Here is a 72,089-nt window from a genome sequence, read left to right on the forward strand (position 1 = left end):
GAAACTCACCAATCCTATCACTGCTGCGTTTTTGCTGCTGTACACACGCTTGATTCCTTTTTGGAGACATATAAATCCATAGGTTTTAAGATTCTTACTATTCAGGTATATTCTTAAGAGTTTAATATGGGGTGTTGAGTCCACTTCGTTGAGGAAGGAGTAGCTCTTGTCTATTACATATTTGGCTTATGGAACGGTATCTGTGCTAATTTCAATCTCTGGTTTTATGCAGCACCCCAACTCACCTTTCCCCTTAAGCAAGCATAAGTTGGTTTTCTACATTTGAGACCCTGTTCTGTTTTGTAATTCAGTTCCTGTGTAGCCAAGTTTACATTCCGTGTATTAGTGATAACTTATGATATTTCTTTTTCTGTGTGACTTATTTCTCTTAGAATCATCTTACCTGAGTCCACTCATTATGCTGCTACGGGTCTGATGACATAGATTTCATTGCTGCGTGATATTGCATTGTACGTAAGTACCACAAATTCTTTATTCATTTTTCGCTTTCTGTGATATTGAACTTGTACCATAAACGAGGTTCTTGTAAACAGAGCCGTCCCAAACTTTGGGGTGGCTGTGTCTTTTTGATTTTAATTTCCCTAAGCTATAGGAGCATAAGTGGAAGTGCCCTAGGCTCTGTTGCTTTGTTTTTTAGATGTTTCAGGAAACACCATACACTTCTCCAGAGTGGCTGTTGGCAATTGACATCCCGCCCATCAGCATAACAAGGCTCCCAGTTCTCCATGGCCTGTCCTGCCTTTCTGGATTTTACACTTTTTTCAGATGGCCCTTTTGCCCGGGGGGCAGTGAGACTTCATTGTAGTGCAGATTTCCTTTGCAAGCTTGCTTGGTTGGCCAAAAAGGGCGTATGCGTTTTTTCCTGAATATATTCAGGAAAAAACGCATACGCCCTTTTTGGCCAAGTGCATCATTGTGGACGTTCTGCCTCTTTTCCTATGCTTTTCATGCAATTCCAGTCTACCTCCTGAAATCGGTTTCCTGCAATTCTGCCCCCCTTTCAAGTGCTCTTGGCAGCCTTACTTCAATATATTTTTGGACGATAGCTGTCATTTATAACTCTGCAGGTTTGTGAATGACAGTGCCCCTGAGCTCTTTCGTTCATCTCTCTTTATTGTGAGCTGGCCGCAACACCGCAGGATTGCTTCAGGCCCTAGTGTGGTTCCGGCACGGCAAGCTGAAACTTTGGTTAATTCCTCTTCCTGGTGGGTAATGAGAGTTAAATTTGCCCGTCCAGACACCTCCAGCTAGTCTCTCATTGGTTCTCCCTATTCCTGTTCATTTCCCGCAGAAATTGCAAACTGGGCCAAACAGGAGGTTAAAGGCACTGACTCTCCAAGTGGGGAGAGTGTTAGTAAAGCGTCTGGAATGTTGCACCCGAGTACCAGGGGACTTAAACTAAGACATATTTGAACACGTTTCCCGATCACACGGTGGATCATACTCTGGGTTCCACATGCATGTTTTAGGTGAAGGAAGAATCCCTTAAACCTGGAGAGTTGAGACCCATGGAATGGGTACCATGCAATATGACTTCAAAGGGTCTGCATTTGCTCACCGAACCTCACCAATCCTATCACTGCTGCGTTTATGCTGCTGTACACACGCTTGATTCCTTTTTGGAGACATATAAATCCATAGGTTTTAAGATTCTTACTATTCAGGTATATTCTTAGGAGTTTAATATGGGGTGTTGAGTCCACTTCGTTGAGGAAGGAGTAGCTCTTGTCTATTACATATTTGGCTTATGGAACGGTATCTGTGCTAATTTCAATCTCTGGTTTTATGCAGCACCCCAACTCACCTTTCCCCTTAAGCAAGCATAAGTTGGTTTTCTACATTTGAGACCCTGTTCTGTTTTGTAATTCAGTTCCTGTGTAGCCAAGTTTACATTCCGTGTATTAGTGATAACTTATGATATTTCTTTTTCTGTGTGACTTATTTCTCTTAGAATCATCTTACCTGAGTCCACTCATTATGCTGCTACGGGTCTGATGACATAGATTTCATTGCTGCGTGATATTGCATTGTACGTAGGTACCACAAATTCTTTATTCATTTTTCGCTTTCTGTGATATTGAACTTGTACCATAAACGAGGTTCTTGTAAACAGAGCCGTCCCAAACTTTGGGGTGGCTGTGTCTTTTTGATTTGAATTTCCCTAAGCTATAGGAGCATAAGTGGAAGTGCCCTAGGCTCTGTTGCTTTGTTTTTTAGATGCTTCAGGAAACACCATACACTTCTCCAGAGTGGCTGTTGGCAATTTACATCCCGCCCATCAGCATAACAAGGCTCCCAGTTCTCCATGGCCTGTCCTGCCTTTCTGGATTTTACACTTTTTTCAGATGGCCCTTTTGCCCGGGGGGCAGTGAGACTTCATTGTAGTGCAGATTTCCTTTGCAAGCTTGCTTGGTTGGCCAAAAAGGGCGTATGCGTTTTTTCCTGAATATATTCAGGAAAAAACGCATACGCCCTTTTTGGCCAAGTGCATCATTGTGGACGTTCTGCCTCTTTTCCTATGCTTTTCATGCAATTCCAGTCTTCCTCCTGAAATCGGTTTCCTGCAATTGTGACCCGCTTTCAAGTCCTCTTGGCAGCCTTACTTCAATATATTTTTGGACGATAGCTGTCATTTATAACTCTGCAGGTTTGTGAATGACAGTGCCCCGGAGATCCTTTCTTCAACTCTCTTTATTGTGAGCTGGCCGCAACACCGCAGGATTGCTTCAGGCCCTAGTGTGGTTCCGGCAGGGCAAGCTGAACCTTTGGTTAATTCCTCTTCCTGGTGGGTAATGAGAGCTAAATTTGCCCGTCCAGACACCTCCAGCTAGTCTCTCATTGGTTCTCCCTATTCCTGTTCATTTCCCGCAGAAATTGCAAACTGGGCCAAACAGGACGTTAAAGGCACTGACTCTCCAAGTGGGGAGAGTGTTAGTAAAGCGTCTGGAATGTTGCACCCGAGTACCAGGGGACTTAAACTAAGACATATTTGAACACGTTTCCCGATCACACGGTGGATCATACTCTGGGTTCCACATGCATGTTTTAGCTGAAGGAAGAATCCCTTAAACCTGGAGAGTTGAGACCCATGGAATGGGTACCATGCAATATGACTTCAAAGGGTCTGCATTTGCTCACTGAACCTCACCAATCCTATCACTGCTGCGTTTATGCTGCTGTACACACGCTTGATTCCTTTTTGGAGACATATAAATCCATAGGTTTTAAGATTCTTACTATTCAGGTATATTCTTAGGAGTTTAATATGGGGTGTTGAGTCCACTTCGTTGAGGAAGGAGTAGCTCTTGTCTATTACATATTTGGCTTATGGAACGGTATCTGTGCTAATTTCAATCTCTGGTTTTATGCAGCACCCCAACTCACCTTTCCCCTTAAGCAAGCATAAGTTGGTTTTCTACATTTGAGACCCTGTTCTGTTTTGTAATTCAGTTCCTGTGTAGCCAAGTTTACATTCCGTGTATTAGTGATAACTTATGATATTTCTTTTTCTGTGTGACTTATTTCTCTTAGAATCATCTTACCTGAGTCCACTCATTATGCTGCTACGGGTCTGATGACATAGATTTCATTGCTGCGTGATATTGCATTGTACGTAGGTACCACAAATTCTTTATTCATTTTTCGCTTTCTGTGATATTGAACTTGTACCATAAACGAGGTTCTTGTAAACAGAGCCGTCCCAAACTTTGGGGTGGCTGTGTCTTTTTGATTTTAATTTCCCTAAGCTATAGGAGCATAAGTGGAAGTGCCCTAGGCTCTGTTGCTTTGTTTTTTAGATGCTTCAGGAAACACCATACACTTCTCCAGAGTGGCTGTTGGCAATTTACATCCCGCCCATCAGCATAACAAGGCTCCCAGTTCTCCATGGCCTGTTCTGCCTTTCTGGATTTTACACTTTTTTCAGATGGCCCTTTTGCCCGGGGGGCAGTGAGACTTCATTGTAGTGCAGATTTCCTTTGCAAGCTTGCTTGGTTGGCCAAAAAGGGCGTATGCGTTTTTTCCTGAATATATTCAGGAAAAAACGCATACGCCCTTTTTGGCCAAGTGCATCATTGTGGACGTTCTGCCTCTTTTCCTATGCTTTTCATGCAATTCCAGTCTTCCTCCTGAAATCGGTTTCCTGCAATTCTGCCCCGATTTCAAGTGCTCTTGGCAGCCTTACTTCAATATATTTTTGGACGATAGCTGTCATTTATAACTCTGCAGGTTTGTGAATGACAGTGCCCCTGAGATCCTTTCTTCAACTCTCTTTATTGTGAGCTGGCCGCAACACCGCTGGATTGCTTCAGGCCCTAGTGTGGTTCCGGCACGGCAAGCTGAGCCTTTGGTTAATTCCTCTTCCTGGTGGGAAATGAGAGTTAAATTTGCCCGTCCAGACACCTCCAGCTAGTCTCTCATTGGTTCTCCCTATTCCTGTTCATTTCCCGCAGAAATTGCAAACTGGGCCAAACAGGAGGTTAAAGGCACTGACTCTCCAAGTGGGGAGAGTGTTAGTAAAGCGTCTGGAATGTTGCACCCGAGTACCAGGGGACGAAAACTGAGACACATTTGAACACGTTTCCCGATCACACGGTGGATCATACTCTGGGTTCCACATGCATGTTTTAGCTGAAGGAGGAATCCCTTAAACCTGGAGAGTTGTGACCCTTGGAATGGGTACCATGCAATATGACTTCAAAGGGTCTGCATTTGCTCACCGAAACTCACCAATCCTATCACTGCTGCGTTTTTGCTGCTGTACACACGCTTGATTCCTTTTTGGAGACATATAAATCCATAGGTTTTAAGATTCTTACTATTCAGGTATATTCTTAAGAGTTTAATATGGGGTGTTGAGTCCACTTCGTTGAGGAAGGAGTAGCTCTTGTCTATTACATATTTGGCTTATGGAACGGTATCTGTGCTAATTTCAATCTCTGGTTTTATGCAGCACCCCAACTCACCTTTCCCCTTAAGCAAGCATAAGTTGGTTTTCTACATTTGAGACCCTGTTCTGTTTTGTAATTCAGTTCCTGTGTAGCCAAGTTTACATTCCGTGTATTAGTGATAACTTATGATATTTCTTTTTCTGTGTGACTTATTTCTCTTAGAATCATCTTACCTGAGTCCACTCATTATGCTGCTACGGGTCTGATGACATAGATTTCATTGCTGCGTGATATTGCATTGTACGTAAGTACCACAAATTCTTTATTCATTTTTCGCTTTCTGTGATATTGAACTTGTACCATAAACGAGGTTCTTGTAAACAGAGCCGTCCCAAACTTTGGGGTGGCTGTGTCTTTTTGATTTTAATTTCCCTAAGCTATAGGAGCATAAGTGGAAGTGCCCTAGGCTCTGTTGCTTTGTTTTTTAGATGTTTCAGGAAACACCATACACTTCTCCAGAGTGGCTGTTGGCAATTGACATCCCGCCCATCAGCATAACAAGGCTCCCAGTTCTCCATGGCCTGTCCTGCCTTTCTGGATTTTACACTTTTTTCAGATGGCCCTTTTGCCCGGGGGGCAGTGAGACTTCATTGTAGTGCAGATTTCCTTTGCAAGCTTGCTTGGTTGGCCAAAAAGGGCGTATGCGTTTTTTCCTGAATATATTCAGGAAAAAACGCATACGCCCTTTTTGGCCAAGTGCATCATTGTGGACGTTCTGCCTCTTTTCCTATGCTTTTCATGCAATTCCAGTCTACCTCCTGAAATCGGTTTCCTGCAATTCTGCCCCCCTTTCAAGTGCTCTTGGCAGCCTTACTTCAATATATTTTTGGACGATAGCTGTCATTTATAACTCTGCAGGTTTGTGAATGACAGTGCCCCTGAGCTCTTTCGTTCATCTCTCTTTATTGTGAGCTGGCCGCAACACCGCAGGATTGCTTCAGGCCCTAGTGTGGTTCCGGCACGGCAAGCTGAAACTTTGGTTAATTCCTCTTCCTGGTGGGTAATGAGAGTTAAATTTGCCCGTCCAGACACCTCCAGCTAGTCTCTCATTGGTTCTCCCTATTCCTGTTCATTTCCCGCAGAAATTGCAAACTGGGCCAAACAGGAGGTTAAAGGCACTGACTCTCCAAGTGGGGAGAGTGTTAGTAAAGCGTCTGGAATGTTGCACCCGAGTACCAGGGGACTTAAACTAAGACATATTTGAACACGTTTCCCGATCACACGGTGGATCATACTCTGGGTTCCACATGCATGTTTTAGGTGAAGGAAGAATCCCTTAAACCTGGAGAGTTGAGACCCATGGAATGGGTACCATGCAATATGACTTCAAAGGGTCTGCATTTGCTCACCGAACCTCACCAATCCTATCACTGCTGCGTTTATGCTGCTGTACACACGCTTGATTCCTTTTTGGAGACATATAAATCCATAGGTTTTAAGATTCTTACTATTCAGGTATATTCTTAGGAGTTTAATATGGGGTGTTGAGTCCACTTCGTTGAGGAAGGAGTAGCTCTTGTCTATTACATATTTGGCTTATGGAACGGTATCTGTGCTAATTTCAATCTCTGGTTTTATGCAGCACCCCAACTCACCTTTCCCCTTAAGCAAGCATAAGTTGGTTTTCTACATTTGAGACCCTGTTCTGTTTTGTAATTCAGTTCCTGTGTAGCCAAGTTTACATTCCGTGTATTAGTGATAACTTATGATATTTCTTTTTCTGTGTGACTTATTTCTCTTAGAATCATCTTACCTGAGTCCACTCATTATGCTGCTACGGGTCTGATGACATAGATTTCATTGCTGCGTGATATTGCATTGTACGTAGGTACCACAAATTCTTTATTCATTTTTCGCTTTCTGTGATATTGAACTTGTACCATAAACGAGGTTCTTGTAAACAGAGCCGTCCCAAACTTTGGGGTGGCTGTGTCTTTTTGATTTTAATTTCCCTAAGCTATAGGAGCATAAGTGGAAGTGCCCTAGGCTCTGTTGCTTTGTTTTTTAGATGCTTCAGGAAACACCATACACTTCTCCAGAGTGGCTGTTGGCAATTTACATCCCGCCCATCAGCATAACAAGGCTCCCAGTTCTCCTTGGCCTGTCCTGCCTTTCTGGATTTTACACTTTTTTCAGATGGCCCTTTTGCCCGGGGGGCAGTGAGACTTCATTGTAGTGCAGATTTCCTTTGCAAGCTTGCTTGGTTGGCCAAAAAGGGCGTATGCGTTTTTTCCTGAATATATTCAGGAAAAAACGCATACGCCCTTTTTGGCCAAGTGCATCATTGTGGACGTTCTGCCTCTTTTCCTATGCTTTTCATGCAATTCCAGTCTTCCTCCTGAAATCGGTTACCTGCAATTCTGCCCCGCTTTCAAGTGCTCTTGGCAGCCTTACTTCAATATATTTTTGGACGATAGCTGTCATTTATAACTCTGCAGGTTTGTGAATGACAGTGCCCCTGAGATCCTTTCTTCAACTCTCTTTATTGTGAGCTGGCCGCAACACCGCTGGATTGCTTCAGGCCCTAGTGTGGTTCCGGAACGGCAAGCTGAGCCTTTGGTTAATTCCTCTTCCTGGTGGGAAATGAGAGTTAAATTTGCCCGTCCAGACACCTCCAGCTAGTCTCTCATTGGTTCTCCCTATTCCTGTTCATTTCCCGCAGAAATTGCAAACTGGGCCAAACAGGAGGTTAAAGGCACTGACTCTCCAAGTGGGGAGAGTGTTAGTAAAGCGTCTGGAATGTTGCACCCGAGTACCAGGGGACGAAAACTGAGACACATTTGAACACGTTTCCCGATCACACGGTGGATCATACTCTGGGTTCCACATGCATGTTTTAGCTGAAGGAGGAATCCCTTAAACCTGGAGAGTTGTGACCCTTGGAATGGGTACCATGCAATATGACTTCAAAGGGTCTGCATTTGCTCACCGAAAGTCACCAATCCTATCACTGCTGTGTTTATGCTGCTGTACACACGCTTGATTCTCTTTCAGAGACATGTAAATCCATAGGTTTTAAGATTCTTACTAGTCAGGTATATTCTTAGGCGTTTAATATGGGGTGTTGAGTCCACTTCGTTGAGCAAGGAGTAGCTCTTCTTTATTACATATTTGGCTTATGGAACGGTATCTGTGCTAATTTCAATCTCTGGTTTTATGCAGCACCCCAACTCACCTTTCCCTTAAGCAAGCATAAGTTGGTTTTCTACATTTGAGACCCTGTTCTGTTTTGTAATTCAGTTCCTGTGTAGCCAAGTTTACATTCCGTGTATTAGTGATACCTTATGATATTTCTTTTTCTGTGTGACATATTTCACTTAGAATCATCGTACCTGAGTCCACTCATTATGCTGCTACGGGTCTGATGACATAGATTTCATTGCTGAGTGATATTGCATTGTACGTAAGTACCACAGATTCTTTATTCATTTTTCGCTTTCTGTGATATTGAACTTGTACCATGAACGAGGTTCTTGTAAACAGAGTTGTCCCAAACTTTGGGGTGGCTGTGTCTTTTTGATTTTAATTTCCCTAAGCTATAGGAGCATAAGTGGAAGTGCCCTAGGCTCTGTTGCTTTGTTTTTTAGATGTTTCAGGAAACACCATACACTTCTCCAGAGTGGCTGTTGGCAATTGACATCCCGCCCATCAGCATAACAAGGCTCCCAGTTCTCCATGGCCTGTCCTGCCTTTCTGGATTTTACACTTTTTTCAGATGGCCCTTTTGCCCGTGGGGCAGTGAGACTTCATTGTAGTGCAGATTTCCTTTGCAAGCTTGCTTGGTTGGCCAAAAAGGGCGTATGCGTTTTTTCCTGAATATATTCAGGAAAAAACGTATACGCACTTTTTGGCCAAGTGCATCATTGTGGACGTTCTGCCTCTTTTCCTATGCTTTTAATGCAATTCCAGTCTACCTCCTGAAATCGGTTTCCTGCAATTCTGCCCCGCTTTCAAGTCCTCTTGGCAGCCATACTTCAATATATTTTTGGACGATAGCTGTCATTTATAACTCTGCAGGTTTGTGAATGACAGTGCCCCTGAGCTCCTTTGTTCAATTCGCTTTCTTGTGAGCTGGCCGCAACACCGCAAGATTGCTTCAGGCCCTAGTGTGGTTCCGGCACGGCAAGCTGAGCCTTTGGTTAATTCCTCTTCCTGGTGGGAAATGAGAGTTAAATTTGCCCGTCCAGACACCTCCAGCTAGTCTCTCATTGGTTCTCCCTATTCCTGTTCATTTCCCGCAGAAATTGCAAACTGGGCCAAACAGGAGGTTAAAGGCACTGACTCTCCAAGTGGGGAGAGTGTTAGTAAAGCGTCTGGAATGTTGCACCCGAGTACCAGGGGACGAAAACTGAGACACATTTGAACACGTTTCCCGATCACACGGTGGATCATACTCTGGGTTCCACATGCATGTTTTAGCTGAAGGAGGAATCCCTTAAACCTGGAGAGTTGTGACCCTTGGAATGGGTACCATGCAATATGACTTCAAAGGGTCTGCATTTGCTCACCGAAACTCACCAATCCTATCACTGCTGCGTTTTTGCTGCTGTACACACGCTTGATTCCTTTTTGGAGACATATAAATCCATAGGTTTTAAGATTCTTACTATTCAGGTATATTCTTAAGAGTTTAATATGGGGTGTTGAGTCCACTTCGTTGAGGAAGGAGTAGCTCTTGTCTATTACATATTTGGCTTATGGAACGGTATCTGTGCTAATTTCAATCTCTGGTTTTATGCAGCACCCCAACTCACCTTTCCCCTTAAGCAAGCATAAGTTGGTTTTCTACATTTGAGACCCTGTTCTGTTTTGTAATTCAGTTCCTGTGTAGCCAAGTTTACATTCCGTGTATTAGTGATAACTTATGATATTTCTTTTTCTGTGTGACTTATTTCTCTTAGAATCATCTTACCTGAGTCCACTCATTATGCTGCTACGGGTCTGATGACATAGATTTCATTGCTGCGTGATATTGCATTGTACGTAAGTACCACAAATTCTTTATTCATTTTTCGCTTTCTGTGATATTGAACTTGTACCATAAACGAGGTTCTTGTAAACAGAGCCGTCCCAAACTTTGGGGTGGCTGTGTCTTTTTGATTTTAATTTCCCTAAGCTATAGGAGCATAAGTGGAAGTGCCCTAGGCTCTGTTGCTTTGTTTTTTAGATGTTTCAGGAAACACCATACACTTCTCCAGAGTGGCTGTTGGCAATTGACATCCCGCCCATCAGCATAACAAGGCTCCCAGTTCTCCATGGCCTGTCCTGCCTTTCTGGATTTTACACTTTTTTCAGATGGCCCTTTTGCCCGGGGGGCAGTGAGACTTCATTGTAGTGCAGATTTCCTTTGCAAGCTTGCTTGGTTGGCCAAAAAGGGCGTATGCGTTTTTTCCTGAATATATTCAGGAAAAAACGCATACGCCCTTTTTGGCCAAGTGCATCATTGTGGACGTTCTGCCTCTTTTCCTATGCTTTTCATGCAATTCCAGTCTACCTCCTGAAATCGGTTTCCTGCAATTCTGCCCCCCTTTCAAGTGCTCTTGGCAGCCTTACTTCAATATATTTTTGGACGATAGCTGTCATTTATAACTCTGCAGGTTTGTGAATGACAGTGCCCCTGAGCTCTTTCGTTCATCTCTCTTTATTGTGAGCTGGCCGCAACACCGCAGGATTGCTTCAGGCCCTAGTGTGGTTCCGGCACGGCAAGCTGAAACTTTGGTTAATTCCTCTTCCTGGTGGGTAATGAGAGTTAAATTTGCCCGTCCAGACACCTCCAGCTAGTCTCTCATTGGTTCTCCCTATTCCTGTTCATTTCCCGCAGAAATTGCAAACTGGGCCAAACAGGAGGTTAAAGGCACTGACTCTCCAAGTGGGGAGAGTGTTAGTAAAGCGTCTGGAATGTTGCACCCGAGTACCAGGGGACTTAAACTAAGACATATTTGAACACGTTTCCCGATCACACGGTGGATCATACTCTGGGTTCCACATGCATGTTTTAGGTGAAGGAAGAATCCCTTAAACCTGGAGAGTTGAGACCCATGGAATGGGTACCATGCAATATGACTTCAAAGGGTCTGCATTTGCTCACCGAACCTCACCAATCCTATCACTGCTGCGTTTATGCTGCTGTACACACGCTTGATTCCTTTTTGGAGACATATAAATCCATAGGTTTTAAGATTCTTACTATTCAGGTATATTCTTAGGAGTTTAATATGGGGTGTTGAGTCCACTTCGTTGAGGAAGGAGTAGCTCTTGTCTATTACATATTTGGCTTATGGAACGGTATCTGTGCTAATTTCAATCTCTGGTTTTATGCAGCACCCCAACTCACCTTTCCCCTTAAGCAAGCATAAGTTGGTTTTCTACATTTGAGACCCTGTTCTGTTTTGTAATTCAGTTCCTGTGTAGCCAAGTTTACATTCCGTGTATTAGTGATAACTTATGATATTTCTTTTTCTGTGTGACTTATTTCTCTTAGAATCATCTTACCTGAGTCCACTCATTATGCTGCTACGGGTCTGATGACATAGATTTCATTGCTGCGTGATATTGCATTGTACGTAGGTACCACAAATTCTTTATTCATTTTTCGCTTTCTGTGATATTGAACTTGTACCATAAACGAGGTTCTTGTAAACAGAGCCGTCCCAAACTTTGGGGTGGCTGTGTCTTTTTGATTTTAATTTCCCTAAGCTATAGGAGCATAAGTGGAAGTGCCCTAGGCTCTGTTGCTTTGTTTTTTAGATGCTTCAGGAAACACCATACACTTCTCCAGAGTGGCTGTTGGCAATTTACATCCCGCCCATCAGCATAACAAGGCTCCCAGTTCTCCTTGGCCTGTCCTGCCTTTCTGGATTTTACACTTTTTTCAGATGGCCCTTTTGCCCGGGGGGCAGTGAGACTTCATTGTAGTGCAGATTTCCTTTGCAAGCTTGCTTGGTTGGCCAAAAAGGGCGTATGCGTTTTTTCCTGAATATATTCAGGAAAAAACGCATACGCCCTTTTTGGCCAAGTGCATCATTGTGGACGTTCTGCCTCTTTTCCTATGCTTTTCATGCAATTCCAGTCTTCCTCCTGAAATCGGTTACCTGCAATTCTGCCCCGCTTTCAAGTGCTCTTGGCAGCCTTACTTCAATATATTTTTGGACGATAGCTGTCATTTATAACTCTGCAGGTTTGTGAATGACAGTGCCCCTGAGATCCTTTCTTCAACTCTCTTTATTGTGAGCTGGCCGCAACACCGCTGGATTGCTTCAGGCCCTAGTGTGGTTCCGGAACGGCAAGCTGAGCCTTTGGTTAATTCCTCTTCCTGGTGGGAAATGAGAGTTAAATTTGCCCGTCCAGACACCTCCAGCTAGTCTCTCATTGGTTCTCCCTATTCCTGTTCATTTCCCGCAGAAATTGCAAACTGGGCCAAACAGGAGGTTAAAGGCACTGACTCTCCAAGTGGGGAGAGTGTTAGTAAAGCGTCTGGAATGTTGCACCCGAGTACCAGGGGACGAAAACTGAGACACATTTGAACACGTTTCCCGATCACACGGTGGATCATACTCTGGGTTCCACATGCATGTTTTAGCTGAAGGAGGAATCCCTTAAACCTGGAGAGTTGTGACCCTTGGAATGGGTACCATGCAATATGACTTCAAAGGGTCTGCATTTGCTCACCGAAAGTCACCAATCCTATCACTGCTGTGTTTATGCTGCTGTACACACGCTTGATTCTCTTTCAGAGACATGTAAATCCATAGGTTTTAAGATTCTTACTAGTCAGGTATATTCTTAGGCGTTTAATATGGGGTGTTGAGTCCACTTCGTTGAGCAAGGAGTAGCTCTTCTTTATTACATATTTGGCTTATGGAACGGTATCTGTGCTAATTTCAATCTCTGGTTTTATGCAGCACCCCAACTCACCTTTCCCTTAAGCAAGCATAAGTTGGTTTTCTACATTTGAGACCCTGTTCTGTTTTGTAATTCAGTTCCTGTGTAGCCAAGTTTACATTCCGTGTATTAGTGATACCTTATGATATTTCTTTTTCTGTGTGACATATTTCACTTAGAATCATCGTACCTGAGTCCACTCATTATGCTGCTACGGGTCTGATGACATAGATTTCATTGCTGAGTGATATTGCATTGTACGTAAGTACCACAGATTCTTTATTCATTTTTCGCTTTCTGTGATATTGAACTTGTACCATGAACGAGGTTCTTGTAAACAGAGTTGTCCCAAACTTTGGGGTGGCTGTGTCTTTTTGATTTTAATTTCCCTAAGCTATAGGAGCATAAGTGGAAGTGCCCTAGGCTCTGTTGCTTTGTTTTTTAGATGTTTCAGGAAACACCATACACTTCTCCAGAGTGGCTGTTGGCAATTGACATCCCGCCCATCAGCATAACAAGGCTCCCAGTTCTCCATGGCCTGTCCTGCCTTTCTGGATTTTACACTTTTTTCAGATGGCCCTTTTGCCCGTGGGGCAGTGAGACTTCATTGTAGTGCAGATTTCCTTTGCAAGCTTGCTTGGTTGGCCAAAAAGGGCGTATGCGTTTTTTCCTGAATATATTCAGGAAAAAACGTATACGCACTTTTTGGCCAAGTGCATCATTGTGGACGTTCTGCCTCTTTTCCTATGCTTTTAATGCAATTCCAGTCTACCTCCTGAAATCGGTTTCCTGCAATTCTGCCCCGCTTTCAAGTCCTCTTGGCAGCCATACTTCAATATATTTTTGGACGATAGCTGTCATTTATAACTCTGCAGGTTTGTGAATGACAGTGCCCCTGAGCTCCTTTGTTCAATTCGCTTTCTTGTGAGCTGGCCGCAACACCGCAAGATTGCTTCAGGCCCTAGTGTGGTTCCGGCACGGCAAGCTGAGCCTTTGGTTAATTCCTCTTCCTGGTGGGAAATGAGAGTTAAATTTGCCCGTCCAGACACCTCCAGCTAGTCTCTCATTGGTTCTCCCTATTCCTGTTCATTTCCCGCAGAAATTGCAAACTGGGCCAAACAGGAGGTTAAAGGCACTGACTCTCCAAGTGGGGAGAGTGTTAGTAAAGCGTCTGGAATGCTGCACCCGAGTACCAGGGGACTTAAACTGAGACATATTTGAACACGTTTCCCGATCACACGGTGGATCATACTCTGGGTTCCACATGCATGTTTTAGCTGAAGGAAGAATCCCTTAAACCTGGAGAGTTGAGACCCATGGAATGGGTACCATGCAATATGACTTCAAAGGGTCTGCATTTGCTCACCGAAACTCACTAATCCTATCACTGCTGCACTTATGCTGCTGTACACAGGCTTGATTCTCTTTTGGAGACATGTAAATCCATAGTTTTTAAGATTCTTACTAGTCAGGTATATACTTAGGCGTTTAATATGGGGTGTTGAGTCCACTTCGTTGAGCAAGGAGTAGCTCTTGTCTATTACATATTTGGCTTATGGAACGGTATCTGTGCTAATTTCAATCTCTGGTTTTATGCGGAACGCCAACTCACCTTTCCCCTTAAGCAAGCATAAGTTGGTTTTCTACATTTGAGACCCTGTTCTGTTTTGTAATTCAGTTCCTGGGTAGCCAAGTTTACATTCTGTGTATTAGTGATACCTTATGATATTTCTTTTTCTGTGTGACTTATTTCTGTTAGAATCATCCTACCTGAGTCCACTCATTATGCTGCTACGGGTCTGATGACATAGATTTCATTGCTGAGTGATATTGCATTGTACGTAAGTACCACAAATTCTTTATTCATTTTTCGCTTTCTGTGATATTGAACTTGTACCATGAACGAGGTTCTTGTTAACAGAGTTGTCCCAAACTTTGGGGTGGCTGTGTCTTTTTGATTTTAATTTCCCTAAGCTATAGGAGCATAAGTGGAAGTGCCCTAGGCTCTGTTGCTTTGTTTTTTAGATGTTTCAGGAAACACCATACACTTCTCCAGAGTGGCTGTTGGCAATTTACATCCCGCCCATCAGCATAACAAGGCTCCCAGTTCTCCATGGCCTGTCCTGCCTTTCTGGATTTTACACATTTTTCAGATGGCCCTTTTGCCCGTGGGGCAGTGAGACTTCATTGTAGTGCAGATTTCCTTTGCAAGCTTGCTTGGTTGGCCAAAAAGGGCGTATGCGTTTTTTCCTGAATATATTCAGGAAAAAACGCATACGCCCTTTTTGGCCAAGTGCATCATTGTGGACGTTCTGCCTCTTTTCCTATGCTTTTCATGCAATTCCAGTCTACCTCCTGAAATCGGTTTCCTGCAATTGTGACCCGCTTTCAAGTCCTCTTGGCAGCCTTACTTCAATATATTTTTGGACGATAGCTGTCATTTATAACTCTGCAGGTTTGTGAATGACAGTGCCCCTGAGCTCCTTTGTTCAACTCACTTTCTTGTGAGCTGGCCGCAACACCGCAAGATTGCTTCAGGCCCTAGTGTGGTTCCGGCACGGCAAGCTGAGCCTTTGGTTAATTCCTCTTCCTGGTGGGAAATGAGAGTTAAATTTGCCCGTCCAGACACCTCCAGCTAGTCTCTCATTGGTTCTCCCTATTCCTGTTCATTTCCCGCAGAAATTGCAAACTGGGCCAAACAGGAGGTTAAAGGCACTGACTCTCCAAGTGGGGAGAGTGTTAGTAAAGCGTCTGGAATGTTGCACCCGAGTACCAGGGGACTTAAACTGAGACACATTTGAACACGTTTCCCGATCACACGGTGGATCATACTCTGGGTTCCACATGCATGTTTTAGCTGAAGGAAGAATCCCTTAAACCTGGAGATTTGAGACCCATGGAATGGGTACCATGCTATATGACTTCAAAGGGTCTGCATTTGCTCACCGAACCTCAACAATCCTATCACTGCTGCGTTTATGCTGCTGTACACACGCTTGATTCTCTTTCAGAGACATGTAAATCCATAGGTTTTAAGATTCTTACTATTCACGTATATTCTCAGCCGTTTAATATGGGGTGTTGAGTCCACTTCGTTGAGCAAGGAGTAGCTCTTGTCTAGTACATATTTGGCTTATGGAACGGTATCTGTGCTAATTTCAATCTCTGGTTTTATGCAGCACCCCAACTCACCTTTCCCTTAAGCAAGCATAAGTTGGTTTTCTACATTTGTGACCCTGTTCTGATTTGTAATTCAGTTCCTGTGTAGCCAAGTTTACATTCCGTGTATTAGTGATACCTTATGATATTTCTTTTTCTGTGTGACATATTTCACTTAGAATCATCGTACCTGAATCCACTCATTATGCTGCTACGGGCCTGATGACATAGATTTCATTGCTGAGTGATATTGCATTGTACGTAAGTACCACAAATTCTTTATTCATTTTTCGCTTTCTGTGATAATGAACTTGTACCATAAACGAGGTTCTTGTAAACAGAGCCATCCCAAATTTTGGGGTGGCTGTGTCTTTTTGATTTTAATTTCCCTAAGCTATAGGAGCATAAGTGGAAGTGCCCTAGGCTCTGTTGCTTTGTTTTTTAGATGTTTCAGGAAACACCATACACTTCTCCAGAGTGGCTGTTGGCAAATTACATCCCGCCCATCAGCATAACAAGGCTCCCAATTCTCCATGGCCTGTCCTGTCTTTCTGGATTTTACACTTCTTTCAGATGGCCCTTTTGCCGGTGGGGCAGTGAGACTTCATTGTAGTGCAGATTTCCTTTGCAAGCTTGCTTGGTTGGCCAAAAAGGGCGTATGCGTTTTTTCCTGAATATATTCAGGAAAAAACGCATACGCCCTTTTTGGCCAAGTGCATCATTGTGGACGTTCTGCCTCTTTTCCTATGCTTTTCATGCAATTCCAGTCTACCTCCTGAAATCGGTGTCCTGCAATTCTGTCCCACTTTCAAGTGCTCTTGGCAGACTTACTTCAATATATTTTTGGACGATAGCTGTCATTTATAACTCTGCAGGTTTGTGAATGACAGTGCCCCTGACCTCCTTTCTTCAACTCTCTTTATTGTGAGCTGGCCGCAACACCGCAGGATTGCTTCAGGCCCTAGTGTGGTTCTGGCACGGCAAGCTGAGCCTTTCGTTAATTCGTCTTCCTGGTGGGAAATGAGAGTTAAATTTGCCCGTCCAGACACCTCCAGCTAGTCTCTCATTGGTTCTCCCTATTCCTGTTCATTTCCCGCAGAAATTGCAAACTGGGCCAAACACGACGTTAAAGGCACTGACTCTCCAAGAGGGGAGAGTGTTAGTAAAGCGTCTGGAATGTTGCACCCGAGTACCAGGGGACGAAAACTGAGACATATTTGAACACGTTTCCCGATCACACGGTGGATCGTACTCTGGGTTCCACATGCATGTTTTAGCTGAAGGAAGAATACCTTAAACCTGGAGAGTTGAGACCCATGGAATGGGTACCATACAATATGACTTCAAAGGGTCTGCATTTGCTCACCGAACCTCACCAATCCTATAACTGCTGCGTTTATGCCACTGTACACAAGATTCGTTCTCTTTCAGAGACATGTAAATCCATAGTTTTTAAGATTCTTACTAGTCAGGTATATTCTTAGGCGTTTAATATGGGGTGTTGAGTCCACTTCTTTGAGCAAGGAGTAGATCTTGTCTATTACATATTTGGCTTATGGAACGGTATCTGTGCTAATTTCAATCTCTGGTTTTATGCAGCACCCCAACTCACCTTTCCCCTTAAGCAAGCATAAGTTGGTTTTCTACATTTGAGACCCTGTTCTGTTTTGTAATTCAGTTCCTGTGTAGCCAAGTTTGCATTCCGTGTAGTAGTGATATCTTATGATGTTTCTTTTTCTGTGTGACTTATTTCTCTTACAATCATCGTACCTGAGTCCACTCATTATGCTGCTATGGGTCTGATGACATAGATTTCATTGCTGAGTGATATTGCATTGTACGTAAGTACCACAGATTCTTTATTCATTTTTCGCTTTCTGTGATATTGAACTTGTACCATAAACGAGGTTCTTGTAAACAGAGTTGTCCCAAACTTTGGGGTGGCTGTGTCTTTTTGATTTTAATTTCCCTAAGCTATAGGAGCATAAGTGGAAGTGCCCTAGGCTCTGTTGCTTTGTTTTTTAGATGTTTCAGGAAACACCATACACTTCTCCAGAGTGGCTGTTGGCAATTTACATCCCGCCCATCAGCATAACAAGGCTCCCAATTCTCCATGGCCTGTTCTGCCTTTCTGGATTTTACACTTTTTTCAGATGGCCCTCTGCCCGTGGGGCAGTGAGACTTCATTGTAGTGCAGATTTCCTTTGCAAGCTTGCTTGGTTGGCCAAAAAGGGCGTATGCGTTTTCTCCTGAATATATTCAGGAAAAAACGCATACGCCCTTTTTGGCCAAGTGCATCATTGTGGACGTTCTGCCTCTTTTCCTATGCTTTTCATGCAATTCCAGTCTACCTCCTGAAATCGGTTTCCTGCAATTCTGCCCCGCTTTCAAGTGCTCTTGGCAGCCTTACTTCAATATATTTTTGGACGATAGCTGTCATTTATAACTCTGCAGGTTTGTGAATGACAGTGCCCCTGAGCTCCTTTGTTCAATTCGCTTTCTTGTGAGCTGGCCGCAACACCGCAAGATTGCTTCAGGCCCTAGTGTGGTTCCGGCACGGCAAGCTGAGCCTTTGGTTAATTCCTCTTCCTGGTGGGAAATGAGAGTTAAATTTGCCCGTCCAGACACCTCCAGCTAGTCTCTCATTGGTTCTCCCTATTCCTGTTCATTTCCCGCAGAAATTGCAAACTGGGCCAAACAGGACGTTAAAGGCACTGACTCTCCAAGTGGGGAGAGTGTTAGTAAAGCGTCTGGAATGTTGCACCCGAGTACCAGGGGAATTAAACTGAGACATATTTGAACACGTTTCCCGATCACACGGTGGGTCATACTCTGGGTTCCACATGCATGTTTTAGCTGAAGGAAGAATCCCTTAAACCTGGAGAGTTGAGACCCATGGAATGGGTACCATGCAATATGACTTCAAAGGGTCTGCATTTGCTCACCGAACCTCAAAAATCCTATCACTGCTGCGTTTACGCTGCTGTACACATGCTTGATTCCTTTTCGGAGACATATAAAACCATAGGTTTTAAGATTCTTACTATTCAGGTATATTTTTAGGCTTTTAATATGGGGTGTTGAGTCCACTTCGTTGAGCAAGGAGTAGCTCTTGTCTATTACATATTTGGCTTATGGAACGGTATCTGTGCTAATTTCAATCTCTGGTTTTATGCAGCACGCCAACTCACCTTTCCCCTTAAGCAAGCATAAGTTGGTTTTCTACATTTGAGACCCTGTTCTGTTTTGTAATTCAGTTCCTGGGTAGCCAAGTTTACATTCCGTGTATTAGTGATACCTTATGATATTTCTTTTTCTCTGTGACTTATTTCTCTTAGAATCATCGTACCTGAGTCCACTCATTATGCTGCTACGGGTCTGATGACATAGATTTCATTGCTGAGTGATATTGCATTGTACGTAAGTACCACAGATTCTTTATTCATTTTTCGCTTTCTGTGATATTGAACTTGTACCATGAACGAGGTTCTTGTAAACAGAGTTGTCCCAAACTTTGGGGTGGCTGTGTCTTTTTGATTTTAATTTCCCTAAGCTATAGGAGCATAAGTGGAAGTGCCCTAGGCTCTGTTGCTTTGTTTTTTAGATGTTTCAGGAAACACCATACACTTCTCCAGAGTGGCTGTTGGCAATTGACATCCCGCCCATCAGCATAACAAGGCTCCCAGTTCTCCATGGCCTGTCCTGCCTTTCTGGATTTTACACTTTTTTCAGATGGCCCTTTTGCCCCTGGGGCAGTGAGACTTCATTGTAGTGCAGATTTCCTTTGCAAGCTTGCTTGGTTGGCCAAAAAGGGCGTATGCGTTTTTTCCTGAATATATTCAGGAAAAAACGTATACGCACTTTTTGGCCAAGTGCATCATTGTGGACGTTCTGCCTCTTTTCCTATGCTTTTAATGCAATTCCAGTCTACCTCCTGAAATCGGTTTCCTGCAATTCTGCCCCGCTTTCAAGTCCTCTTGGCAGCCTTACTTCAATATATTTTTGGACGATAGCTGTCATTTATAACTCTGCAGGTTTGTGAATGACAGTGCCCCTGAGCTCCTTTGTTCAATTCGCTTTCTTGTGAGCTGGCCGCAACACCGCAAGATTGCTTCAGGCCCTAGTGTGGTTCCGGCACGGTAAGCTGAGCCTTTGGTTAATTCCTCTTCCTGGTGGGAAATGAGAGTTAAATTTGCCCGTCCAGACACCTCCAGCTAGTCTCTCATTGGTTCTCCCTATTCCTGTTCATTTCCCGCAGAAATTGCAAACTGGGCGAAACAGGACGTTAAAGGCACTGACTCTCCAAGTGGGGAGAGTGTTAGTAAAGCGTCTGGAATGTTGCACCCGAGTACCAGGGGACTTAAACTGAGACATATTTGAACACGTTTCCCGATCACACGGTGGATAATACTCTGGGTTCCACATGCATGTTTTAGCTGAAGGAGGAATCCCTTAAACCTGGAGAGTTGAGACCCATGGAATGGGTACCATGCAATATGACTTCAAAGGGTCTGCATTTGCTCACCGAAACTCACTAATCCTATCACTGCTGCACTTATGCTGCTGTACACACGCTTGATTCTCTTTTGGAGACATGTAAATCCATAGGTTTTAAGATTCTTACTAGTCAGGTATATACTTAGGCGTTTAATATGGGGTGTTGAGTCCACTTCGTTGAGCAAGGAGTAGCTCTTGTCTATTACATATTTGGCTTATGGAACGGTATCTGTGCTAATTTCAATCTCTGGTTTTATGCGGCACGCCAACTCACCTTTCCCCTTAAGCAAGCATAAGTTGGTTTTCTACATTTGAGACCCTGTTCTGTTTTGTAATTCAGTTCCTGGGTAGCCAAGTTTACATTCTGTGTATTAGTGATACCTTATGATATTTCTTTTTCTGTGTGACTTATTTCTCTTAGAATCATCCTACCTGAGTCCACTCATTATGCTGCTACGGGTCTGATGACATAGATTTCATTGCTGAGTGATATTGCATTGTACGTAAGTACCACAAATTCTTTATTCATTTTTCGCTTTCTGTGATATTGAACTTGTACCATAAACGAGGTTCTTGTAAACAGAGCCGTCCCAAACTTTGGGGTGGCTGTGTCTTTTTGATTTTAATTTCCCTAAGCTATAGGAGCATAAGTGGAAGTGCCCTAGGCTCTGTTGCTTTGTTTTTTAGATGTTTCAGGAAACACCATACACTTCTCCAGAGTGGCTGTTGGCAATTTACATCCCGCCCATCAACATAACAAGGCTCCCAGTTCTCCATGGCCTGTCCTGCCTTTCTGGATTTTACACTTTTTTCAGATGGCCCTTTTGCCCGGGGGGCAGTGAAACTTCATTGTAGTGCAGATTTCCTTTGCAAGCTTGCTTGGTTGGCCAAAAAGGGCGTATGCGTTTTTTCCTGAATATATTCAGGAAAAAACGCATACGCCCTTTTTGGCCAAGTGCATCATTGTGGACGTTCTGCCTCTTTTCCTATGCTTTTCATGCAATTCCAGTCTACCTCCTGAAATCGGTTTCCAGCAATTCTGCCCCGCTTTCAAGTGCTCTTGGCAGCCTTACTTCAATATATTTTTGGACGATAGCTGTCATTTATAACTCTGCAGGTTTGTGAATGACAGTGCCCCTGAGATCCTTTCTTCAACTCTCTTTATTGTGAGCTGCCCGCAACACCGCTGGATTGCTTCAGGCCCTAGTGTGGTTCCGGCACGGCAAGCTGAGCCTTTGGTTAATTCCTCTTCCTGGTGGGAAATGAGAGTTAAATTTGCCCGTCCAGACACCTCCAGCTAGTCTCTCATTGGTTCTCCCTATTCCTGTTCATTTCCCGCAGAAATTGCAAACTGGGCCAAACAGGAGGTTAAAGGCACTGACTCTCCAAGTGGGGAGAGTGTTAGTAAAGCGTCTGGAATGTTGCACCCGAGTACCAGGGGACGAAAACTGAGACATATTTGAACACGTTTCCCGATCACACGGTGGGTCATACTCTGGGTTCCACATGCATGTTTTAGCTGAAGGAAGAATCCCTTAAACCTGGAGAGTTGAGACCCATGGAATGGGTACCATGCAATATGACTTCAAAGGGTCTGCATTTGCTCACCGAACCTCACCAATCCTATCACTGCTGCGTTTATGCTGCTGTACACATGCTTGATTCTCTTTCGGAGACATGTAAATCCATAGGTTTTAAGATTCTTACTATTCAGGTATATCCTTAGGCGTTTAATATGGGGTGTTGAGTCCACTTCCTTGAGGAAGGAGTAGCTCTTGTCTATTACATATTTGGCTTATGGAACGGTATCTGTGCTAATTTCAATATCTGGTTTTATGCAGCACCCCAACTCACCTTTCCCCTTAAGCAAGCATAAGTTGGTTTTCTACATTTGAGACCCTGTTCTGTTTTGTAATTCAGTTCCTGGGTAGCCAAGTTTACATTCCGTGTATTAGTGATACCTTCTGATATTTCTTTTTCTGTGTGACTTATTTCTCTTAGAATCATCCTACCTGAGTCCACTCATTATGCTGCTACGGGTCTGATGACATAGATTTCATTGCTGAGTGATATTGCATTGTACGTAAGTACCACAGATTCTTTATTCATTTTTCGCTTTCTGTGATATTGAACTTGTACCATGAACGAGGTTCTTGTAAACAGAGTTGTCCCAAACTTTGGGGTGGCTGTGTCTTTTTGATTTTAATTTCCCTAAGCTATAGGAGCATAAGTGGAAGTGCCCTAGGCTCTGTTGCTTTGTTTTTTACATGTTTCAGGAAACACCATACACTTCTCCAGAGTGGCTGTTGGCAATTTACATCCCGCCCATCAGCATAACAAGGCTCCCAGTTCTCCATGGCCTGTCCTGCCTTTCTGGATTTTACACTTTCTTCAGATGGCCCTTTTGCCCGGGGGGCAGTGAGACTTCATTGTAGTGCAGATTTCCTTTGCAAGCTTGCTTGGTTGGCCAAAAAGGGCGTATGCGTTTTTTCCTGAATATATTCAGGAAAAAACGCATACGCCCTTTTTGGCCAAGTGCATCATTGTGGACGTTCTGCCTCTTTTCCTATGCTTTTCATGCAATTCCAGTCTACCTCCTGAAATCGGTTTCCTGCAATTCTGCCCCGCTTTCAAGTCCTCTTGGTAGCCTTACTTCAATATATTTTTGGACGATAGCTGTCATTTATAACTCTGCAGGTTTGTGAATGACAGTGCCCCTGAGCTCCTTTGTTCAATTCGCTTTCTTGTGAGCTGGCCGCAACACCGCAAGATTGCTTCAGGCCCTAGAGTGGTTCCGGCACGGCAAGCTGAGCCTTTGGTTAATTCCTCTTCCTGGTGGGAAATGAGAGTTAAATTTGCCCGTCCAGACACCTCCAGCTAGTCTCTCATTGGTTCTCCCTATTCCTGTTCATTTCCCGCAGAAATTGCAAACTGGGCCAAACAGGAGGTTAAAGGCACTGACTCTCCAAGTGGGGAGAGTGTTAGTAAAGCGTCTGGAATGTTGCACCCGAGTACCAGGGGACTTAAACTGAGACATATTTGAACACGTTTCCCGATCACACGGTGGATCATACTCTGGGTTCCACATGCATGTTTTAGCTGAAGGAAGAATCCCTTAAACCTGGAGAGTTGAGACCCATGGAATGGGTACCATGCAATATGACTTCAAAGGGTCTGCATTTGCTCACCGAAACTCACTAATCCTATCACTGCTGCACTTATGCTGCTGTACACAGGCTTGATTCTCTTTTGGAGACATGTAAATCCATAGGTTTTAAGATTCTTACTAGTCAGGTATATACTTAGGCGTTTAATATGGGGTGTTGAGTCCACTTCGTTGAGCAAGGAGTAGCTCTTGTCTATTACATATTTGGCTTATGGAACGGTATCTGTGCTAATTTCAATCTCTGGTTTTATGCGGCACGCCAACTCACCTTTCCCCTTAAGCAAGCATAAGTTGGTTTTCTACATTTGAGACCCTGTTCTGTTTTGTAATTCAGTTCCTGGGTAGCCAAGTTTACATTCCGTGTATTAGAGATACCTTATGATATTTCTTTTTCTGTGTGACTTATTTCTCTTAGAATCATCCTACCTGAGTCCACTCATTATGCTGCTACGGGCCTGATGACATAGATTTCATTGCTGAGTGATATTGCATTGTACGTAAGTACCACAAATTCTTTATTCATTTTTCGCTTTCTGTGATATTGAACTTGTACCATGAACGAGGTTCTTGTAAACAGAGTTGTCCCAAACTTTGGGGTGGCTGTGTCTTTTTGATTTTAATTTCCCTAAGCTATAGGAGCATAAGTGGAAGTGCCCTAGGCTCTGTTGCTTTGTTTTTTAGATGTTTCAGGAAACACCATACACTTCTCCAGAGTGGCTGTTGGCAATTTACATCCCGCCCATCAGCATAACAAGGCTCCCAGTTCTCCATGGCCTGTCCTGCCTTTCTGGATTTTACACTTTTTTCAGATGGCCCTTTTGCCCGGGGGGCAGTGAGACTTCATTGTAGTGCAGATTTCCTTTGCAAGCTTGCTTGGTTGGCCAAAAAGGGCGTATGCGTTTTTTCCTGAATATATTCAGGAAAAAACGCATACGCACTTTTTGGCCAAGTGCATCATTGTGGACGTTCTGCCTCTTTTCCTATGCTTTTCATGCAATTCCAGTCTACCTAATGAAATCGGTTTCCTGCAATTCTGCCCCGCTTTCAAGTCCTCTTGGCAGCCTTACTTCAATATATTTTTGGACGATAGCTGTCATTTATAACTCTGCAGGTTTGTGAATGACAGTGCCCCTGAGCTCCTTTGTTCAATTCGCTTTCTTGTGAGCTGGCCGCAACACCGCAAGATTGCTTCAGGCCCTAGTGTGGTTCCGGCACGGTAAGCTGAGCCTTTGGTTAATTCCTCTTCCTGGTGGGAAATGAGAGTTAAATTTGCCCGTCCAGACACCTCCAGCTAGTCTCTCATTGGTTCTCCCTATTCCTGTTCATTTCCCGCAGAAATTGCAAACTGGGCCAAACAGGAGGTTAAAGGCACTGACTCTCCAACTGGAGAGAGTGTTAGTAAAGCGTCTGGAATGTTGCACCCGAGTACCAGGGGACTTAAACTGAGACATATTTGAACACGTTTCCCGATCACACGGTGGGTCATACTCTGGGTTCCACATGCATGTTTTAGCTGAAGGAAGAATCCCTTAAACCTGGAGATTTGAGACCCATGGAATGGGTACCATGCAATATGACTTCAAAGGGTCTGCATTTGCTCACCGAACCTCACCAATCCTATCACTGCTGCGTTTATGCTGCTGTACACATGCTTGATTCCTTTTCAGAGACGTATAAAACCATAGGTTTTAAGATTCTTACTATTCAGGTATATTTTTAGGCGTTTAATATGGGGTGTTGAGTCCACTTCGTTGAGCAAGGAGTAGCTCTTGTCTATTACATATTTGGCTTATGGAACGGTATCTGTGCTAATTTCAATCTCTGGTTTTATGCAGCACGCCAACTCACCTTTCCCCTTAAGCAAGCATAAGTTGGTTTTCTACATTTGAGACCCTGTTCTGTTTTGTAATTCAGTTCCTGGGTAGCCAAGTTTACATTCCGTGTATTAGTGATACCTTATGATATTTCTTTTTCTGTGTGACTTATTTCTCTTAGAATCATCCTACCTGAGTCCACTCATTATGCTGCTACGGGTCTGATGACATAGATTTCATTGCTGAGTGATATTGCATTGTACGTAAGTACCACAGATTCTTTATTCATTTTTCGCTTTCTGTGATATTGAACTTGTACCATGAACGAGGTTCTTGTAAACAGAGTTGTCCCAAACTTTGGGGTGGCTGTGTCTTTTTGATTTTAATTTCCCTAAGCTATAGGAGCATAAGTGGAAGTGCCCTAGGCTCTGTTGCTTTGTTTTTTAGATGTTTCAGGAAACACCATACACTTCTCCAGAGTGGCTGTTGGCAATTTACATCCCGCCCATCAGCATAACAAGGCTCCCAGTTCTCCATGGCCTGTCCTGCCTTTCTGGATTTTACACTTTTTTCAGATGGCCCTTTTGCCCGTGGGGCAGTGAGACTTCATTGTAGTGCAGATTTCCTTTGCAAGCTTGCTTGGTTGGCCAAAAAGGGCGTATGCGTTTTTTCCTGAATATATTCAGGAAAAAACGCATACGCCCTTTTTGGCCAAGTGCATCATTGTGGACGTTCTGCCTCTTTTCCTATGCTTTTCATGCAATTCCAGTCTACCTAATGAAATCGGTTTCCTGCAATTCTGCCCCGCTATCAAGTCCTCTTGGCAGCCTTACTTCAATATATTTTTGGACGATAGCTGTCATTTATAACTCTGCAGGTTTGTGAATGACAGTGCCCCTGAGCTCCTTTGTTCAATTCGCTTTCTTGTGAGCTGGCCGCAACACCGCAAGATTGCTTCAGGCCCTAGTGTGGTTCCGGCACGGCAAGCTGAGCCTTTCGTTAATTCCTCTTCCTGGTGGGAAATGAGAGTTAAATTTGCCCGTCCAGACACCTCCAGCTAGTCTCTCATTGGTTCTCCCTATTCCTGTTCATTTCCCGCAGAAATTGCAAACTGGGCCAAACAGAACGTTAAAGGCACTGACTCTCCAAGTGGGGAGAGTGTTAGTAAAGCGTCTGGAATGTTGCACCCGAGTAGCAAGGGACGAAAACTGAGACACATTTGAACACGTTTCCCGATCACACGGTGGATCATACTCTGGGTTCCACATGCATGTTTTAGCTGAAGGAAGAATCCCTTAAACCTGGAGAGTTGAGACCCATGGAATGGGTACCATGCAATATGACTTCAAAGGGTCTGCATTTGCTCACCGAACCTCACCAATCCTATCACTGCTGCGTTTATGCTGCTGTACACACGCTTGATTCCTTTTCGGAGACATATAAATCCATAGGTTTTAAGATTCTTACTATTCAGGTATATTTTTAGGCGTTTAATATGGGGTGTTGAGTCCACTTCGTTGAGCAAGGAGTAGCTCTTGTCTATTACATATTTGGCTTATGGAACGGTATCTGTGCTAATTTCAATATCTGGTTTTATGCAGCACCCCAACTCACCTTTCCCCTTAAGCAAGCATAAGTTGGTTTTCTACATTTGAGACCCTGTTCTGTTTTGTAATTCAGTTCCTGTGTAGCCAAGTTTACATTCCGTGTATTAGTGATATCTTATGATGTTTCTTTTTCTCTGTGACTTATTTCACTTAGAATCATTGTACCTGAATCCACTCATTATGGTGCTACGGGCCTGATGACATAGATTTCATTGCTGAGTGATATTGCATTGTACGTAAATACCACAAATTCTTTATTCATTTTTCGCTTTCTGTGATATTGAACTTGTACCGTAAACGAGGATCTTGTAAACAGAGCCATCCCAAATTTTGGGGTGGCTGTGTCTTTTTGATTTCAATTTCCCTAAGCTATAGGAGCAGAAGTGGAAGTGCCCTAGGCTCTGTTGCTTTGTTTTTTAGATGTTTCAGGAAACACCATACATTTCTCCAGAGTGGCTGTTGGCAATTTACATCCCGCCCATCAGCATAACAAGGCTCCCAGTTCTCCATGGCCTGTCCTGCCTTTCTGGATTTTACACTTTTTTCAGATGGCCCTTTTGACCGGGGGCAGTGAGACTTCATTGTAGTGCAGATTTCCTTTGCAAGCTTGCTTGGTTGGCCAAAAAGGGCGTATGTGTTTTTTCCTGAATATATTCAGGAAAAAACGCATACGCCCTTTTTGGCCAAGTGCATCATTGTGGACGTTCTGCCTCTTTTCCTATGCTTTTCATGCAATTCCAGTCTACCTCCTGAAATCGGTTTCCTGCAATTCTGCCCCGCTTTCAAGTGCTCTTGGCAGCCTTACTTCAATATATTTTTGGACGATAGCTGTCATTTATAACTCTGCAGGTTTGTGAATTACAGTGCTCCTGAGCTCCTTTCTTCAACTGGCTTTCTTGTGAGATGGCCGCAACACCGCAAGATTGCTTCAGGCCCTAGTGTGGTTCCGGCACGGCAAGCTGAGCCTTTGGTTAATTCCTCTTCCTGGTGGGAAATGAGAGTTAAATTTGTCCGTCCAGACACCTCCAGCTAGTCTCTCATTGGTTCTCCCTATTCCTGTTCATTTCCCACAGAAATTGCAAACTGGGCCAAACAGGACGTTAAAGGCACTGACTCTCCAAGTGGGGAGAGTGTTAGTAAAGCGTCTGGAATGTTGCACCCGAGTACCAGGGGACGAAAACTGAGACACATTTGAACACGTTTCCCGATCACATGGTGGATCATACTCTGGGTTCCACATTCATGTTTTACCTGAAGGAGGAATCCCTTAAACCTGGAGAGTTGTGACCATTGGAATGGGTACCATGCAAGATGACGAAAAGCGTCTGCATTTGCTCACCGAAACTCACCAATCCTATCACTGCTGCGTTTATGCTGCTGTACACACGCTTGATTCCTTTTCGGAGACATATAAATCCATAGGTTTTAAGATTCTTACTATTCAGGTATATTTTTAGGCGTTTAATATGGGGTGTTGAGTCCACTTCGTTGAGCAAGGAGTAGCTCTTGTCTATTACATATTTGGCTTATGGAACGGTATGTGTGCTAATTTCAATCTCTGGTTTTATGCAGCACCCCAACTCACCTTTCCCCTTAAGCAAGCATAAGTTGGTTTTCTACATTTGAGACCCTGTTCTGTTTTGTAATTCAGTTCCTGGGTAGCCAAGTTTACATTACGTGTATTAGTGATATCTTATGATGTTTCTTTTTCTGTGTGAGTTATTTCACTTAGAATCATTGTATCTGAATCCAGTCATTATGTTGCTACGGGCCTGATGACATAGATTTCATTGCTGAGTGATATTGCCTTGTACGTAAGTACCACAAATTCTTTATTCATTTTTCGCTTTCTGTGATATTGAACTTGTACCATAAACGAGGTTCTTGTAAACAGAGCCGTCCCAAATTTTGGGGTGGCTGTGTCTTTTTGATTTTAATTTTCCTAAGCTATAGGAGCATAAGTGGAAGTGCCCTAGGCTCTGTTGCTTTGTTTTTTAGATGTTTCAGGAAACACCATACACTTCTCCAGAGTGGCTGTTGGCAATTTACATCCCGCCCATCAGCATAACAAGGCTCCCAGTTCTCCATGGCCTGTCCTGCCTTTCTGGATTTTACTCTTTTTTCAGATGGCCCTTTTGCCCGTGGGGCAGTGAGACTTCATTGTAGTGCAGATTTCCTTTGCAAGCTTGCTTGGTTGGCCAAAAAGGGCGTATGCGTTTTTTCCTGAATATATTCAGGAAAAAACGCATACGCCCTTTTTGGCCAAGTGCATCATTGTGGACGTTCTGCCTCTTTTCCTATGCTTTTCATGCAATTCCAGTCTACCTCCTGAAATCGGTTTCCTGCAATTCTGCCCCGCTTTCAAGTCCTCTTGGCAGCCTTACTTCAATATATTTTTGGACGATAGCTGTCATTTATAACTCTGCAGGTTTGTGAATGACAGGGCCCCTGAGATCCTTTCTTCAACTCTATTTATTGTGAGCTGGCCGCAACACCGCAGGATTGCTTCAGGCCCTAGTGTGGTTCCCGGACGGCAAGCTGAGCCTTTGGTTAATTCCTCTTCCTGGTGGGAAATGAGAGTTAAATTTGCACGTCCAGACACCTCCAGCTAGTCTCTCATTGGTTCTCCCTATTCCTGTTCATTTCCCACAGAAATTGCAAACTGGGCCAAACAGGAGGTTAAAGGCACTGACTCTCCAAGTGGGGAGAGTGTTAGTAAAGCGTCTGGAATGTTGCACCCGAGTACCAGGGGACGAAAACTGAGACATATTTGAACACGTTTCCCGATTACACGGTGGATCATACTCTGGGTTCCACATGCATGTTTTAGCTGAAGGAAGAATCCCTTAAACCTGGAGAGTTGAGACGCATGGAATGGGTACCATGCAATATGACTTCAAAGGGTCTGAATTTGCTCACCGAACCTCACTAATCCTATCACTGCTGCGTTTATGCTGCTGTACACACGCTTGATTCTCTTTTGGAGACATGTAAATCCATAGGTTTTAAGATTCTTACTAGTCAGGTATATTCTTAGGCGTTTAATATGGGGTGTTGAGTCCACTTCGTTGAGGAAGGAGTAGCTCTTGTCTATTACATATTTGGCTTATGGAATGGTATCTGTGCTAATTTCAATCTCTGGTTTTATGCAGCACCCCAACTCACCTTTCCCCTTAAGCAAGCATAAGTTGGTTTTCTACATTTGAGACCCTGTTCTGTTTTGTAATTCTGTTCCTGGGTAGCCAAGCTTACATTCCGTGTATTAGTGATACCTTATGATATTTCTTTTTCTGTGTGTCTTATTTCTCTTAGAATCATCGTACCTGAGTCCACTCATTATGCTGCTATGGGTCTGATGACATAGAATTCATTGCTGAGTGATATTGCATTGTACGTAAGTACCACAAATTCTTTATTCATTTTTCGCTTTCTCTGATAAAGAACTTGTACCATAAACGAGGTTCTTGTAAACAGAGCCGTCCCAAACTTTGGGGTGGCTGTGTCTTTTTGATTTTAATTTCCCTAAGCTATAGGAGCATAAGTGGAAGTGCCCTAGGCTCTGTTGCTTTGTTTTTTAGATGTTTCAGGAAACACCATACACTTCTCCAGAGTGGCTGTTGGCAATTGACATCCCGCCCATCAGCATAACAAGGCTCCCAGTTCTCCATGGCCTGTCCTGCCTTTCTGGATTTTACACTTTTTTCAGATGGCCCTTTTCCCGTGGGGCAGTGAGACTCCATTGTAGTGCAGATTTCCTTTGCAAGCTTGCTTGGTTGGCCAAAAAGGGCGTATGCGTTTTCTCCTGAATATATTCAGGAAAAAACGCATACGCCCTTTTTGGCCAAGTGCATCATTGTGGACGTTCTGCCTCTTTTCCTATGCTTTTCATGCAATTCCAGTCTACCTCCTGAAATCGGTTTCCTGCAATTCTGCCCCGCTTTCAAGTGCTCTTGGCAGCCTTACTTCAATATATTTTTGGACGATAGCTGTCATTTATAACTCTGCAGGTTTGTGAATGACAGGGCCCCTGAGATCCTTTCTTCAACTCTCTTTATTGTGAGCTGGCCGCAACACCACAGGATTGCTTCAGGACCTAGTGTGGTTCCCGGACGGCAAGCTGAGCCTTTGGTTAATTCCTCTTCCTGGTGGGAAATGAGAGTTAAATTTGCCCGTCCAGACACCTCCAGCTAGTCTCTCATTGGTTCTCCCTATTCCTGTTCATTTCCCACAGAAATTGCAAACTGGGCCAAACAGGAGGTTAAAGGCACTCACTCTCCAAGTGGGGAGAGTGTTAGTAAAGCGTCTGGAATGTTGCACCCGAGTACCAGGGGACGAAAACTGAGACACATTTGAACACGTTTCCCGATCACATGGTGGATCATACTCTGGGTTCCACATGCATGTTTTAGCTGAAGGAAGAATCCCTTACCTGGAGAGTTGTGTCCCATGGAATGGGTACCATGCAATATGACTTCAAATGGTCTGCATTTGCTCACCGAAACTCACCAATCCTATCACTGCTGCGTTTATGTTGCTGTACACACGCTTGATTCCTTTTCAGAGACATATAAATCCAAAGGTTTTAAGATTCTTACTAGTCAGGTATATTTTTAGGCGTTTAATATGGGGTGTTGAGTCCACTTCGTTGAGCAAGGAGTAGCTCTTGTCTATTACATATTTGGCTTATGGAACGGTATCTGTGCTAATTTCAATATCTGGTTTTATGCAGCACCCCAACTCACCTTTCCCCTTAAGCAAGCATAAGTTGGTTTTCTACATTTGAGACCCTGTTCTGATTTGTAATTCAGTAGCCAAGTTTACATTCCGTGTATTAGTGATATCTTATGATGTTTCTTTTTCTGTGTGACTTATTTCTCTTAGAATCATTGTATCTGAATCCACTCATTATGGTGCTACGGGCCTGATGACATAGATTTCATTGCTGAGTGATATTGCATTGTACGTAAATACCACAAATTCTTTATTCATTTTTCGGTTTCTGTGATATTGAACTTGTACCATAAACGAGGATCTTGTAAACAGAGCTGTCCCAAACGTTGGGGTGGCTGTGTCTTTTTGATTTGAATTTCCCTAAGCTATAGGAGCATAAGTGGAAGTGCCCTAGGCTCTGTTGCTTTGTTTTTTAGGTGTTTCAGGAAACACCATACATTTCTCCAGAGTGGTTGTTGGCAATTAACATCCCGCCCATCAGCATAACAAGGCTCCCAGTTCTCCATGGCCTGTCCTGCCTTTCTGGATTTTACAATTTTTGCAGATGGCCCTTTTGACCAGGGAGCAGTGAGACTTCATTTTAGTGCAGATTTCCTTTGCAAGCTTGCTTGGTTGGCCAAAAAGGGCGTATGCGTTTTTTCCTGAATATATTCAGGAAAAAACGCATACGCACTTTTTGGCCAAGTGCATCATTGTGGACGTTCTGCCTCTTTTCCTATGCTTTTCATGCAATTCCAGTCTACCTCCTGAAATCGGTTTCCTGCAATTCTGCCCCGCTTTCAAGTCCTCTTGGCAGCCTTACTTCAATATATTTTTGGACGATAGCTGTCATTTATAACTCTGCAGGTTTGTGAATGACAGTGCCCCTGAGCTCCTTTCTTCAACTCGCTTTCTTGTGAGCTGGCCGCAACACCGCAGGATTGCTTCAGGCCCTAGTGTGGTTCCAGCACGGCAAGCTGAGCCTTTGGTTAATTCCTCTTCCTGGTGGGAAATGAGAGTTAAATTTGCCCGTCCAGACACCTCCAGCTAGTCTCTCATTGGTTCTCCCTATTCCTGTTCATTTCCCGCAGAAATTGCAAACTGGGCCAAACAGGAGGTTAAAGGCACTGACTCTCCAAGTGGGGAGAGTGTTAGTAAAGGGTCTGGAATGTTGCACCCGAGTACCAGGGGACGAAAACTGAGACATATTTGAACACGTTTCCCGATCACACGGTGGATCATACTCTGGGTGCCACATGCATGTTTTAGCTGAAGGAAGAATCCCTTAATCCTGGAGAGTTGAGACCCATGGAATGGGTACCATGCAATATGACTTCAAAGGCTCTGCATTTGCTCACCGAACCTCACTAATCCTATCACTGCTGCGTTTATGCTGCTGTACACACGCTTGATTCTCTTTTGGAGACATGTAAATCCATAGGTTTTAAGATTCTAACTAGTCAGGTATATTCTTAGGCGTTTAATATGGGGTGTTGAGTCCACTTCGTTGAGCAACGAGTAGCTGTTGTCTATTACATATTTGGCTTATGGAATGGTATCTGTGCTAATTTCAATCTCTGGTTTTATGCAGCACCCCAACTCACCTTTCCCCTTAAGCAAGCATAAGTTGGTTTTCTACATTTGAGACCCTGTTCTGTTTTGAAATTCAGTTCCTGGGTAGCCAAGTTTACATTCCGTGTATTAGTGATACCTTATTATATTTCTTTTTCTGTGTGACATATTTCACTTAGAATCATCGTACCTGAATCTACTCATTATGCTGCTATGCGTCTGATGACATAGATTTCATTGCTGAGTGATATTGCATTGTACGTAAGTACCACAAATTCTTTATTCATTTTTCGCTTTCTGTGATATTGAACTTGTACCATAAACGAGGATCTTGTAAACAGAGCTGTCCCAAACGTTGGGGTGGCTGTGTCTTTTTGATTTTAATTTCCCTAAGCTATAGGAGCATAAGTGGAAGTGCCCTAGGCTCTGTTGCTTTGTTTTTTAGATGTTTCAGGAAACACCATACACTTCTCCAGAGTGGCTGTTGGCAATTGACATCCCGCCCATCAGCATAACAAGGCTCCCAGTTCTCCATGGCCTGTCCTGCCTTTCTGGATTTTACACTTTTTTCAGATGGCCCTTTTGCCCGTGGGGCAGTGAGACTTCATAGTAGTGCAGATTTCCTTTGCAAGCTTGCTTGGTTGGCCAAAAAGGGCGTATGCGTTTTTTCCTGAATATATTCAGGAAAAAACGCATACGCCCTTTTTGGCCAAGTGCATCATTGTGGACATTCTGCCTCTTTTCCTATGCTTTTCATGCAATTCCAGTCTACCTCCTGAAATCGGTTTCCTGCAATTCTGCCCCGCTTTCAAGTCCTCTTGGCAGCCTTACTTCAATATATTTTTGGACGATAGCTGTCATTTATAACTCTGCAGGTTTGTGAATGACAGTGCCCCTGAGCTCCTTTCTTCAACTCTCTTTATTGTGAGCTGGCCGCAACACCGCAGGATTGTTTCAGGCCCTAGTGTTGTTCCCGGACGGCAAGCTGAGCCTTTGGTTAATTCCTCTTCCTGGTGGGAAATGAGAGTTAAATTTGCACGTCCAGACACCTCCAGCTAGTCTCTCATTGGTTCTCCCTATTCCTGTTCATTTCCCACAGAAATTGCAAACTGGGCCAAACAGGAGGTTAAAGGCACTGACTCTCCAAGTGGGGAGAGTGTTAGTAAAGCGTCTGGAATGTTGCACCCGAGTACCAGGGGACGAAAACTGAGACACATTTGAACACGTTTCCCGATCACACGGTGGATCATACTCTGGGTTCCACATGCATGTTTTAGCTGAAGGAAGAATCCCTTAAACCTGGAGAGTTGAGACCCATGGAATGGGTACCATGCAATATGACTTCAAAGGGTCTGCATTTGCTCACCGAACCTCACTAATCCTATCACTGCTGCATTTATGCTGCTGTACACACGCTTGATTCTCTTTTGGAGACATGTAAATCCATAGGTTTTAAGATTCCTACTAGTCAGGTATATCCTTAGGCGTTTAATATGGGGTGTTGAGTCCACTTCGTTGAGGAAGGAGTAGCTCTTGTCTATTACATATTTGGCTTATGGAACGGTATCTGTGCTAATTTCAATCTCTGGTTTTATGCAGCACCCCAACTCACCTTTCCCCTTAAGCAAGCATAAGTTGGTTTTCTACATTTGAGACCCTGTTCTGTTTTGTAATTCAGTTCCTGGGTAGCCAAGTTTACGTTCCGTGTATTAGTGATACCTTCTGATATTTCTTTTTCTGTGTGATTTATTTCTCTTAGAATCATCGTACCTGAGTGCACTCATTATGCTGCGACGGGCCTGATGACATAGATTTCATTGCTGAGTGATATTGCATTGTACGTAAGTACCTCAAATTCTTTATTCATTTTTCGCTTTCTGTGATAATGAACTTGTACCATAAACGAGGTTCTTGTAAACAGAGCCGTCCCAAATTTTGGGGTGGCTGTGTCTTTTTGATTTTAATTTCCCTAAAATATAGGAGCATAAGTGGAAGTGCCCTAGGCTCTGTTGCTTTGTTTTTTAGATGTTTCAGGAAACACCATACAGTTCTCCAGAGTGGCTGTTGGCAATTTACATCCCGCCCATCAGCATAACAAGGCTCCCAGTTCTCCATGGCCTGTCCTGCCTTTCTGGATTTTACACTTTTTGCAGATGGCCCTTTTGCCCGTGGGGCAGTGAGACTTCATTGTCGTGCAGATTTCCTTTGCAAGCTTGCTTGGTTGGCCAAAAAGGGCGTATGCGTTTTCTCCTGAATATATTCAGGAAAAAACGCATACGCCCTTTTTGGCCAAGTGCATCATTGTGGACATTCTGCCTCTTTTCCTATGCTTTTCATGCAATTCCAGTCTACCTCCTGAAATCGGTTTCCTGCAATTCTGCCCCGCTTTCAAGTGCTCTTGGCAGCCTTACTTCAATATATTTTTGGACGATAGCTGTCATTTATAACTCTGCAGGTTTGTGAATGACAGTGCCCCTGAGATCCTTTCTTCAACTCTCTTTATTGTGAGCTGGCCGCAACACCGCAGGATTGCTTCAGGCCTTAGTGTGGTTCCCGGACGGCAAGCTGAGCCTTTGGTTAATTCCTCTTCCTGGTGGGAAATGAGAGTTAAATTTGCCCGTCCAGACACCTCCAGCTAGTCTCTCATTGGTTCTCCCTATTCCTGTTCATTTCCCACATAAATTGCAAACTGGGCCAAACAGGAGGTTAAAGGCACTGACTCTCCAAGTGGGGAGAGTGTTAGTAAAGCGTCTGGAATGTTGCACCCGAGTACCAGGGGACGAAAACTGAGACATATTTGAACACGTTCCCGATCACACGGTGGATCATACTCTGGGTTCCACATGCATGTTTTAGCTGAAGGAAGAATCCCTTAAACCTGGAGAGTTGAGACCCATGGAATGGGTACCATGCAATATGACTTCAAAGGCTCTGCATTTGCTCACCGAACCTCACTAATCCTATCACTGCTGCATTTATGCTGCTGTACACATGCTTGATTCTCTTTTGGAGACATGTAAATCCATAGGTTTTAAGATTCTTACTAGTCAGGTATATCCTTAGGCGTTTAATATGTGGTGTTGAGTCCACTTCGTTGAGGAAGTAGTAGCTCTTGTCTATTACATATTTGGCTTATGGAACGGTATCTGTGCTAATTTCAGTCTCTGGTTTTATGCAGCACCCCAACTCACCTTTCCCCTTAAGCAAGCATAAGTTGGTTTTCTACATTTGAGACCCTGTTCTGTTTTGTAATTCAGTTCCTGGGTAGCCAAGTTTACATTCCGTGTATTAGTGATACCTTCTGATATTTCTTTTTCTGTGTGACTTATTTCTCTTAGAATCATCGTACCTGAGTGCACTCATTATGCTGCTACGGGTCTGATGACATAGATTTCATTGCTGAGTGATATTGCATTGTACGTAAATACCACAAATTCTTTATTCATTTTTCGCTTTCTGTGATATTGAACTTGTACCATAAACGAGGTTCTTGTAAACAGAGCCATCCCAAAGTTTGGGGTGGCTGTGTCTTTTTGATTTGAATTTCCCTAAGCTATAGGAGCATAAGTGGAAGTGCCCTAGGCTCTGTTGCTTTGTTTTTTAGATGTTTCAGGAAACACCATACACTTCTCCAGAGTGGCTGTTGGCAATTTACATCCCGCCCATCAGCATAACAAGGCTCCCAGTTCTCCATGGCCTGTCCTGCCTTTCTGGATTTTACACTTTTTTCAGATGGCCCTTTTGCCCGGGGGGCAGTGAGACTTCATTGTAGTGCAGATTTCCTTTGCAAGCTTGCTTGGTTGGCCAAAAAGGGCGTATGCGTTTTCACCTGAATATATTCAGGAAAAAACGCATACACCCTTTTTGGCCAAGTGCATCATTGTGGACGTTCTGCCTCTTTTCCTATGCTTTTCATGCAATTCCAGTCTACCTCCTGAAATCGGTTTCCTACAATTCTGCCCCGCTTTCAAGTGCTCTTGGCAGCCTTACTTCAATATATTTTTGGACGATAGCTGTCATTTATAACTCTGCAGGTTTGTGAATGACAGGGCCCCTGAGATCCTTTCTTCAACTCTATTTATTGTGAGCTGGCCGCAACACCGCAGGAGTGCTTCAGGCCCTAGTGTGGTTCCCGGACGGCAAGCTGAACCTTTGGTTAATTCCTCTTCCTGGTGGGAAATGAGAGTTAAATTTGCCCGTCCAGACACCTCCAGCTAGTCTCTCATTGGTTCTCCCTATTCCTGTACATTTCCCACAGAAATTGCAAACTGGGCCAAACAGGAGGTTAAAGGCACTCACTCTCCAAGTGGGGAGAGTGTTAGTAAAGCGTCTGGAATGTTGCACCCGAGTACCAGGGGACGAAAACTGAGACACATTTGAACATGTTTCCCGATCACATGGTGGATCATACTCTGGGTTCCACATGCATGTTTTAGCTGAAGGAAGAATCCTTTACCTGGAGAGTTGTGTCCCATGGAATGGGTACCATGCAATATGACTTCAAATGGTCTGCATTTGCTCACCGAAACTCACCAATCCTATCACTGCTGCGTTTATGCTGCTGTACACACGCTTGATTCCTTTTTGGAGACATATAAATCCATAAGTTTTAAGATTCTTACTATTCAGGTATATTTTTAGGCGTTTAATATGGGGTGTTGAGTCCACTTCATTGAGCAAGGAGTAGCTCTTGTCTATTACATATTTGGCTTATGGAACGGTATCTGTGCTAATTTCAATCTCTGGTTTTATGCAGCACCCCAACTCACCTTTCCCCTTAAGCAAGCATAAGTTGGTTTTCTACATTTGAGACCCTGTTCTGATTTGTAATTCAGTTCCTGTGTAGCCAAGTTTACATTCCGTTAATTAGTGATATCTTATGATGTTTCTTTTTCTGTGTGACTTATTTCACTTAGAATCATTGTATCTGAATCCACTCATTATGGTGCTATGGGCCTGATGACATAGATTTCATTGCTGAGTGATATTGCATTGTACGTAAATACCACAAATTCTTTATTCATTTTTCGCTTTCTGTGATATTGAACTTGTACCATAAACGAGGATCTTGTAAACAGAGCCGTCCCAAACGTTGGGGTGGCTGTGTCTTTTTGATTTGAATTTCCCTAAGCTCTAGGAGCATAAGTGGAAGTGCCCTAGGCTCTGTTGCTTTGTTTTTTAGATGTTTCAGGAAACACCATACATTTCTCCAGAGTGGCTGTTGGCAATTTACATCCCGCCCATCAGCATAACAAGGCTCCCAGTTCTCCATGGCCTGTCCTGCCTTTCTGGATTTTACACTTTTTGCAGATGGCCCTTTTGACCAGGGAGCAGTGAGACTTCATTGTAGTGCAGATTTCCTTTGCAAGCTTGCTTGGTTGGCCAAAAAGGGCGTATGCGTTTTTTCCTGAATATATTCAGGAAAAAACGCATACGCCCTTTTTGGCCAAGTGCATCATTGTGGACGTTCTGCCTCTTTTCCTATGCTTTTCATGCAATTCCAGTCTACCTCCTGAAATCGGTTTCCTGCAATTCTGCCCCGCTTTCAAGTCCTCTTGGCAGCCTTACTTCAATATATTTTTGGACGATAGCTGTCATTTATAACTCTGCAGGTTTGTGAATGACAGTGCCCCTGAGCTCCTTTCTTCAACTCGCTTTCTTGTGAGCTGGCCGCAACACCGCAAGATTGCTTCAGGCCCTAGTGTGGTTCCGGCACGGCAAGCTGAGCCTTTGGTTAATTCCTCTTCCTGGTGGGAAATGAGAGTTAAATTTGCACGTCCAGACACCTCCAGCTAGTCTCTCATTGGTTCTCCCTATTCCTGTTCATTTCCCGCAGAAATTGCAAACTGGGCCAAACAGGACGTTAAAGGCACTGACTCTCCAAGTGGGGAGAGTGTTAGTAAAGCGTCTGGAATGTTGCACCCGAGTACCAGGGGACGAAAACTGAGACACACTTGAACACGTTTCCCGATCACACGGTGGATCATACTCTGGGTTCCACATGCATGTTTTAGCTGAAGGAAGAATCCCTTAAACCTGGAGAGTTGAGACCCATGGAATGGGTACCATGCAATATGACTTCAAAGGCTCTGCATTTGCTCACCGAATCTCACTAATCCTATCACTGCTGCGTTTATGCTGCTGTACACACGCTTGATTCTCTTTTGGAGACATGTAAATCCATAGGTTTTAAGATTCTTACTAGTCAGGTATATCCTTAGGCGTTTAATATGCGGTGTTGAGTCCACTTCGTTGAGGAAGGAGTAGCTCTTGTCTATTACATATTTGGCTTATGGAACGGTATCTGTGCTAATTTCAATCTCTGGTTTTATGCAGCACCCCAACTCACCTTTCCCCTTAAGCAAGCATAAGTTGGTTTTCTACATTTGAGACCCTGTTCTGTTTTGTAATTCAGTTCCTGGGTAGCCAAGTTTACATTCCGTGTATTAGTGATACCTTCTGATATTTCTTTTTCTGTGTGACTTATTTCTCTTAGAATCAACGTACCTGAGTGCACTCATTATGCTGCTACGGGTCTGATGACATAGATTTCATTGCTGAGTGATATTGCATTGTACGTAAATACCACAAATTCTTTATTCATTTTTCGCTTTCTGTGATATTGAACTTGTACCATAAACGAGGTTCTTGTAAACAGAGCCGTCCCAAACTTTGGGGTGGCTGTGTCATTTTGATTTGAATTTCCCTAAGCTATAGGAGCATAAGTGGAAGTGCCCTAGGCTCTGTTGCTTTGTTTTTTAGATGTTTCAGGAAACACCATACACTTCTCCAGAGTGGCTGTTGGCAATTTACATCCCGCCCATCAGCATAACAAGGCTCCCAGTTCTCCATGGCCTGTCCTGCCTTTCTGGATTTTACACTTTTTTCAGATGGCCCTTTTGCCCGGGGGGCAGTGAGACGTCATTTTAGTGCAGATTTCCTTTGCAAGCTTGCTTGGTTGGCCAAAAAGGGCGTATGCGTTTTCACCTGAATATATTCAGGAAAAAACGCATACACCCTTTTTGGCCAAGTGCATCATTGTGGACTTCTGCCTCTTTTACTATGCTTTTCATGCAATTCCAGTCTACCTCCTGAAATCGGTTTCCTGCAATTCTGCCCCCCTTTCAAGTGCTCTTGGCAGCCTTACTTCAATATATTTTTGGACGATAGCTGTCATTTATATCTCTGCAGGTTTGTGAATGACAGGGCCCCTGAGATCCTTTCTTCAACTCTCTTTATTGTGAGCTGGCCGCAACACCGCAGGATTGCTTCAGGCCCTAGTGTGGTTCCCGGACGGCAAGCTGAGCCTTTGGTTAATTCCTCTTCCTTGTGGGAAATGAGAGTTAAATTTGCCCGTCCAGACACCTCCAGCTAGTCTCTCATTGGTTCTCCCTATTCCTGTACATTTCCCACAGAAATTGCAAACTGGGCCAAACAGGAGGTTAAAGGCACTCACTCTCCAAGTGGGGAGAGTGTTAGTAAAGCGTCTGGAATGTTGCACCCGAGTACCAGGGGACGAAAACTGAGACACATTTGAACACGTTTCCCGATCACATGGTGGATCATACTCTGGGTTCCACATGCATGTTTTAGCTGAAGGAAGAATCCCTTACCTGGAGAGTTGTGTCCCATGGAATGGGTACCATGCAATTTGACTTCAAATGGTCTGCATTTGCTCACCGAAACTCACCAATCCTATCACTGCTGCGTTTATGCTGCTGTACACACGCTTGATTCTCTTTCGGAGACATATAAATCCATAGGTTTTAAGATTCTTACTATTCAGGTATATTTTTAGGCGTTTAATATGGGGTGTTGAGTCCACTTCATTGAGCAAGGAGTAGCTCTTGTCTATTACATATTTGGCTTATGGAACGGTATCTGTGCTAATTTCAATATCTGGTTTTATGCAGCACCCCAACTCACCTTTCCCCTTAAGCAAGCATAAGTTGGTTTTCTACATTTGAGACCTTGTTCTGATTTGTAATTCAGTTCCTGTGTAGCCAAGTTTACATTCCGTGTATTAGTGATATCTTATGATGTTTCTTTTTCTGTGTGACTTATTTCACTTAGAATCATTGTATCTGAATCCACTCATTATGGTGCTACGGGCCTGATGACATAGATTTCATTGCTGAGTGATATTGCATTGTACGTAAATACCACAAATTCTTTATTCATTTTTCGCTTTCTGTGATATTGAACTTGTACCATAAACGAGGATCTTGTAAACAGAGCCGTCCCAGACGTTGGGGTGGCTGTGTCTTTTTGATTTGAATTTCCCTAAGCTATAGGAGCATAAGTGGAAGTGCCCTAGGCTCTGTTGCTTTGTTTTTTAGATGTTTCAGGAAACACCATACATTTCTCCAGAGTGGCTGTTGGCAATTTACATCCCGCCCATCAGCATAACAAGGCTCCCAGTTCTCCATGGCCTGTCCTGCCTTTCTGGATTTTACACTTTTTGCAGATGGCCCTTTTGACCAGGGAGCAGTGAGACTTCATTGTAGTGCAGATTTCCTTTGCAAGCTTGCTTGGTTGGCCAAAAAGGGCGTATGCGTTTTTTCCTGAATATATTCAGGAAAAAAACGCATATGACCTTTTTGGCCAAGTGCATCATTGTGGACGTTCTGCCTCTTTTCCTATGCTTTTCATGCAATTCCAGTCTACCTCCTGAAATCGGTTTCCTGCAATTCTGCCCCGCTTTCAAGTGCTCTTGGCAGCCTTACTTCAATATATTTTTGGACGATAGCTGTCATTTATAACTCTGCAGGTTTGTGAATGACAGGGCCCCTGAGATCCTTTCTTCAACTCTCTTTATTGTGAGCTGGCCGCAACACCGCAGGATTGCTTCAGGCCCTAGTGTGGTTCCCGGACGGCAAGCTGAGCCTTTGGTTAATTCCTCTTCCTGGTGGGAAATGAGAGTTAAATTTGCCCGTCCAGACACCTCCAGCTAGTCTCTCATTGGTTCTCCCTATTCCTGTCCATTTCCCACAGAAATTGCAAACTGGGCCAAACAGGAGGTTAAAGGCACTCACTCTCCAAGTGGGGAGAGTGTTAGTAAAGCGTCTGGAATGTTGCACCCGAGTACCAGGGGACGAAAACTGAGACACATTTGAACACGTTTCCCGATCACATGGTGGATCATACTCTGGGTTCCACATGCATGTTTTAGCTGAAGGAAGAATCCCTTACCTGGAGAGTTGTGTCCCATGGAATGGGTACCATGCAATATGACTTCAAATGGTCTGCATTTGCTCACCGAAACTCACCAATCCTATCACTGCTGCGTTTATGCTGCTGTACACACGCTTGATTCCTTTTCGGAGACATATAAATCCATAGGTTTTAAGATTCTTACTATTCAGGTATATTTTTAGGCGTTTAATATGGGGTGTTGAGTCCACTTCATTGAGCAAGGAGTAGCTCTTGTCTGTTACATATTTGGCTTATGGAACGGTATCTGTGCTAATTTCAATATCTGGTTTTATGCAGCACCCCAACTCACCTTTCCCCTTAAGCAAGCATAAGCTGGTTTTCTACATTTGAGACCCTGTTCTGATTTGTAATTCAGTTCCTTTGTAGCCAAGTTTACATTCCGTGTATTAGTGATATCTTATGATGTTTCTTTTTCTGTGTGACTTATTTCACTTAGAATCATTGTATCTGAATCCACTCATTATGGTGCTACGGGCCTGATGACATAGATTTCATTGCTGAGTGATATTGCATTGTACGTAAATACCACAAATTCTTTATTCATTTTTCGCTTTCTGTGATATTGAACTTGTACCATAAACGAGGATCTTGTAAACAGAGCAGTCCCAAACGTTGGGGTGGCTGTGTCTTTTTGATTTGAATTTCCCTAAGCTATAGGAGCATAAGTGGAAGTGCCCTAGGCTCTGTTGCTTTGTTTTTTAGATGTTTCAGGAAACACCATACATTTCTCCAGAGTGGCTGTTGGCAATTTACATCCCGCCCATCAGCATAACAAGGCTCCCAGTTCTCCATGGCCTGTCCTGCCTTTCTGGATTTTACACTTTTTTCAGATGGCCCTTTTGCCCGTGGGGCAGTGAGACTTCATAGTTGTGCAGATTTCCTTTGCAAGCTTGCTTGGTTGGCCAAAAAGGGCGTATGCGTTTTTTCCTGAATATATTCAGGAAAAAACGCATACGCCCTTTTTGGCCAAGTGCATCATTGTGGACGTTCTGCCTCTTTTCCTATGCTTTTCATGCAATTCCAGTCTACCTCCTGAAATCGGTTTCCTGCAATTCTGCCCCGCTTTCAAGTCCTCTTGGCAGCCTTACTTCAATATATTTTTGGACGATAGCTGTCATTTATAACTCTGCAGGTTTGTGAATGACAGTGCCCCTGAGCTCCTTTCTTCAACTCGCTTTCTTGTGAGCTGGCCGCAACACCGCAAGATTGCTTCAGGCCCTAGTGTGGTTCCCGGACGGCAAGCTGAGCCTTTGGTTAATTCCTCTTCCTGGTGGGAAATGAGAGTTAAATTTGCACGTCCAGACACCTCCAGCTAGTCTCTCATTGGTTCTCCCTATTCCTGTTCATTTCCCGCAGAAATTGCAAACTGGGCCAAACAGGACGTTAAAGGCACTGACTCTCCAAGTGGGGGGAGTGTTAGTAAAGCGTCTGGAATGTTGCACCCGAGTACCAGGGGACGAAAACTGAGACATATTTGAACACGTTTCCCGATCACACGGTGGATCATACTCTGGGTTCCACATGCATGTTTTAGCTGAAGGAAGAATCCCTTAAACCTGGAGAGTTGAGACCCATGGAATGGGTACCATGCAATATGACTTCAAAGGCTCTGAATTTGCTCACCGAACCTCACTAATCCTATCACTGCTGCGTTTATGCTGCTGTACACACGCTTGATTCTCTTTTGGAGACATGTAAATCCATAGGTTTTAAGATTCTTACTAGTCAGGTATATCCTTAGGCGTTTAATATGCGGTGTTGAGTCCACTTCGTTGAGGAAGGAGTAGCTCTTGTCTATTACATATTTGGCTTATGGAACGGTATCTGTGCTAATTTCAATCTCTGGTTTTATGCAGCACCCCAACTCACCTTTCCCCTTAAGCAAGCATAAGTTGGTTTTCTACATTTGAGACCCTGTTCTGTTTTGTAATTCAGTTCCTGGGTAGCCAAGTTTACATTCCGTGTATTAGTGATACCTTCTGATATTTCTTTTTCTGTGTGACTTATTTCTCTTAGAATCAACGTACCTGAGTGCACTCATTATGCTGCTACGGGTCTGATGACATAGATTTCATTGCTGAGTGATATTGCATTGTACGTAAATACCACAAATTCTTTATTCATTTTTCGCTTTCTGTGATATTGAACTTGTACCATAAATGAGGTTCTTGTAAACAGAGCCGTCCCAAACTTTGGGGTGGCTGTGTCTTTTTGATTTGAATTTCCCTAAGCTATAGGAGCATAAGTGGAAGTGCCCTAGGCTCTGTTGCTTTGTTTTTTAGATGTTTCAGGAAACACCATACACTTCTCCAGAGTGGCTGTTGGCAATTTACATCCCGCCCATCAGCATAACAAGGCTCCCAGTTCTCCATGGCCTGTCCTGCCTTTCTGGATTTTACACTTTTTTCAGATGGCCCTTTTGCCCGGGGGGCAGTGAGACGTCATTGTAGTGCAGATTTCCTTTGCAAGCTTGCTTGGTTGGCCAAAAAGGGCGTATGCGTTTTCACCTGAATATATTCAGGAAAAAACGCATACACCCTTTTTGGCCAAGTGCATCATTGTGGACTTCTGCCTCTTTTACTATGCTTTTCATGCAATTCCAGTCTACCTCCTGAAATCGGTTTCCTGCAATTCTGCCCCCCTTTCAAGTGCTCTTGGCAGCCTTACTTCAATATATTTTTGGACGATAGCTGTCATTTATATCTCTGCAGGTTTGTGAATGACAGGGCCCCTGAGATCCTTTCTTCAACTCTCTTTATTGTGAGCTGGCCGCAACACCGCAGGATTGCTTCAGGCCCTAGTGTGGTTCCCGGACGGCAAGCTGAGCCTTTGGTTAATTCCTCTTCCTGGTGGGAAATGAGAGTTAAATTTGCCCGTCCAGACACCTCCAGCTAGTCTCTCATTGGTTCTCCCTATTCCTGTACATTTCCCACAGAAATTGCAAACTGGGCCAAACAGGAGGTTAAAGGCACTCACTCTCCAAGTGGGGAGAGTGTTAGTAAAGCGTCTGGAATGTTGCACCCGAGTACCAGGGGACGAAAACTGAGACACATTTGAACACGTTTCCCGATCACATGGTGGATCATACTCTGGGTTCCACATGCATGTTTTAGCTGAAGGAAGAATCCCTTACCTGGAGAGTTGTGTCCCATGGAATGGGTACCATGCAATATGACTTCAAATGGTCTGCATTTGCTCACCGAAACTCACCAATCCTATCACTGCTGCGTTTATGCTGCTGTACACACGCTTGATTCTCTTTCGGAGACATATAAATCCATAGGTTTTAAGATTCTTACTATTCAGGTATATTTTTAGGCGTTTAATATGGGGTGTTGAGTCCACTTCATTGAGCAAGGAGTAGCTCTTGTCTGTTACATATTTGGCTTATGGAACGGTATCTGTGCTAATTTCAATATCTGGTTTTATGCAGCACCCCAACTCACCTTTCCCCTTAAGCAAGCATAAGTTGGTTTTCTACATTTGAGACCCTGTTCTGATTTGTAATTCAGTTCCTGTGTAGCCAAGTTTACATTCCGTGTATTAGTGATATCTTATGATGTTTCTTTTTCTGTGTGACTTATTTCACTTAGAATCATTGTATCTGAATCCACTCATTATGGTGCTACGGGCCTGATGACATAGATTTCATTGCTGAGTGATATTGCATTGTACGTAAATACCACAAATTCTTTATTCATTTTTCGCTTTCTGTGATATTGAACTTGTACCATAAACGAGGATCTTGTAAACAGAGCCGTCCCAGACGTTGGGGTGGCTGTGTCTTTTTGATTTGAATTTCCCTAAGCTATAGGAGCATAAGTGGAAGTGCCCTAGGCTCTGTTGCTTTGTTTTTTAGATGTTTCAGGAAACACCATACATTTCTCCAGAGTGGCTGTTGGCAATTTACATCCCGCCCATCAGCATAACAAGGCTCCCAGTTCTCCATGGCCTGTCCTGCCTTTCTGGATTTTACACTTTTTGCAGATGGCCCTTTTGACCAGGGAGCAGTGAGACTTCATTGTAGTGCAGATTTCCTTTGCAAGCTTGCTTGGTTGGCCAAAAAGGGCATATGCGTTTTTTCCTGAATATATTCAGGAAAAAAACGCATATGCCCTTTTTGGCCAAGTGCATCATTGTGGACGTTCTGCCTCTTTTCCTATGCTTTTCATGCAATTCCAGTCTACCTCCTGAAATCGGTTTCCTGCAATTCTGCCCCGCTTTCAAGTCCTCTTGGCAGCCTTACTTCAATATATTTTTGGACGATAGCTGTCATTTATAACTCTGCAGGTTTGTGAATGACAGTGCCCCTGAGCTCCTTTGTTCAACTCGCTTTCTTGTGAGCTGGCCGCAACACCGCAAGATTGCTTCAGGCCCTAGTGTGGTTCCGGCACGGCAAGCTGAGCCTTTGGTTAATTCCTCTTCCTGGTGGGAAATGAGAGTTAAATTTGCACGTCCAGACACCTCCAGCTAGTCTCTCATTGGTTCTCCCTATTCCTGTTCATTTCCCGCAGAAATTGCAAACTGGGCCAAACAGGACGTTAAAGGCACTGACTCTCCAAGTGGGGAGAGTGTTAGTAAAGCGTCTGGAATGTTGCACCCGAGTACCAGGGGACGAAAACTGAGACATATTTGAACACGTTTCCCGATCACACGTTGGATCATACTCTGGGTTCCACATGCATGTTTTAGCTGAAGGAAGAATCCCTTAAACCTGGAGAGTTGAGACCCATGGAATGGGTACCATGCAATATGACTTCAAAGGCTCTGCATTTGCTCACCGAACCTCACTAATCCTATCACTGCTGCGTTTATGCTGCTGTACACACGCTTGATTCTCTTTTGGAGACATGTAAATCCATAGGTTTTAAGATTCTTACTAGTCAGGTATATCCTTAGGCGTTTAATATGTGGTGTTGAGTCCACTTCGTTGAGGAAGGAGTAGCTCTTGTCTATTACATATTTGGCTTATGGAACGGTATCTGTGCTAATTTCAATCTCTGGTTTTATGCAGCACCCCAACTCACCTTTCCCCTTAAGCAAGCATAAGTTGGTTTTCTACATTTGAGACCCTGTTCTGTTTTGTAATTCAGTTCCTGGGTAGCCAAGTTTACATTCCGTGTATTAGTGATACCTTCTGATATTTCTTTTTCTGTGTGACTTATTTCTCTTAGAATCATCGTACCTGAGTGCACTCATTATGCTGCTACGGGTCTGATGACATAGATTTCATTGCTGAGTGATATTGCATTGTACGTAAATACCACAAATTCTTTATTCATTTTTCGCTTTCTGTGATATTGAACTTGTACCATAAACGAGGTTCTTGTAAACAGAGCCGTCCCAAACTTTGGGGTGGCTGTGTCTTTTTTATTTTAATTTCCCTAAGCTATAGGAGCATAAGTGGAAGTGCCCTAGGCTCTGTTGCTTTGTTTTTTAGATGTTTCAGGAAACACCATACACTTCTCCAGAGTGGCTGTTGGCAATTTACATCCCGCCCATCAGCATAACAAGGCTCCCAGTTCTCCATGGCCTGTCCTGCCTTTCTGGATTTTACACTTTTTTCAGATGGCCCTTTTGCCCGTGGGGCAGTGAGACTTCATTGTAGTGCAGATTTCCTTTGCAAGCTTGCTTGGTTGGCCAAAAAGGGCGTATGCGTTTTCACCTGAATATATTCAGGAAAAAACGCATACGCCCTTTTTGGCCAAGTGCATCATTGTGGACTTCTGCCTCTTTTCCTATGCTTTTCATGCAATTCCAGTCTACCTCCTGAAATCGGTTTCCTGCAATTCTGCCCCGCTTTCAAGTGCTCTTGGCAGCCTTACTTCAATATATTTTTGGACGATAGCTGTCATTTATAACTCTGCAGGTTTGTGAATGACAGGGCCCCTGAGATCCTTTCTTCAACTCTCTTTATTGTGAGCTGGCCGCAACACCGCAGGATTGCTTCAGGCCCTAGTGTGGTTCCCGGACGGCAAGCTGAGCCTTTGGTTAATTCCTCTTCCTGGTGGGAAATGAGAGTTAAATTTGCCCGTCCAGACACCTCCAGCTAGTCTCTCATTGGTTCTCCCTATTCCTGTCCATTTCCCACAGAAATTGCAAACTGGGCCAAACAGGAGGTTAAAGGCACTCACTCTCCAAGTGGGGAGAGTGTTAGTAAAGCGTCTGGAATGTTGCACCCGAGTACCAGGGGACGAAAACTGAGACACATTTGAACACGTTTCCCGATCACATGGTGGATCATACTCTGGGTTCCACATGCATGTTTTAGCTGAAGGAAGAATCCCTTACCTGGAGAGTTGTGTCCCATGGAATGGGTACCATGCAATATGACTTCAAATGGTCTGCATTTGCTCACCGAAACTCACCAATCCTATCACTGCTGCGTTTATGCTGCTGTACACACGCTTGATTCCTTTTCGGCGACATATAAATCCATAGGTTTTAAGATTCTTACTATTCAGGTATATTTTTAGGCGTTTAATATGGGGTGTTGAGTCCACTTCATTGAGCAAGGAGTAGCTCTTGTCTGTTACATATTTGGCTTATGGAACGGTATCTGTGCTAATTTCAATATCTGGTTTTATGCAGCACCCCAACTCACCTTTCCCCTTAAGCAAGCATAAGTTGGTTTTCTACATTTGAGACCCTGTTCTGATTTGTAATTCAGTTCCTGTGTAGCCAAGTTTACATTCCGTGTATTAGTGATATCTTATGATGTTTCTTTTTCTGTGTGACTTATTTCACTTAGAATCATTGTATCTGAATCCACTCATTATGGTGCTACGGGCCTGATGACATAGATTTCATTGCTGAGTGATATTGCATTGTACGTAAATACCACAAATTCTTTATTCATTTTTCGCTTTCTGTGATATTGAACTTGTACCATAAACGAGGATCTTGTAAACAGAGCCGTCCCAGACGTTGGGGTGGCTGTGTCTTTTTGATTTGAATTTCCCTAAGCTATAGGAGCATAAGTGGAAGTGCCCTAGGCTCTGTTGCTTTGTTTTTTAGATGTTTCAGGAAACACCATACATTTCTCCAGAGTGGCTGTTGGCAATTTACATCCCGCCCATCAGCATAACAAGGCTCCCAGTTCTCCATGGCCTGTCCTGCCTTTCTGGATTTTACACTTTTTGCAGATGGCCCTTTTGACCAGGGAGCAGTGAGACTTCATTGTAGTGCAGATTTCCTTTGCAAGCTTGCTTGGTTGGCCAAAAAGGGCATATGCGTTTTTTCCTGAATATATTCAGGAAAAAAACGCATATGCCCTTTTTGGCCAAGTGCATCATTGTGGACGTTCTGCCTCTTTTCCTATGCTTTTCATGCAATTCCAGTCTACCTCCTGAAATCGGTTTCCTGCAATTCTGCCCCGCTTTCAAGTCCTCTTGGCAGCCTTACTTCAATATATTTTTGGACGATAGCTGTCATTTATAACTCTGCAGGTTTGTGAATGACAGTGCCCCTGAGCTCCTTTGTTCAACTCGCTTTCTTGTGAGCTGGCCGCAACACCGCAAGATTGCTTCAGGCCCTAGTGTGGTTCCGGCACGGCAAGCTGAGCCTTTGGTTAATTCCTCTTCCTGGTGGGAAATGAGAGTTAAATTTGCACGTCCAGACACCTCCAGCTAGTCTCTCATTGGTTCTCCCTATTCCTGTTCATTTCCCGCAGAAATTGCAAACTGGGCCAAACAGGACGTTAAAGGCACTGACTCTCCAAGTGGGGAGAGTGTTAGTAAAGCGTCTGGAATGTTGCACCCGAGTACCAGGGGACGAAAACTGAGACATATTTGAACACGTTTCCCGATCACACGGTGGATCATACTCTGGGTTCCACATGCATGTTTTAGCTGAAGGAAGAATCCCTTAAACCTGGAGAGTTGAGACCCATGGAATGGGTACCATGCAATATGACTTCAAAGGGTCTGCATTTGCTCACCGAACCTCACCAATCCTATCACTGCTGCGTTTACGCTGCTGTACACATGCTTGATTCCTTTTCGGAGACATATAAAACCATAGGTTTTAAGATTCTTACTATTCAGGTATATTTTTAGGCTTTTAATATGGGGTGTTGAGTCCACTTCGTTGAGCAAGGAGTAGCTCTTGTCTATTACATATTTGGCTTATGGAACGGTATCTGTGCTAATTTCAATCTCTGGTTTTATGCAGCACGCCAACTCACCTTTCCCCTTAAGCAAGCATAAGTTGGTTTTCTACATTTGAGACCCTGTTCTGTTTTGTAATTCAGTTCCTGGGTAGCCAAGTTTACATTCCGTGTATTAGTGATACCTTATGATATTTCTTTTTCTCTGTGACTTATTTCTCTTAGAATCATCGTACCTGAGTCCACTCATTATGCTGCTACGGGTCTGATGACATAGATTTCATTGCTGAGTGATATTGCATTGTACGTAAGTACCACAGATTCTTTATTCATTTTTCGCTTTCTGTGATATTGAACTTGTACCATGAACGAGGTTCTTGTAAACAGAGTTGTCCCAAACTTTGGGGTGGCTGTGTCTTTTTGATTTTAATTTCCCTAAGCTATAGGAGCATAAGTGGAAGTGCCCTAGGCTCTGTTGCTTTGTTTTTTAGATGTTTCAGGAAACACCATACACTTCTCCAGAGTGGCTGTTGGCAATTGACATCCCGCCCATCAGCATAACAAGGCTCCCAGTTCTCCATGGCCTGTCCTGCCTTTCTGGATTTTACACTTTTTTCAGATGGCCCTTTTGCCCGTGGGGCAGTGAGACTTCATTGTAGTGCAGATTTCCTTTGCAAGCTTGCTTGGTTGGCCAAAAAGGGCGTATGCGTTTTTTCCTGAATATATTCAGGAAAAAACGTATACGCACTTTTTGGCCAAGTGCATCATTGTGGACGTTCTGCCTCTTTTCCTATGCTTTTAATGCAATTCCAGTCTACCTCCTGAAATCGGTTTCCTGCAATTCTGCCCCGCTTTCAAGTCCTCTTGGCAGCCTTACTTCAATATATTTTTGGACGATAGCTGTCATTTATAACTCTGCAGGTTTGTGAATGACAGGGCCCCTGAGCTCCTTTGTTCAATTCGCTTTCTTGTGAGCTGGCCGCAACACCGCAAGATTGCTTCAGGCCCTAGTGTGGTTCCGGCACGGTAAGCTGAGCCTTTGGTTAATTCCTCTTCCTGGTGGGAAATGAGAGTTAAATTTGCCCGTCCAGACACCTCCAGCTAGTCTCTCATTGGTTCTCCCTATTCCTGTTCATTTCCCGCAGAAATTGCAAACTGGGCGAAACAGGACGTTAAAGGCACTGACTCTCCAAGTGGGGAGAGTGTTAGTAAAGCGTCTGGAATGTTGCACCCGAGTACCAGGGGACTTAAACTGAGACATATTTGAACACGTTTCCCGATCAAACGGTGGATCATACTCTGGGTTCCACATGCATGTTTTAGCTGAAGGAGGAATCCCTTAAACCTGGAGAGTTGAGACCCATGGAATGGGTACCATGCAATATGACTTCAAAGGGTCTGCATTTGCTCACCGAAACTCACTAATCCTATCACTGCTGCACTTATGCTGCTGTACACACGCTTGATTCTCTTTTGGAGACATGTAAATCCATAGGTTTTAAGATTCTTACTAGTCAGGTATATACTTAGGCGTTTAATATGGGGTGTTGAGTCCACTTCGTTGAGCAAGGAGTAGCTCTTGTCTATTACATATTTGGCTTATGGAACGGTATCTGTGCTAATTTCAATCTCTGGTTTTATGCGGCACGCCAACTCACCTTTCCCCTTAAGCAAGCATAAGTTGGTTTTCTACATTTGAGACCCTGTTCTGTTTTGTAATTCAGTTCCTGGGTAGCCAAGTTTACATTCTGTGTATTAGTGATACCTTATGATATTTCTTTTTCTGTGTGACTTATTTCTCTTAGAATCATCCTACCTGAGTCCACTCATTATGCTGCTACGGGTCTGATGACATAGATTTCATTGCTGAGTGATATTGCATTGTACGTAAGTACCACAAATTCTTTATTCATTTTTCGCTTTCTGTGATATTGAACTTGTACCATAAACGAGGTTCTTGTAAACAGAGCCGTCCCAAACTTTGGGGTGGCTGTGTCTTTTTGATTTTAATTTCCCTAAGCTATAGGAGCATAAGTGGAAGTGCCCTAGGCTCTGTTGCTTTGTTTTTTAGATGTTTCAGGAAACACCATACACTTCTCCAGAGTGGCTGTTGGCAATTTACATCCCGCCCATCAACATAACAAGGCTCCCAGTTCTCCATGGCCTGTCCTGCCTTTCTGGATTTTACACTTTTTTCAGATGGCCCTTTTGCCCGGGGGGCAGTGAGACTTCATTGTAGTGCAGATTTCCTTTGCAAGCTTGCTTGGTTGGCCAAAAAGGGCGTATGCGTTTTTTCCTGAATATATTCAGGAAAAAACGCATACGCCCTTTTTGGCCAAGTGCATCATTGTGGACGTTCTGCCTCTTTTCCTATGCTTTTCATGCAATTCCAGTCTACCTCCTGAAATCGGTTTCCTGCAATTCTGCCCCGCTTTCAAGTGCTCTTGGCAGCCTTACTTCAATATATTTTTGGACGATAGCTGTCATTTATAACTCTGCAGGTTTGTGAATGACAGTGCCCCTGAGATCCTTTCTTCAACTCTCTTTATTGTGAGCTGCCCGCAACACCGCTGGATTGCTTCAGGCCCTAGTGTGGTTCCGGCACGGCAAGCTGAGCCTTTGGTTAATTCCTCTTCCTGGTGGGAAATGAGAGTTAAATTTGCCCGTCCAGACACCTCCAGCTAGTCTCTCATTGGTTCTCCCTATTCCTGTTCATTTCCCGCAGAAATTGCAAACTGGGCCAAACAGGACGTTAAAGGCACTGACTCTCCAAGTGGGGAGAGTGTTAGTAAAGCGTCTGGAATGTTGCACCCGAGTACCAGGGGACGAAAACTGAGACACATTTGAACACGTTTCCCGATCACACGGTGGGTCATACTCTGGGTTCCACATGCATGTTTTAGCTGAAGGAAGAATCCCTTAAACCTGGAGAGTTGAGACCCATGGAATGGGTACCATGCAATATGACTTCAAAGGGTCTGCATTTGCTCACCGAACCTCACCAATCCTATCACTGCTGCGTTTATGCTGCTGTACACATGCTTGATTCTCTTTCGGAGACATGTAAATCCATAGGTTTTAAGATTCTTACTATTCAGGTATATCCTTAGGCGTTTAATATGGGGTGTTGAGTCCACTTCCTTGAGGAAGGAGTAGCTCTTGTCTATTACATATTTGGCTTATGGAACGGTATCTGTGCTAATTTCAATATCTGGTTTTATGCAGCACCCCAACTCACCTTTCCCCTTAAGCAAGCATAAGTTGGTTTTCTACATTTGAGACCCTGTTCTGTTTTGTAATTCAGTTCCTGGGTAGCCAAGTTTACATTCCGTGTATTAGTGATACCTTATGATATTTCTTTTTCTGTGTGACTTATTTCTCTTAGAATCATCCTACCTGAGTCCACTCATTATGCTGCTACGGGTCTGATGACATAGATTTCATTGCTGAGTGATATTGCATTGTACGTAAGTACCACAAATTCTTTATTCATTTTTCGCTTTCTGTGATATTGAACTTGTACCATGAACGAGGTTCTTGTAAACAGAGTTGTCCCAAACTTTGGGGTGGCTGTGTCTTTTTGATTTTAATTTCCCTAAGCTATAGGAGCATAAGTGGAAGTGCCCTAGGCTCTGTTGCTTTGTTTTTTACATGTTTCAGGAAACACCATACACTTCTCCAGAGTGGCTGTTGGCAATTTACATCCCGCCCATCAGCATAACAAGGCTCCCAGTTCTCCATGGCCTGTCCTGCCTTTCTGGATTTTACACTTTCTTCAGATGGCCCTTTTGCCCGGGGGGCAGTGAGACTTCATTGTAGTGCAGATTTCCTTTGCAAGCTTGCTTGGTTGGCCAAAAAGGGCGTATGCGTTTTTTCCTGAATATATTCAGGAAAAAACGCATACGCCCTTTTTGGCCAAGTGCATCATTGTGGACGTTCTGCCTCTTTTCCTATGCTTTTCATGCAATTCCAGTCTACCTCCTGAAATCGGTTTCCTGCAATTCTGCCCCGCTTTCAAGTCCTCTTGGTAGCCTTACTTCAATATATTTTTGGACGATAGCTGTCATTTATAACTCTGCAGGTTTGTGAATGACAGTGCCCCTGAGCTCCTTTGTTCAATTCGCTTTCTTGTGAGCTGGCCGCAACACCGCAAGATTGCTTCAGGCCCTAGAGTGGTTCCGGCACGCAAGCTGAGCCTTTGGTTAATTCCTCTTCCTGGTGGGAAATGAGAGTTAAATTTGCCCGTCCAGACACCTCCAGCTAGTCTCTCATTGGTTCTCCCTATTCCTGTTCATTTCCCGCAGAAATTGCAAACTGGGCCAAACAGGAGGTTAAAGGCACTGACTCTCCAAGTGGGGAGAGTGTTAGTAAAGCGTCTGGAATGTTGCACCCGAGTACCAGGGGACTTAAACTGAGACATATTTGAACACGTTTCCCGATCACACGGTGGATCATACTCTGGGTTCCACATGCATGTTTTAGCTGAAGGAAGAATCCCTTAAACCTGGAGAGTTGAGACCCATGGAATGGGTACCATGCAATATGACTTCAAAGGGTCTGCATTTGCTCACCGAAACTCACTAATCCTATCACTGCTGCACTTATGCTGCTGTACACAGGCTTGATTCTCTTTTGGAGACATGTAAATCCATAGGTTTTAAGATTCTTACTAGTCAGGTATATACTTAGGCGTTTAATATGGGGTGTTGAGTCCACTTCGTTGAGCAAGGAGTAGCTCTTGTCTATTACATATTTGGCTTATGGAACGGTATCTGTGCTAATTTCAATCTCTGGTTTTATGCGGCACGCCAACTCACCTTTCCCCTTAAGCAAGCATAAGTTGGTTTTCTACATTTGAGACCCTGTTCTGTTTTGTAATTCAGTTCCTGGGTAGCCAAGTTTACATTCCGTGTATTAGTGATACCTTATGATATTTCTTTTTCTGTGTGACTTATTTCTCTTAGAATCATCCTACCTGAGTCCACTCATTATGCTGCTACGGGCCTGATGACATAGATTTCATTGCTGAGTGATATTGCATTGTACGTAAGTACCACAAATTCTTTATTCATTTTTCGCTTTCTGTGATATTGAACTTGTACCATGAACGAGGTTCTTGTAAACAGAGTTGTCCCAAACTTTGGGGTGGCTGTGTCTTTTTGATTTTAATTTCCCTAAGCTATAGGAGCATAAGTGGAAGTGCCCTAGGCTCTGTTGCTTTGTTTTTTAGATGTTTCAGGAAACACCATACACTTCTCCAGAGTGGCTGTTGGCAATTTACATCCCGCCCATCAGCATAACAAGGCTCCCAGTTCTCCATGGCCTGTCCTGCCTTTCTGGATTTTACACTATTTTCAGATGGCCCTTTTGCCCGGGGGGCAGTGAGACTTCATTGTAGTGCAGATTTCCTTTGCAAGCTTGCTTGGTTGGCCAAAAAGGGCGTATGCGTTTTTTCCTGAATATATTCAGGAAAAAACGCATACGCACTTTTTGGCCAAGTGCATCATTGTGGACGTTCTGCCTCTTTTCCTATGCTTTTCATGCAATTCCAGTCTACCTAATGAAATCGGTTTCCTGCAATTCTGCCCCGCTTTCAAGTCCTCTTGGCAGCCTTACTTCAATATATTTTTGGACGATAGCTGTCATTTATAACTCTGCAGGTTTGTGAATGACAGTGCCCCTGAGCTCCTTGGTCAATTCGCTTTCTTGTGAGCTGGCCGCAACACCGCAAGATTGCTTCAGGCCCTAGTGTGGTTCCGGCACGGTAAGCTGAGCCTTTGGTTAATTCCTCTTCCTGGTGGGAAATGAGAGTTAAATTTGCCCGTCCAGACACCTCCAGCTAGTCTCTCATTGGTTCTCCCTATTCCTGTTCATTTCCCGCAGAAATTGCAAACTGGGCCAAACAGGAGGTTAAAGGCACTGACTCTCCAACTGGAGAGAGTGTTAGTAAAGCGTCTGGAATGTTGCACCCGAGTACCAGGGGACTTAAACTGAGACATATTTGAACACGTTTCCCGATCACACGGTGGATCATACTCTGGGTTCCACATGCATGTTTTAGCTGAAGGAGGAATCCCTTAAACCTGGAGAGTTGAGACCCATGGAATGGGTACCATGCAATATGACTTCAAAGGGTCTGCATTTGCTCACCGAAACTCACTAATCCTATCACTGCTGCACTTATGCTGCTGTACACACGCTTGATTCTCTTTTGGAGACATGTAAATCCATAGGTTTTAAGATTCTTACTAGTCAGGTATATACTTAGGCGTTTAATATGGGGTGTTGAGTCCACTTCGTTGAGCAAGGAGTAGCTCTTGTCTATTACATATTTGGCTTATGGAACGGTATCTGTGCTAATTTCAATCTCTGGTTTTATGCGGCACGCCAACTCACCTTTCCCCTTAAGCAAGCATAAGTTGGTTTTCTACATTTGAGACCCTGTTCTGTTTTGTAATTCAGTTCCTGGGTAGCCAAGTTTACATTCTGTGTATTAGTGATACCTTATGATACTTCTTTTTCTGTGTGACTTATTTCTCTTAGAATCATCCTACCTGAGTCCAGTCATTATGCTGCTACGGGTCTGATGACATAGATTTCATTGCTGAGTGATATTGCATTGTACGTAAGTACCACAAATTCTTTATTCATTTTTCGCTTTCTGTGATATTGAACTTGTACCATAAACGAGGTTCTTGTAAACAGAGCCGTCCCAAACTTTGGGGTGGCTGTGTCTTTTTGATTTTAATTTCCCTAAGCTATAGGAGCATAAGTGGAAGTGCCCTAGGCTCTGTTGCTTTGTTTTTTAGATGTTTCAGGAAACACCATACACTTCTCCAGAGTGGCTGTTGGCAATTTACATCCCGCCCATCAACATAACAAGGCTCCCAGTTCTCCATGGCTTGTCCTGCCTTTCTGGATTTTACACTTGTTTCAGATGGCCCTTTTGCCCGGGGGGCAGTGAGACTTCATTGTAGTGCAGATTTCCTTTGCAAGCTTGCTTGGTTGGCCAAAAAGGGCATATGCGTTTTTTCCTGAATATATTCAGGAAAAAACGCATACGCCCTTTTTGGCCAAGTGCATCATTGTGGACGTTCTGCCTCTTTTCCTATGCTTTTCATGCAATTCCAGTCTACCTCCTGAAATCGGTTTCCAGCAATTCTGCCCCGCTTTCAAGTGCTCTTGGCAGCCTTACTTCAATATATTTTTGGACGATAGCTGTCATTTATAACTCTGCAGGTTTGTGAATGACAGTGCCCCTGAGATCCTTTCTTCAACTCTCTTTATTGTGAGCTGCCCGCAGCACCGCTGGATTGCTTCAGGCCCTAGTGTGGTTCCGGCACGGCAAGCTGAGCCTTTGGTTAATTCCTCTTCCTGGTGGGAAATGAGAGTTAAATTTGCCCGTCCAGACACCTCCAGCTAGTCTCTCATTGGTTCTCCCTATTCCTGTTCATTTCCCGCAGAAATTGCAAACTGGGCCAAACAGGAGGTTAAAGGCACTGACTCTCCAAGTGGGGAGAGTGTTAGTAAAGCGTCTGGAATGTTGCACCCGAGTACCAGGGGACGAAAACTGAGACATATTTGAACACGTTTCCCGATCACACGGTGGGTCATACTCTGGGTTCCACATGCATGTTTTAGCTGAAGGAAGAATCCCTTAAACCTGGAGAGTTGAGACCCATGGAATGGGTACCATGCAATATGACTTCAAAGGGTCTGCATTTGCTCACCGAACCTCACCAATCCTATCACTGCTACGTTTATGCTGCTGTACACATGCTTGATTCTCTTTCGGAGACATGTAAATCCATAGGTTTTAAGATTCTTACTATTCAGGTATATCCTTAGGCGTTTAATATGGGGTGTTGAGTCCACTTCCTTGAGGAAGGAGTAGCTCTTGTCTATTACATATTTGGCTTATGGAACGGTATCTGTGCTAATTTCAATCTCTGGTTTTATGCAGCACCCCAACTCACCTTTCCCCTTAAGCAAGCATAAGTTGGTTTTCTACATTTGAGACCCTGTTCTGTTTTGTAATTCAGTTCCTGGGTAGCCAAGTTTACATTCCGTGTATTAGTGATACCTTATGATATTTCTTTTTCTGTGTGACTTATTTCTCTTAGAATCATCCTACCTGAGTCCACTCATTATGCTGCTACGGGTCTGATGACATAGATTTCATTGCTGAGTGATATTGCATTGTACGTAAGTACCACAGATTCTTTATTCATTTTTCGCTTTCTGTGATATTGAACTTGTACCATGAACGAGGTTCTTGTAAACAGAGTTGTCCCAAACTTTGGGGTGGCTGTGTCTTTTTGATTTTAATTTCCCTAAGCTATAGGAGCAGAAGTGGAAGTGCCCTAGGCTCTGTTGCTTTGTTTTTTAGATGTTTCAGGAAACACCATACACTTCTCCAGAGTGGCTGTTGGCAATTTACATCCCGCCCATCAGCATAACAAGTCTCCCAGTTCTCCATGGCCTGTCCTGCCTTTCTGGATTTTACACTTTTTTCAGATGGCCCTTTTGCCCGTGGGGCAGTGAGACTTCATTGTAGTGCAGATTTCCTTTGCAAGCTTGCTTGGTTGGCCAAAAAGGGCGTATGCGTTTTTTCCTGAATATATTCAGGAAAAAACGCATACGCCCTTTTTGGCCAAGTGCATCATTGTGGACGTTCTGCCTCTTTTCCTATGCTTTTCATGCAATTCCAGTCTACCTAATGAAATCGGTTTCCTGCAATTCTGCCCCGCTATCAAGTCCTCTTGGCAGCCTTACTTCAATATATTTTTGGACGATAGCTGTCATTTATAACTCTGCAGGTTTGTGAATGACAGTGCCCCTGAGCTCCTTTGTTCAATTCGCTTTCTTGTGAGCTGGCCGCAACACCGCAAGATTGCTTCAGGCCCTAGTGTGGTTCCGGCACGGCAAGCTGAGCCTTTCGTTAATTCCTCTTCCTGGTGGGAAATGAGAGTTAAATTTGCCCGTCCAGACACCTCCAGCTAGTCTCTCATTGGTTCTCCCTATTCCTGTTCATTTCCCGCAGAAATTGCAAACTGAGCCAAACAGAACGTTAAAGGCACTGACTCTCCAAGTGGGGAGAGTGTTAGTAAAGCGTCTGGAATGTTGCACCCGAGTAGCAAGGGACGAAAACTGAGACACATTTGAACACGTTTCCCGATCACACGGTGGATCATACTCTGGGTTCCACATGCATGTTTTAGCTGAAGGAAGAATCCCTTAAACCTGGAGAGTTGAGACCCATGGAATGGGTACCATGCAATATGACTTCAAAGGGTCTGCATTTGCTCACCGAACCTCACCAATCCTATCACTGCTGCGTTTATGCTGCTGTACACACGCTTGATTCCTTTTCGGAGACATATAAATCCATAGGTTTTAAGATTCTTACTATTCAGGTATATTTTTAGGCGTTTAATATGGGGTGTTGAGTCCACTTCGTTGAGCAAGGAGTAGCTCTTGTCTATTACATATTTGGCTTATGGAACGGTATGTGTGCTAATTTCAATCTCTGGTTTTATGCAGCACCCCAACTCACCTTTCCCCTTAAGCAAGCATAAGTTGGTTTTCTACATTTGAGACCCTGTTCTGTTTTGTAATTCAGTTCCTGGGTAGCCAAGTTTACATTCCGTGTATTAGTGATATCTTATGATGTTTCTTTTTCTGTGTGAGTTATTTCACTTAGAATCATTGTATCTGAATCCAGTCATTATGTTGCTACGGGCCTGATGACATAGATTTCATTGCTGAGTGATATTGCATTGTACGTAAGTACCACAAATTCTTTATTCATTTTTCGCTTTCTGTGATATTGAACTTGTACCATAAACGAGGTTCTTGTAAACAGAGCCGTCCCAAATTTTGGGGTGGCTGTGTCTTTTTGATTTTAATTTTCCTAAGCTATAGGAGCATAAGTGGAAGTGCCCTAGGCTCTGTTGCTTTGTTTTTTAGATGTTTCAGGAAACACCATACACTTCTCCAGAGTGGCTGTTGGCAATTTACATCCCGCCCATCAGCATAACAAGGCTCCCAGTTCTCCATGGCCTGTCCTGCCTTTCTGGATTTTACTCTTTTTTCAGATGGCCCTTTTGCCCGTGGGGCAGTGAGACTTCATTGTAGTGCAGATTTCCTTTGCAAGCTTGCTTGGTTGGCCAAAAAGGGCGTATGCGTTTTTTCCTGAATATATTCAGGAAAAAACGCATACGCCCTTTTTGGCCAAGTGCATCATTGTGGACGTTCTGCCTCTTTTCCTATGCTTTTCATGCAATTCCAGTCTACCTCCTGAAATCGGTTTCCTGCAATTCTGCCCCGCTTTCAAGTCCTCTTGGCAGCCTTACTTCAATATATTTTTGGACGATAGCTGTCATTTATAACTCTGCAGGTTTGTGAATGACAGTGCCCCTGAGCTCCTTTCTTCAACTCGCTTTCTTGTGAGCTGGCCGCAACACCGCAGGATTGCTTCAGGCCCTAGTGTGGTTCCAGCACGGCAAGCTGAGCCTTTGGTTAATTCCTCTTCCTGGTGGGAAATGAGAGTTAAATTTGCCCGTCCAGACACCTCCAGCTAGTCTCTCATTGGTTCTCCCTATTCCTGTTCATTTCCCGCAGAAATTGCAAACTGGGCCAAACAGGAGGTTAAAGGCACTGACTCTCCAAGTGGGGAGAGTGTTAGTAAAGGGTCTGGAATGTTGCACCCGAGTACCAGGGGACGAAAACTGAGACATATTTGAACACGTTTCCCGATCACACGGTGGATGATACTCTGGGTGCCACATGCATGTTTTAGCTGAAGGAAGAATCCCTTAATCCTGGAGAGTTGAGACCCATGGAATGGGTACCATGCAATATGACTTCAAAGGCTCTGCATTTGCTCACCGAACCTCACTAATCCTATCACTGCTGCGTTTATGCTGCTGTACACACGCTTGATTCTCTTTTGGAGACATGTAAATCCATAGGTTTTAAGATTCTAACTAGTCAGGTATATTCTTAGGCATTTAATATGGGGTGTTGAGTCCACTTCGTTGAGCAACGAGTAGCTGTTGTCTATTACATATTTGGCTTATGGAATGGTATCTGTGCTAATTTCAATCTCTGGTTTTATGCAGCACCCCAACTCACCTTTCCCCTTAAGCAAGCATAAGTTGGTTTTCTACATTTGAGACCCTGTTCTGTTTTGAAATTCAGTTCCTGGGTAGCCAAGTTTACATTCCGTGTATTAGTGATACCTTATTATATTTCTTTTTCTGTGTGACATATTTCACTTAGAATCATCGTACCTGAATCTACTCATTATGCTGCTATGCGTCTGATGACATAGATTTCATTGCTGAGTGATATTGCATTGTACGTAAGTACCACAAATTCTTTATTCATTTTTCGCTTTCTGTGATATTGAACTTGTACCATAAACGAGGATCTTGTAAACAGAGCTGTCCCAAACGTTGGGGTGGCTGTGTCTTTTTGATTTTAATTTCCCTAAGCTATAGGAGCATAAGTGGAAGTGCCCTAGGCTCTGTTGCTTTGTTTTTTAGATGTTTCAGGAAACACCATACACTTCTCCAGAGTGGCTGTTGGCAATTGACATCCCGCCCATCAGCATAACAAGGCTCCCAGTTCTCCATGGCCTGTCCTGCCTTTCTGGATTTTACACTTTTTTCAGATGGCCCTTTTGCCCGTGGGGCAGTGAGACTTCACAGTAGTGCAGATTTCCTTTGCAAGCTTGCTTGGTTGGCCAAAAAGGGCGTATGCGTTTTTTCCTGAATATATTCAGGAAAAAACGCATACGCCCTTTTTGGCCAAGTGCATCATTGTGGACATTCTGCCTCTTTTCCTATGCTTTTCATGCAATTCCAGTCTACCTCCTGAAATCGGTTTCCTGCAATTCTGCCCCGCTTTCAAGTCCTCTTGGCAGCCTTACTTCAATATATTTTTGGACGATAGCTGTCATTTATAACTCTGCAGGTTTGTGAATGACAGTGCCCCTGAGCTCCTTTCTTCAACTCTCTTTATTGTGAGCTGGCCGCAACACCGCAGGATTGTTTCAGGCCCTAGTGTTGTTCCCGGACGGCAAGCTGAGCCTTTGGTTAATTCCTCTTCCTGGTGGGAAATGAGAGTTAAATTTGCACGTCCAGACACCTCCAGCTAGTCTCTCATTGGTTCTCCCTATTCCTGTTCATTTCCCACAGAAATTGCAAACTGGGCCAAACAGGAGGTTAAAGGCACTGACTCTCCAAGTGGGGAGAGTGTTAGTAAAGCGTCTGGAATGTTGCACCCGAGTACCAGGGGACGAAAACTGAGACACATTTGAACACGTTTCCCGATCACACGGTGGATCATACTCTGGGTTCCACATGCATGTTTTAGCTGAAGGAAGAATCCCTTAAACCTGGAGAGTTGAGACCCATGGAATGGGTACCATGCAATATGACTTCAAAGGGTCTGCATTTGCTCACCGAACCTCACTAATCCTATCACTGCTGCATTTATGCTGCTGTACACACGCTTGATTCTCTTTTGGAGACATGTAAATCCATAGGTTTTAAGATTCCTACTAGTCAGGTATATCCTTAGGCGTTTAATATGGGGTGTTGAGTCCACTTCCTTGAGGAAGGAGTAGCTCTTGTCTATTACATATTTGGCTTATGGAACGGTATCTGTGCTAATTTCAATCTCTGGTTTTATGCAGCACCCCAACTCACCTTTCCCCTTAAGCAAGCATAAGTTGGTTTTCTACATTTGAGACCCTGTTCTGTTTTCTAATTCAGTTCCTGGGTAGCCAAGTTTACGTTCCGTGTATTAGTGATACCTTCTGATATTTCTTTTTCTGTGTGATTTATTTCTCTTAGAATCATCGTACCTGAGTGCACTCATTATGCTGCGACGGGCCTGATGACATAGATTTCATTGCTGAGTGATATTGCATTGTACGTAAGTACCTCAAATTCTTTATTCATTTTTCGCTTTCTGTGATAATGAACTTGTACCATAAACGAGGTTCTTGTAAACAGAGCCGTCCCAAATTTTGGGGTGGCTGTGTCTTTTTGATTTTAATTTCCCTAAGATATAGGAGCATAAGTGGAAGTGCCCTAGGCTCTGTTGCTTTGTTTTTTAGATGTTTCAGGAAACACCATACAGTTCTCCAGGGTGGCTGTTGGCAATTTACATCCCGCCCATCAGCATAACAAGGCTCCCAGTTCTCCATGGCCTGTCCTGCCTTTCTGGATTTTACACTTTTTGCAGATGGCCCTTTTGCCCGTGGGGCAGTGAGACTTCATTGTCGTGCAGATTTCCTTTGCAAGCTTGCTTGGTTGGCCAAAAAGGGCGTATGCGTTTTCTCCTGAATATATTCAGGAAAAAACGCATACGCCCTTTTTGGCCAAGTGCATCATTGTGGACATTCTGCCTCTTTTCCTATGCTTTTCATGCAATTCCAGTCTACCTCCTGAAATCGGTTTCCTGCAATTCTGCCCCGCTTTCAAGTCCTCTTGGCAGCCTTACTTCAATATATTTTTGGACGATAGCTGTCATTTATAACTCTGCAGGTTTGTGAATGACAGTGCCCCTGAGATCCTTTCTTCAACTCTCTTTATTGTGAGCTGGCCGCAACACCGCAGGATTGCTTCAGGCCTTAGTGTGGTTCCCGGACGGCAAGCTGAGCCTTTGGTTAATTCCTCTTCCTGGTGGGAAATGAGAGTTAAATTTGCCCGTCCAGACACCTCCAGCTAGTCTCTCATTGGTTCTCCCTATTCCTGTTCATTTCCCACATAATTTGCAAACTGGGCCAAACAGGAGGTTAAAGGCACTGACTCTCCAAGTGGGGAGAGTGTTAGTAAAGCGTCTGGAATGTTGCACCCGAGTACCAGGGGACGAAAACTGAGACATATTTGAACACGTTCCCGATCACACGGTGGATCATACTCTGGGTTCCACATGCATGTTTTAGCTGAAGGAAGAATCCCTTAAACCTGGAGAGTTGAGACCCATGGAATGGGTACCATGCAATATGACTTCAAAGGCTCTGCATTTGCTCACCGAACCTCACTAATCCTATCACTGCTGCATTTATGCTGCTGTACACATGCTTGATTCTCTTTTGGAGACATGTAAATCCATAGGTTTTAAGATTCTTACTAGTCAGGTATATCCTTAGGCGTTTAATATGTGGTGTTGAGTCCACTTCGTTGAGGAAGTAGTAGCTCTTGTCTATTACATATTTGGCTTATGGAACGGTATCTGTGCTAATTTCAGTCTCTGGTTTTATGCAGCACCCCAACTCACCTTTCCCCTTAAGCAAGCATAAGTTGGTTTTCTACATTTGAGACCCTGTTCTGTTTTGTAATTCAGTTCCTGGGTAGCCAAGTTTACATTCCGTGTATTAGTGATACCTTCTGATATTTCTTTTTCTGTGTGACTTATTTCTCTTAGAATCATCGTACCTGAGTGCACTCATTATGCTGCTACGGGTCTGATGACATAGATTTCATTGCTGAGTGATATTGCATTGTACGTAAATACCACAAATTCTTTATTCATTTTTCGCTTTCTGTGATATTGAACTTGTACCATAAACGAGGATCTTGTAAACAGAGCAGTCCCAAACGTTGGGGTGGCTGTGTCTTTTTGATTTGAATTTCCCTAAGCTATAGGAGCATAAGTGGAAGTGCCCTAGGCTCTGTTGCTTTGTTTTTTAGATGTTTCAGGAAACACCATACATTTCTCCAGAGTGGCTGTTGGCAATTTACATCCCGCCCATCAGCATAACAAGGCTCCCAGTTCTCCATGGCCTGTCCTGCCTTTCTGGATTTTACACTTTTTTCAGATGGCCCTTTTGCCCGTGGGGCAGTGAGACTTCATAGTTGTGCAGATTTCCTTTGCAAGCTTGCTTGGTTGGCCAAAAAGGGCGTATGCGTTTTTTCCTGAATATATTCAGGAAAAAACGCATACGCCCTTTTTGGCCAAGTGCATCATTGTGGACGTTCTGCCTCTTTTCCTATGCTTTTCATGCAATTCCAGTCTACCTCCTGAAATCGGTTTCCTGCAATTCTGCCCCGCTTTCAAGTCCTCTTGGCAGCCTTACTTCAATATATTTTTGGACGATAGCTGTCATTTATAACTCTGCAGGTTTGTGAATGACAGTGCCCCTGAGCTCCTTTCTTCAACTCGCTTTCTTGTGAGCTGGCCGCAACACCGCAAGATTGCTTCAGGCCCTAGTGTGGTTCCCGGACGGCAAGCTGAGCCTTTGGTTAATTCCTCTTCCTGGCGGGAAATGAGAGTTAAATTTGCACGTCCAGACACCTCCAGCTAGTCTCTCATTGGTTCTCCCTATTCCTGTTCATTTCCCGCAGAAATTGCAAACTGGGCCAAACAGGACGTTAAAGGCACTGACTCTCCAAGTGGGGGGAGTGTTAGTAAAGCGTCTGGAATGTTGCACCCGAGTACCAGGGGACGAAAACTGAGACATATTTGAACACGTTTCCCGATCACACGGTGGATCATACTCTGGGTTCCACATGCATGTTTTAGCTGAAGGAAGAATCCCTTAAACCTGGAGAGTTGAGACCCATGGAATGGGTACCATGCAATATGACTTCAAAGGCTCTGAATTTGCTCACCGAACCTCACTAATCCTATCACTGCTGCGTTTATGCTGCTGTACACACGCTTGATTCTCTTTTGGAGACATGTAAATCCATAGGTTTTAAGATTCTTACTAGTCAGGTATATCCTTAGGCGTTTAATATGCGGTGTTGAGTCCACTTCGTTGAGGAAGGAGTAGCTCTTGTCTATTACATATTTGGCTTATGGAACGGTATCTGTGCTAATTTCAATCTCTGGTTTTATGCAGCACCCCAACTCACCTTTCCCCTTAAGCAAGCATAAGTTGGTTTTCTACATTTGAGACCCTGTTCTGTTTTGTAATTCAGTTCCTGGGTAGCCAAGTTTACATTCCGTGTATTAGTGATACCTTCTGATATTTCTTTTTCTGTGTGACTTATTTCTCTTAGAATCAACGTACCTGAGTGCACTCATTATGCTGCTACGGGTCTGATGACATAGATTTCATTGCTGAGTGATATTGCATTGTACGTAAATACCACAAATTCTTTATTCATTTTTCGCTTTCTGTGATATTGAACTTGTACCATAAACGAGGTTCTTGTAAACAGAGCCGTCCCAAACTTTGGGGTGGCTGTGTCTTTTTGATTTGAATTTCCCTAAGCTATAGGAGCATAAGTGGAAGTGCCCTAGGCTCTGTTGCTTTGTTTTTTAGATGTTTCAGGAAACACCATACACTTCTCCAGAGTGGCTGTTGGCAATTTACATCCCGCCCATCAGCATAACAAGGCTCCCAGTTCTCCATGGCCTGTCCTGCCTTTCTGGATTTTACACTTTTTTCAGATGGCCCTTTTGCCCGGGGGGCAGTGAGACGTCATTTTAGTGCAGATTTCCTTTGCAAGCTTGCTTGGTTGGCCAAAAAGGGCGTATGCGTTTTCACCTGAATATATTCAGGAAAAAACGCATACACCCTTTTTGGCCAAGTGCATCATTGTGGACTTCTGCCTCTTTTACTATGCTTTTCATGCAATTCCAGTCTACCTCCTGAAATCGGTTTCCTGCAATTCTGCCCCCCTTTCAAGTGCTCTTGGCAGCCTTACTTCAATATATTTTTGGACGATAGCTGTCATTTATATCTCTGCAGGTTTGTGAATGACAGGGCCCCTGAGATCCTTTCTTCAACTCTCTTTATTGTGAGCTGGCCGCAACACCGCAGGATTGCTTCAGGCCCTAGTGTGGTTCCCGGACGGCAAGCTGAGCCTTTGGTTAATTCCTCTTCCTGGTGGGAAATGAGAGTTAAATTTGCCCGTCCAGACACCTCCAGCTAGTCTCTCATTGGTTCTCCCTATTCCTGTACATTTCCCACAGAAATTGCAAACTGGGCCAAACAGGAGGTTAAAGGCACTCACTCTCCAAGTGGGGAGAGTGTTAGTAAAGCGTCTGGAATGTTGCACCCGAGTACCAGGGGACGAAAACTGAGACACATTTGAACACGTTTCCCGATCACATGGTGGATCATACTCTGGGTTCCACATGCATGTTTTAGCTGAAGGAAGAATCCCTTACCTGGAGAGTTGTGTCCCATGGAATGGGTACCATGCAATATGACTTCAAATGGTCTGCATTTGCTCACCGAAACTCACCAATCCTATCACTGCTGCGTTTATGCTGCTGTACACACGCTTGATTCTCTTTCGGAGACATATAAATCCATAGGTTTTAAGATTCTTACTATTCAGGTATATTTTTAGGCGTTTAATATGGGGTGTTGAGTCCACTTCATTGAGCAAGGAGTAGCTCTTGTCTATTACATATTTGGCTTATGGAACGGTATCTGTGCTAATTTCAATATCTGGTTTTATGCAGCACCCCAACTCACCTTTCCCCTTAAGCAAGCATAAGTTGGTTTTCTACATTTGAGACCCTGTTCTGATTTGTAATTCAGTTCCTGTGTAGCCAAGTTTACATTCCGTGTATTAGTGATATCTTATGATGTTTCTTTTTCTGTGTGACTTATTTCACTTAGAATCATTGTATCTGAATCCACTCATTATGGTGCTACGGGCCTGATGACATAGATTTCATTGCTGAGTGATATTGCATTGTACGTAAATACCACAAATTCTTTATTCATTTTTCGCTTTCTGTGATATTGAACTTGTACCATAAACGAGGATCTTGTAAACAGAGCCGTCCCAGACGTTGGGGTGGCTGTGTCTTTTTGATTTGAATTTCCCTAAGCTATAGGAGCATAAGTGGAAGTGCCCTAGGCTCTGTTGCTTTGTTTTTTAGATGTTTCAGGAAACACCATACACTTCTCCAGAGTGGCTGTTGGCAATTTACATCCCGCCCATCAGCATAACAAGGCTCCCAGTTCTCCATGGCCTGTCCTGCCTTTCTGGATTTTACACTTTTTGCAGATGGCCCTTTTGACCAGGGAGCAGTGAGACTTCATTGTAGTGCAGATTTCCTTTGCAAGCTTGCTTGGTTGGCCAAAAAGGGCATATGCGTTTTTTCCTGAATATATTCAGGAAAAAAACGCATATGCCCTTTTTGGCCAAGTGCATCATTGTGGACGTTCTGCCTCTTTTCCTATGCTTTTCATGCAATTCCAGTCTACCTCCTGAAATCGGTTTCCTGCAATTCTGCCCCGCTTTCAAGTGCTCTTGGCAGCCTTACTTCAATATATTTTTGGACGATAGCTGTCATTTATAACTCTGCAGGTTTGTGAATGACAGTGCCCCTGAGATCCTTTGTTCAACTCGCTTTCTTGTGAGCTGGCCGCAACACCGCAAGATTGCTTCAGGCCCTAGTGTGGTTCCGGCACGGCAAGCTGAGCCTTTGGTTAATTCCTCTTCCTGGTGGGAAATGAGAGTTAAATTTGCACGTCCAGACACCTCCAGCTAGTCTCTCATTGGTTCTCCCTATTCCTGTTCATTTCCCGCAGAAATTGCAAACTGGGCCAAACAGGACGTTAAAGGCACTGACTCTCCAAGTGGGGAGAGTGTTAGTAAAGCGTCTGGAATGTTGCACCCGAGTACCAGGGGACGAAAACTGAGACATATTTGAACACGTTTCCCGATCACACGGTGGATCATACTCTGGGTTCCACATGCATGTTTTAGCTGAAGGAAGAATCCCTTAAACCTGGAGAGTTGAGACCCATGGAATGGGTACCATGCAATATGACTTCAAAGGCTCTGCATTTGCTCACCGAACCTCACTAATCCTATCACTGCTGCGTTTATGCTGCTGTACACACGCTTGATTCTCTTTTGGAGACATGTAAATCCATAGGTTTTAAGATTCTTACTAGTCAGGTATATCCTTAGGCGTTTAATATGTGGTGTTGAGTCCACTTCGTTGAGGAAGGAGTAGCTCTTGTCTATTACATATTTGGCTTATGGAACGGTATCTGTGCTAATTTCAATCTCTGGTTTTATGCAGCACCCCAACTCACCTTTCCCCTTAAGCAAGCATAAGTTGGTTTTCTACATTTGAGACCCTGTTCTGTTTTGTAATTCAGTTCCTGGGTAGCCAAGTTTACATTCCGTGTATTAGTGATACCTTCTGATATTTCTTTTTCTGTGTGACTTATTTCTCTTAGAATCATCGTACCTGAGTGCACTCATTATGCTGCTACGGGTCTGATGACATAGATTTCATTGCTGAGTGATATTGCATTGTACGTAAATACCACAAATTCTTTATTCATTTTTCGCTTTCTGTGATATTGAACTTGTACCATAAACGAGGTTCTTGTAAACAGAGCCGTCCCAAACTTTGGGGTGGCTGTGTCTTTTTTATTTTAATTTCCCTAAGCTATAGGAGCATAAGTGGAAGTGCCCTAGGCTCTGTTGCTTTGTTTTTTAGATGTTTCAGGAAACACCATACACTTCTCCAGAGTGGCTGTTGGCAATTTACATCCCGCCCATCAGCATAACAAGGCTCCCAGTTCTCCATGGCCTGTCCTGCCTTTCTGGATTTTACACTTTTTTCAGATGGCCCTTTTGCCCGTGGGGCAGTGAGACTTCATTGTAGTGCAGATTTCCTTTGCAAGCTTGCTTGGTTGGCCAAAAAGGGCGTATGCGTTTTCACCTGAATATATTCAGGAAAAAACGCATACGCCCTTTTTGGCCAAGTGCATCATTGTGGACTTCTGCCTCTTTTCCTATGCTTTTCATGCAATTCCAGTCTACCTCCTGAAATCGGTTTCCTGCAATTCTGCCCCGCTTTCAAGTGCTCTTGGCAGCCTTACTTCAATATATTTTTGGACGATAGCTGTCATTTATAACTCTGCAGGTTTGTGAATGACAGGGCCCCTGAGATCCTTTCTTCAACTCTCTTTATTGTGAGCTGGCCGCAACACCGCAGGATTGCTTCAGGCCCTAGTGTGGTTCCCGGACGGCAAGCTGAGCCTTTGGTTAATTCCTCTTCCTGGTGGGAAATGAGAGTTAAATTTGCCCGTCCAGACACCTCCAGCTAGTCTCTCATTGGTTCTCCCTATTCCTGTCCATTTCCCACAGAAATTGCAAACTGGGCCAAACAGGAGGTTAAAGGCACTCACTCTCCAAGTGGGGAGAGTGTTAGTAAAGCGTCTGGAATGTTGCACCCGAGTACCAGGGGACGAAAACTGAGACACATTTGAACACGTTTCCCGATCACATGGTGGATCATACTCTGGGTTCCACATGCATGTTTTAGCTGAAGGAAGAATCCCTTACCTGGAGAGTTGTGTCCCATGGAATGGGTACCATGCAATATGACTTCAAATGGTCTGCATTTGCTCACCGAAACTCACCAATCCTATCACTGCTGCGTTTATGCTGCTGTACACACGCTTGATTCCTTTTCGGAGACATATAAATCCATAGGTTTTAAGATTCTTACTATTCAGGTATATTTTTAGGCGTTTAATATGGGGTGTTGAGTCCACTTCATTGAGCAAGGAGTAGCTCTTGTCTGTTACATATTTGGCTTATGGAACGGTATCTGTGCTAATTTCAATATCTGGTTTTATGCAGCACCCCAACTCACCTTTCCCCTTAAGCAAGCATAAGTTGGTTTTCTACATTTGAGACCCTGTTCTGATTTGTAATTCAGTTCCTGTGTAGCCAAGTTTACATTCCGTGTATTAGTGATATCTTATGATGTTTCTTTTTCTGTGTGACTTATTTCACTTAGAATCATTGTATCTGAATCCACTCATTATGGTGCTACGGGCCTGATGACATAGATTTCATTGCTGAGTGATATTGCATTGTACGTAAATACCACAAATTCTTTATTCATTTTTCGCTTTCTGTGATATTGAACTTGTACCATAAACGAGGATCTTGTAAACAGAGCCGTCCCAGACGTTGGGGTGGCTGTGTCTTTTTGATTTGAATTTCCCTAAGCTATAGGAGCATAAGTGGAAGTGCCCTAGGCTCTGTTGCTTTGTTTTTTAGATGTTTCAGGAAACACCATACATTTCTCCAGAGTGGCTGTTGGCAATTTACATCCCGCCCATCAGCATAACAAGGCTCCCAGTTCTCCATGGCCTGTCCTGCCTTTCTGGATTTTACACTTTTTGCAGATGGCCCTTTTGACCAGGGAGCAGTGAGACTTCATTGTAGTGCAGATTTCCTTTGCAAGCTTGCTTGGTTGGCCAAAAAGGGCATATGCGTTTTTTCCTGAATATATTCAGGAAAAAAACGCATATGCCCTTTTTGGCCAAGTGCATCATTGTGGACGTTCTGCCTCTTTTCCTATGCTTTTCATGCAATTCCAGTCTACCTCCTGAAATCGGTTTCCTGCAATTCTGCCCCGCTTTCA

This window comes from Lagenorhynchus albirostris, chromosome 1 (assembly GCF_949774975.1).
Source record: "Lagenorhynchus albirostris chromosome 1, mLagAlb1.1, whole genome shotgun sequence".
Lineage (NCBI taxonomy): Eukaryota > Metazoa > Chordata > Mammalia > Artiodactyla > Delphinidae > Lagenorhynchus > Lagenorhynchus albirostris.